This window comes from Arvicanthis niloticus, chromosome 18 (assembly GCF_011762505.2).
Source record: "Arvicanthis niloticus isolate mArvNil1 chromosome 18, mArvNil1.pat.X, whole genome shotgun sequence".
Taxonomy (NCBI): domain Eukaryota; kingdom Metazoa; phylum Chordata; class Mammalia; order Rodentia; family Muridae; genus Arvicanthis; species Arvicanthis niloticus.
Genome location: NC_047675.1, coordinates 33,798,633 through 33,870,721, shown reverse-complemented (window position 1 = coordinate 33,870,721; position 72,089 = coordinate 33,798,633).

Sequence of the window (72,089 nt, the reverse complement as noted above, 5' to 3'; positions counted from 1 at the left end):
TCTCCCTCCCTCACTCCCTCCCTACCCCTCTGGTCTATCCCTTGGCTGCTGGTCCTTGGTTGTACCTCTAGCCAGATGCCAGTGAAACTCAGACAAGTAAATCGAGCAAGAACCAGATAGATGGCAGAATCCTGGAGGAGCTCAGACTCAGAGTCTCAAAGCCGGTTTCCTTAAAGAGCACCGTGGCCTGGTTCTGTTATCCAGCCCATTTGGCACTTCGCTTTTGCTTTTGCTGTACTTTACAGGCTAATGTTCTTAACAGGAAGTTTGTTTTTTCTACAGTAGGAACATTACTTGACTATAAGTGGACAGATGTTTCGTCTCTGATATCATGGGTACACTTTTAAATTTACCTAAAAAAAAAAAAAAAAAAAAAAAAAACCATGAACATGCTTGTACTTTTAAGTTAGTACTTCTTTGGTTTGCTTGAAGAATTGATCTTCCATAGGTAAATCTTTGCATGGTTGCCATAAATAGAAATGTCCTAGCACATGCAAATACATCACTCAGAAGGGCAGAACAGACATTGGTGGGCCTTAAATTCACAGTACATTCATATGATAAAGTAGTTGACACAACAATTAAAATTAAATTCATGAAAACAATTTTTAAAACATTTTGAGACAGGGTTTCTCTACGTGGCCCTGGCTGTCCTGAAACTAGCTCTGTAGACCAGGCTGGCCTCGAACTCAAAAGATGGGCTTGCCTCTGCCTCCTGAGTGCTGGGACTAAAGGTGTACGTCATAATTGCCGGGCTTCGCAGAAACATTTTAATGCTGTAAAGACATCCAATCTGTTTGCTACAAAAAGCAACAACCGGTTGGAGGCCATTTATTGAAGTAATCCAATTGGCCATCATGACCATGGTTCTTCACATGCAGAACCAGCTAACTGCTGCTGACACTATCCAGAGAGGGGTTAGGGACAGAGCTGAGTGCTACAGTGTTTGATTGGGATGTGCAAAGCCCTGGGTTTAACCCACAGTACTAAAAAGATTCTTTCAGGGACTGAACAGATGGCTCAACAGTTAAGAGAGCACCCTGTTCTTGCAGAGAGCTGGAGTTCAGGACCCAGCACCTACACTGTGTGGCTCACAACTGCCTGTAACTCTAACTCTGGGGGATCTGCTGCCTTCTTCTAGCTTCTGAAGGCATCTGCACTCAAATGCACATACTCAAACACACACACACACACACACATACACACACACACACACACACACACACATACACACACACAAATAAAATAATCCTTAAGAACAAATCTACTGAACATGTATGGGATTCTTTTTTTCTTCTCACTATTTCCTAGACAATAGAATATAGCATCTGTTTATCAGCATTTATTTTGTGTTAGGAATCTTAAGTAATCTAAAGACAATGAAGGATTTAGGAAAGTGGACAAAGGTTATGCCCAAACGCTATGCAATTTTATGTGAGGGGCCTAGAACCCACAGATTTGAGTGTCTGGCCATGCCTAGAATGGATCCTCTGCAGGACAAACACTGGAAGGAAATGCAGACATTATGTGGTGATTACTTTCTCTGTAAATGTTTTTTTCTGATTTTCTACAATGACCATCCACTTGTTTATCAGTGTAGAGAACCAGGAGAAGTTACCATATGTGGTCACATATCTACTCCCCGATAAGATTATAAGGTCAACTTTAGTTTGGCCTTTTGTAAACTGAAATGACCAGAAAAGGCAAGAAAAAAAAAAATCCCAGCATCTAAACCAATTCATTGGTGGATGCAGAGGGACTGTGTGAAGTGTAGTAGCATCCCTGAGAAGTTCTCAGCAGCTCTAAGGATGAACCAGCCATGCAAAAATAAAATTTGAGAGGACCAGAGACACAGATACAAATAAGACACAATCTGTCTTTCAAGGGAGACTTAGAGGTCACCAAATGACTGGCATGCCCTGTGACAAGTGTTTTAAGAAAATAGTTTACAAAATCAGTGGTCTTCACATTGCAACTGTGCTGAGGCCATTTCAGGGGCTACAAAAGATGGGTCATTTTTAACTTCACTTAAACAGGGCTTTTACCTAAAATGTTCCTTTTAAACATGCATAGGCATACATGTATAGAAGGCACACCACCAGATGGACTTGTCCATTGGCACTCTCATTCTTTCTTGGTTTTGCTTTTTGGTGAGTACATTAGAGGGCTTCTGTTCCCCCTCCCCTCTCTCACTGAACTCATTGATTTGACTAGGCTGGCCAGTGAGCTCCAGGGATCTACCTATCTCTTCAGGGATTCACCCATGACAACACTCCCAGAGCTGGATTTATAGGCATGTAGCACCATACCCAGCTTATTGCATGGGTTTTAGAGATCCAAACTCGGGTCCTGTGCTAGCTGGTTTTATGTCACCTTGACAAAAGCTAATATCATCTGGGAAGTGGGGAAACTCGATTTTTAAAAAAATGCTTCCAACAGATTGCCCTATAGGCAAGCTTTTTTTTTTTTTTTTTTTTTTTTTTTTGATTGATGATTGAAGTGAGGGACCTAGCTCACTGTGGGTGATGGTTCTTGGTTGTATGAGAAGGCAGAGTGAGCAAGCCATGAAGCAGCATTTCTCCATGGCCTCTGTGTCTGACGGTCCAGCCTCCAGTGTAGAGAGAATTTCTTGTGTACTGTGTGGAAGCATCACCTGCCAATAAAAAGCTGTTGGCCTAGTAACTTAGGCAGGAAGTAGGAGGTGGGAGTTCTAGCCAGGAGAGGGGATTCTGGGAAAGAGTTAGGCACTGGGAGATTCACCCCCAACACTGATGGAGAAGGTCCCATGAACCCGAGGAAAGGTAACTAACCACATGGCAGGACTCAGAATAGAATAAACAGAGTAATTGAGTTGTGGGCTAGCAGGAGCAAGCCCTAGCTTATGGCCTAGGCATTTATTCAGAAATAATTCAGTCTCAGAGTCCTTATTCTGGGAACAAAGAGGCCAGGTAGAAAACCCAGTGGTTACACTCCAGGCTCCTGCTTCAAGCATCTACCCTGGCTTCCTTAGATGATGGACTCCAAGCTGTAAGATGAAATAAACCCTTCCCTCCCCAAGTTGGTTTTGGTTGTGGTGTTTTATCACAGCAATAGAAACTCTTAAGATAGGTCCTATATTTGCACGCTAGGTACTTTACCAATTAAGCCATTTCACCATCACTGAACTCTCTGTGTGTTTGTTTTGAGACAAGGCCTTTCTCTACAGCTCTGGCTGTTCTGAACTTGTTATGCAGACCAGTCTGCCCTCAATTCTCCAAGATCCTCTTGCCTCTGAAAGGCCTGCGCCACCACAGTTGTCTTTCCATTCTGTTGCTGTTGTCATCATCATTCTGTTGTCATTGTTATTTCTTGAGACGGGGTCTCTCTGTATAGCCCAGACTGTCCTGGAACTCTCTGTAGACCAGGCTAGCCTTGAACTCAGAGATCCACCTGCCTCTGCCCTCCAAAGTGCTGAGATTAAAGGAGTGCACCACCATGGCCTGACTTTTATATAGTTTTTGAGATTATAATATCATTATAGCATTTACCTTTCCCTATCCTTCCTCCAAGCCCTCCCATGTATCCCTACCCCACATTGTCCTTCAAATTCATGGCCTCTAATTGTTGTTGTTGTTGTTGTTGTGTGTGTGTGTGTTAGTGTATACACGTACATGCTCTCATATGTGTGTGAGACCTGCTCAATCTATATCATGTCATGTCACTTGTGTATATATGTTTTGGGGGCTGACCATTTGGTACTAGGTAGCCAACTAACATGCTTGTTTCTTAGGAAAACTGTTTCTTCCTCTCTCATTATTCCTTACCTGCTGTTGTTATTTGTCTAAGGTTGAGGCCTTCTGGGCTATCCTCCCATGTTGGTGGGTCTATTGGTACAGTCCTTGTTTTTATTTTTTTGTTGTTGTTGTTTTTAAGATTTCTTTATTTATTCATGTGAGTGCTGTATTTGCATGTATGCCTGAGTGACAGAAGAGGGCATCAGATGATTATGAGCTACCATGTGGTTGCTGGGAATTGAACTCAAGACCTCTAAAAGAGTAGCCAGTGCTCTTAACCACTGAGCCATCTCTCCAGCCCCAGTATAGTCCTTGTTATCTAAATTTAATCTACAGACTGCAAAGCAAGCTGTTTAAGCACACCATAAAATCCTTCATTCCTTATCACAAACTAGAATTCTCACAGCATAGGAATCTACAACAAACCAGAGACATACATCATGCATGGCAGCTCAACTCAAACTGTCACTGGCACCCCTAAACTCTAGCTACAAATATGCTTGTCTAGAATTGACTAAATCTACTATATGACTTTTTGGCAGAAGACATGAACATTGACCATCTGGAGACCACCAAGACATAAAAAAGAAAGAAAGAAAAAAAGAAAGAAAGAAAGAAAGAAAGGAAGGAAGGAAGAAAGAAAGAAAGAAAGGGTAGTCCTGATGCTTAACCACAGTCTGAGATTGAGTGACAAGGTATGGCCAAGTTACGATGACGCACAGAGAGAAGTAGCAAGTAAGAGTGTGTATATTTGCCACCTGTGGAGGTGCACACCTTTAATCTCAGCACTCAGGAGGCAGAGGCAGGCAGATCTCTGAGTTTGAGGCTAGCCTGGTCTACAAAGCAAATTTTGGGACAGCAAGAGAAACTTTGCCTCAAAAAAATAGAAAGATGATAGATAGATAGATAGATAGATAGATAGATAGATAGATAGATAGATGATGGCTGAATGATAGATGATGGATAGACGGACAGATGGACATAAAGACAGACAGACAGACAGACAGACAGACAGACAGACAGACAGACAGACAGACAAAGTGAATACCACCTGTGCAAACTGTAAGGTTTATCTTCTCATTGCATTCGACTGAAAAGGTTTCAATGTACATTCACCCTTAATTTTCATGCCAAAAGAACTGAAGAAAAAATACACAGATCTCTGTTGTGTGATATCTATAGCTGTCCTGGACCACATGCTTTAAAAGTTGGGTAGTCAAAGCACCAAGGACAAATGACTGTTGAGAGGCCAGCCCTGAGCACCACATCAGCATCACCCTTCTAAGGCTCAGGAACCATTGTGGGGAGGGTGAAAAAAGACTAGAAGAGCTGGAGGGGTACGGGGCACTGTGACATGCTATCTTCTGGATATGACAGGGCTCTAGGAGTCTTGAACATACAAAACTGTGGCTATCTGTACAACACCTACACACACACACACACATGAGGGGAGGCTGCTGAGGGGTGGGCAGAGTGCAAAGGAAATAAGTAAGGTAATAGGGTGAATATGGTCACAATACATTTTAGACACATATAAAATTATCAATGTTTTTTAAATTTAAAAATCAGCTAGCACACTGGAGATATGGCTCAGTAATTAGAAGAACTCAATGCTATGGCAGAGAAGCTGAGATGGGCCCCCAGCACCCACATCAGACACTGCTACTCAAACCCACATGCAGGCATACATATACCACCACATGATTAATATGGTTTTTAATACTTATTCTTATTTTATGTGATTAGTGTTTTATCTACATATGTATCTGTGTGAAAGTGTTAGGACTCCTGGAGCCTGAATTACAGACAGCTGTGAGCTGCCATGTGGGTGCTGGGAATTGAACCGAGGTCCTCTAGAAGAACTAGTGCTCTTAATAGCTGAGCCATAGCTCCCGCCCAATTTATATCCTTTTAAAAAGTCAGTTGTAATCCAAGTGAGATGTTTCATGCTTTGCATTCCAGGACTTAGGAGACCAACGCAGGAGGATTACTGCAAATTCAAGACCAGCATTTTCACCTAGCAAATTCCATGCCAGCCAAGGTAATACAGTAAGATCCCACCTCAAAATAAGTAAAACCAGTCTGAAAACCCTCCATATAAACTGGAGGTGAAAGGCTAAACTTTTAAAAGAAAAACTTATTTGGGAATACAAATATCCAGTTAATCCACTAACTGCTCAAAGCTAGCAGCTGGAAACACAGGCTAAGCCACCCGGAATTGAGCCTGCACTCTTCACGAGACCCATGGTAGGCATCAGGGACAATCTGAGAGGTGAGGGTGGAGAAAGGAGCAGGTCCTGATGCAAAAATTTCCTAGAACTGAAGAAAGACAAACCATCAGAAAGAGAGTTCATCAGCTCCATGCTAAGTAAACACAAAGCCACCGGGAAAGCATCGCCACGAGGCTACAGAAGCCTGGGGAAAGGAAAAAGATCTGTGAGTGAGAGCTACAGTGGAGAAAAGACCGTTGTTAGACCAATGGGAGTCTCCTCAGCTAAATCTCCTCAAAGACAGCAGTAATTTCAAAGTGCCAATGAAAAACAGCATGCCCTAGAATCCACACAGAGTTAACCAACAATCCAAACTTTAAAACAACAAGAACAACAAAAAAGTTACATAGTACAGATCCAACACTGAAAGAACCACTAAGGAGTTCAGATGAGGCTTAAGATATAAGAGGGAATCAAGTAATCAGCAAAAATGTTAACATAACAAAAATGTGAACTTTTCAGATTATAACACAATCCTTTGAAATATCATGAAACACTAAGAGTAGGTATTTAGGATCTTGGGTTCTTGTTTCATGTAATTCCTAGACAGAAGTTTTATTGATTTATTATTTTGTTAGGAAGATCTGAAATTAAGTATCTATTTTACAAATTTTAAAGTAAACATGAAAATAACAGATATAGAATATGTACTTCAAATTCAGTAAAAGATAAAATATACAAGAGAAATAAAAGATTCAGCTAATGGTAGGAGAGGTGAGAAAATATATGGTATATAGAAAAAGAAAAGATGCTCTTAAAGGGGAAAAAGAATGCATAGGAACTAAAATTTTTTATTAACTATTACCACAATAAATACAAATGATTTAAATTCTGTTTTTAATGGTCATAGATTATTGAATTGAATAATATTGAAATACTTTTTTTTTTTTTTTTTTTTTGGTTTTTTGAGACAGGGTTTCTCTGTTAGCCTTGGCTGTCCTGGAACTCACTCTGTAGACCAGGCTGGCCTCGAACTCAGAAATCCACCTGCCTCTGCCTCCCAAGTGCTGGGACTAAAGGCGTGCGCCACCACTGCCCGGCTTGAAATACTATTTTACATTGTCCACTACAGAAATATATGTAACAGAACACTGAACCTTTGAAAATAAAATGCTGAGGGACTATGTATACTACACTTGTGTATTACAAGGAATGACTTTACAACTAATCAAACCAAATAGTAGTAGCTCCCCGGGAGCTGAGTAGGTTTTAATATGCTCTTTTACATCTTTCTGACTTCAATTTTTTAAAATATAAATGTACTTTTTTATCACTGAGGACTGCATTACTGTAGTCTAGGTTAAAATTCTCACTGGCACATCCCTTTTTGTACTCCTGTACTAGACACCTATGTTAGAATACTGGATCCTTGCAACATTTAAACAAAAACAAAAGATACTGCTTTTGCATTGGTTTGTATCTAAGGAGAGAGTGTGGTATGGAGATTAAGGTACTATAAATAATGACTGTAAGATTGAAAAGCTAGCGAATTTAGGATGATGATAACATCACCAGCCAGATGCCCTGAAGATATCGAACATGAGGTAAACATCGGAAACACAATTCTGATCTCGCTTAAGACAATTATTCTGCTATTTGTGCAATCATTTTCTAGTAAAACCCATTGCAATGGTCAAGGCTGTATCTCAGTATGTACAGTGCTTTCCCAGCTTACAGAAAGCCCTTGGGTTTGATCCCCAGAATTAAAAAATTGACAGGAGTCAGCGCTCCAACATGGGGTACAGAAGACCTCAAAGGCCCCTCATCCTGAGCTGAAGAGATATTGACAGTTGATGGCTTCTGGGGAGGGAGACTTGTGCTTCTTATGGTTGTTTTAGCCCCTGGTTAGGTCAACCATGTGCCAGTGGATGGCCCATACCCATGAGTTATGAGCAGCACTGTCTTGACTAGATGGGTTATAGAAGAAAAAGGAGGACAAAGTTCAGAGGCATGGGATGAATCTAAGAGGAGATAGAAGGATGGGAGGGGGAGGGGGAGTGAATGTGACAAAAAAAATACACTATATTAATATATGGAATTCTCAAGAAATTGATAAAAATATCATAATTTAAAATCTGGGTGACTTAGAGTTACTATTAGTTTGATAAAACATCATGACCAAAGCATCTTTGAGAGGAAGGGGTTTATTTGGCTTACATTTGCACATTTAGCTCATCATTGAAGGAAGCCAGGACAGGAACTCAAACAGAGCAGGAACCTGGAGCTAGGAGCTGATGCAGAGGTCATAGACAGGTGCTGCTTACTGGCTTGCTTCCCATGTCTTGCTCAGCATTCTTGCTTATAGAACCCATGCCCAGTGATGGCACCACTCACAATGGGCTGGGCCTTCCCACAACAATCACTAGTTAAGAAAAGGCACTATCTTATGGAAACATTTTTTTTCTATTGAGGTTTCCTCCTCTGATGACTCTCGCTTGCCTCAAGTTGACATAAAACTAGTCAGTACACTGGGCATAGCAGTACATTTCTGTAGTTCTAGCATTCTATACACGGAGGCAGGAGGCTCAAATCCAACACCATCCATCTCCTTCCACACAACAAATTCAAGACCAACCTGGGCTACATGAGGTCTTGTCTCATAAAATGTTTTAAAACATTCCAATAAGAAAGCATGCCGGGTGGTGGTGGCACACGCCTTTAATCCCGGCACTTGGGAGGCAGAGGCAGGAGGATTTCTGAGTTCCAGACCAGCATGATCTACAGAGGGAGTTCCAGGACATCCAGGGCTACACAGAGAAACCCTGTCTCAAAAAACCAGAAAAAAAATTTCTTTAAAAAAAAAAAACAAAGCAAATTTAACATTTACCATAATAATAGAATTCACAGACGACAAAGAAACTTCATTTCTATAATTAAGTTTGTGTGCACATATAGTCACTTAGCAACCACAATGAGTTCTGAGAAATGCATTGTTAGATTATCTTGTTATTGTGCAAACAAGTAGATTAACTCACCCTCACATGGCTGTGATAACCCAGTACACACCTAAGCTAGGTGCTGCAGACAAGTGTGCCTGTAGGCCAGATACTTGAATATCAGGCCACTGTTCTGTACATTGTAGGCAACTGTAAAATAGTTAGGTATCTGAAAAATCAACACAGGAAAGGTACATTCAAAGTGCGCTATAAAAGATAACAGACTACACACTCAGAAGGGGCACTTACCATGAACCGTAGGTAAGTATCATGCAGATACATCAGAATAGACCACTGTAGACTTTATGAATACCGTGTACTTTGGCTATATTGAATTTCCTTTCTTTCTTCAGTAATGAGCTAATTTTAGTGCAACACTTTTCTTTATAAACTTCCTAATTCTCAACTCACACTCATGCGTACAGACTTAGCTTGAGACACACACACAGTAGGTGGTGGAAATGTCCCAGCTGTTCCATTACCTTATGGGACCAATGTCATGACCGTAGTCATGGCCCAAGAGGTTATTAGACAGCTTTTGGCCATACTCTAGGACGTTAAAATCAAAAAACCAACATCCGACCAGTGTGAAAACCACAACTTTCTCCTATTAAAAGTACTACTTCTATGATCCTAATTTGAAATGTTTAATCATTTCTGAACAAAATTGGTGAAATGAAGTTTGAAAAAAATTATCCATCTCTAATAAAGTGTAGAGACCAGTTCATACCACGTTCTGAATTCTGCCTGTTAAATACAGCACTAAGCCAGATTCCATTTGGGTCCAACTGTCTATCTCAGATTATATACCCCTTTCTTTTTAAGCAAATACATAGCTACCAATGACTTTTAAGATAACATATAGTATATTTTAAAACAATTTCCACAACCACAAAAATAGAAAAAAAACCCTCCCATTATGGGAAATTACCTTTTACCTGTATTTATAGTAGCCCCCCAAAGTCATCATTTATAAGTAATGGATGTATTTCTAACCAAATGGATATTGAAAGAAAAAAAAAGGTGCATTTTGCAAGCTCTGTCGGAAAGGGCCTTGCAAATAGCATGTAGGTAATTACATCTCTGGAACCATTCAATTGGCCACCTATCTTGGTGAAATTACAGTAATGTGCATTTTGGCAAATCATATCATTTGACTAAGTCATTTTAAACGTACATGGTACATTTCTTCTCTTCCCTCTCCAGAACACTTCAAACTCAAAGGAAGATGCAGACACAGCCGGACCATCCCCTCATGACCAGCCTTGCTCTGCAGCACGTTACGTACCTTGTTTCACCTAAATCTCACTTTCCCAGAAGATGCCACCAGAAGACCCCACTGCCTTCCTCTCCACTGCCACAGTGACAGATCTTAGGGAGAGAAGTGTCAAAGGCCTGGCTTGGTGGAATAAAAACAATGCCAGGTGACTGACACCTTTCTTGTACTGTCACAGACTAGAAATTGTCCCTTCGATGTCTGTAAGCTAGGCCCATCATCCCCCAAGCGAAGGCCCTTCTGTGTAATTTAATCCACTCCATGATACCGTTCATATTCATTTATGCAATCACATTATAATATATGAGAGACTGGTTGTGAGGAATGGGGGGTGGACGCTTTCTTCTGCATTGCCATAATAGATGTGTACAGAGCTCGGGAATATTAAACTAATGATTTCATTTGTCTACTCTTGATGTTATTGAAGAGCTTTATCCTATGCATAATTAACAAGGTTTTGAGAGGTTGGATATAAAACATTATAGCGTTTCTTGTCAACTTACATTGAGAAGTCTACGGTGACCGATACAAATAACCTGTAAGGGTGCTCTCCACCTAATCGGGGAGAATGATGAATACTGGACTCTATCAAAGCATCTTTGTCTGCACAAATTTGTTCTCGTTCATTCTCATTCTCTCGCTCTCTCCCAACCCTACCCCCACAAGTAACTAACTACACAATGCAAAACAGAAGCCTTCTAAAAAAAAAAAAAAACCATTGAGAACTCTGCCTTACATTTCACACGTGTCAATGTCTATAGACCTTAAAATTAAGAAAAACTAAAGTATGGACAGAGACATAGAAATCACGTTACTATCTAACTCGCACGCAGGTCTCTTGCCATGGATTCCTTTGGATTAGCAAAGTTAGAAACACTATAAGGCACACAGCAATTTATTATCTCACCAGTAATAAATCTGGTGACTTACGATAGCCCATTGATAGGCTTCTGTTTGTTCACAAAAGCCACCATAAAAATAAAATATTGCCTTCCATTCATGATTCTCTCCCTTGCTCCAAATAGTCAACAGTTTAAAATCTTACATTAATGTTGCAATAATACTATGAAGGCTGCTTTTTATGGGTTAGGAAGTGATATGCAGGTTGGATGGTCTGTTGAATTGGAGCTAAAGCAACATGTTAAACAAAACAGGAAGACATGGCCACAAGGGTTGGCCTGGATTCATAAGCACAGGATTATGATGCACTCAGCATGCCAAAAATATGAATGCCAGGAACTGTCCAAGCTGTGTTCCACAAATACTGGAATAGGGTCACCTACAAACATGACTTTGAGAGGCTGAGGTGAGTCTCTGAGTTTGAGGCCAGCTTGGTCTACAGAGTGAGTTCCAGAACAGCCTGGGATACACAGAGAGACCACTGGCCTTGTCTCATTACACATGAGCAGAAACAAGGATGACTCTAAGGCTGTCATACTCAAAACAATTATGTTTGAGTTTTCATTTGTGTGTGTGCATATGTGTGTATGTATTGCTGAGGGGGCTTGTGCATGTGTGTGATGGGGAGAAGGCACAGGTGTGTGAATGTGCATGTGTATACATGGAAGACAGAGGCCAACTTCATTTTCCACTTCTTTCTCAGACAGCATCTCTCACTGGTCTAAGGACCAATCTGATAGGCTGGCCAGCTAAAGAATCTCAAGGATACTCCTGTCTCTGCGTCCCTAGGGCTGGAATTACAACTCCAGCATCCTGAGAACCAAAGGACCAGGAAGCCTGCCGTGAGTCTGTGTCTTCTAGATATGACAGTGAACATGCATCCATAAAATCTCCAAAATCCAGCTGCCTAAATAAGACCTGAATAATGACAGTGCTGGTTGACATGGCAACATAGATGAAGGAAATCTCATGGGGTCTCACCCCTGTATGAAGAGCCATAGGCAATTAACTGCTGAGAGAGGGAGAATCAGTCTATTACAGGGATGAGCCCCCAACTGGTTACCCAGTACCAAGCAATCAGTCCCAAAGCCATAATCCTAGAAACACTATGTGGACTCAGCAGGTGTGTGCACATGTGTGTGTGTGCATGAGAGACAGAGGGAGGGAAGAAAGGAGAGGGAGAGAGAGAGAGAGACAGAGACAGAGAGACAGAGAATAATAAAGAAAAAGCGGTCATGAGTTTTAGAGGGAGGAGGTGAGAGAAAGGGTGGGGGGGAAGGGGGAGTAAATGATGTAACTATATTTTAACTACAAATAAAGTTTTTTTTAAAAAGAAGGTGGTAAGTGATTGAAAAGATACCCAGTGTTGGGCTCTGGCCTTCACACACATGCATACGTATACATGCATACCTCCACATGCACATACACACATACACATGAACATATCTGCACACAGTCGGCATACACAAGTGACCCAACACAGTAGAAATCTGTTCGAGGCATGGAGAAACATCAGTCAGACGAGTAGCTCAAGCCTTCTGGAAGCCATTCCCAGAAAACTTGCTGCTTGCGATTGTTTTGATTTTAAGGAAACCACACAAAAGAACTTGATGAGCGTGGGAAGAAAGAGTCAAACACTCCTGCCTTCTAAAAGCTAAGGGGGGTGGGGGGGTGGCGGCGGCGATTCTGACTCTAACAGTTACCTCCAAGGTAAAATTAATTATTAATTGGCAAAGCCTGGACACGGAATGATTGCTATCAATATTTTAATACTTTCTCTGCTAATTTCATTCTCACCAGAACCGCCGAAGAGCTGTTTGCTTTCTGCAACGCTTTGTCATAATGATCGTCTTAAGGTTTCCAACACTCTGGAATGCTCCCAGTCTTCTTTAATTTCTAAGATCAAACAAATTGGGGGAGGGGTGAAGGCTCACACCTCATTCCTACAAATGGGTGGTTTTTCCCATTCTGTGAGGGCTCCTGAACTTCTGAGCGGTAATTATTTTTAAATTCCCACCCATGCCACCACACTATCTATTCAGATGTATGTTTGTGTCATAGTTGCAGGGGGGCATTCTGTGTACAACTGGAACCTGTGGGGTAGACTTACCATCAAACTGAAGTCTTCTCTAGAGCCAGCTTCTAGAAGCACCCAGCTAAAACACAGCTTACTTCAGGTTCCTCCCGAAAGGTTTTAAAGACTGGTTGGGACTGGGCGAGTTACAAATGAGTGTGGGCAAACAGGAAATGAGGCAGAGGCGGGAGAATTGGGAATCCTGGACCAAGCTGGACTACATGGAGACATCCTGCCTTGTCTATCTGAAACTCTAAAACGCAGTAAGAGAGGGTAGAGATGTGACTCAGTTGCCAGAGTGTCAGCCAAGCATTCGTGAAGCCCTGGGTCTGATACATAGCACCATATAAACTAGATGTGGTACAGTGAACTCCTAGTACTTAGGAGATAGAGGCAGAAGGATCAGAAATTTAAGGTCATCCTCTGCTTGATACTTCAAGGCCAGCCTGAGATACATAAGACCTTGTCTCAGATTAAAAAAAAAAAAAAAAAAAAAATGTCCACTTTAGTTTTTCATGGTCCAGTGGCCCAGAGAAAGTACTGATAAACAACCTAGAGATGTCAGCCTAAGAAAAATCTCAGATTCCAAGACGACCTTCAGTTGGCCTCTGGAGCAGACCCATAGGCTGTAAGGTTGGAGGCAAGGCTTTGGGGCAGACTCGGGGAAAGTCAGCAGAGGCTGGAATTGCCCAGGGCATATAAAGCCTAGAAGGGCTGTGCTGGTACAAGTATTCCCTGGCCACATAGTATTTTCTATACAGCCAGAGAAAAGAGTCGCATTGCAATAATTTCTAGAAATTAAAAGATGAGTCCAGTGAGATGCTTGCCACCAAGCCTGATGGCCTGAGTTTGATCCCCAGGACCCACATAGTAGAAAGAAAGAACTAACTCCTGCCCTGCAAGTTGTCCTCTGACCGCTATGGGCATTTGTTAGCATGTGTATACACACACACACACACACACACACACACACACACACACACAAAGAGAGATAAATAAATGTTTTTAAAAAACTAAAATAAATTTTATAAAAATTTCAAAACACTATCAACTGCCTCGTCAAACCATGTAAGAGCTGGAACAGTGGTGTTGTCTTGGGCTCCTATAGACACTGGCCAGAGACTTAGCCCCACATTGTATATGTAATAGCATATACCTGTTCCCTCTAAGTATCTTGTACCCTTCAGCCTGTGGCCAATTTCAACCATCCCATGGAATCTTCAGGAGATTCATTTCTAGACCCCTAGATATCAAAATATACAGACAATTAAGTCCCTTAAATAAGCGGCATAATATTTGTTTAAAAGCTATCACGTCTTCCTGTGTATATGGACCAGTCCCTAATAAGGAGTTAGCCTGCAGTGTTTAGGGAATAATCACAAGAACTCAGATCATACATGTTCGGTGCAGATGCAATTTTTCTCTCCAAATTTTTTTTGACTGTGTAAATTCATTCTCTTGGTAAATCGTCGTCGTGTGCTGTTTGAGATCACTCGGAAGTTGGCTCCAGAAATGGGTTGGCGCTTCTTCTACTTCAGACATAGAACATTTATATCTCAAGTGACCTCCAAGACTCCTTGTCTGGGGATGTCACCAACCCAGCTCTACACTGGGGAGGAGAGTACAGTAAGACAACCCAAGAGTAAAAACAGTGTGCTCTTGAGAACAGCCAGATGTTACCCAGAGGTTACTGCTATTTATTCCATGGTATAAAAGTACTCACAGTGTTGTGCTGGCTACTGATACAAGCTAGACTCATCAGGGAGGGAGCCACAAGTGAGGAAACACCTCCGTGAGATCTGGCTGTAGGCAAGCTGGTTGAGCATTTTCTTGATTCATGACTGAAGTCTGAGGGTCTGGCCTATTGTGGGTGGCACTATCCCCTAGGCAAGTGGTTCTGCAGGATGTAAGGAAGCAGGCTGAGCAAGCCATGAGCATCAAGCCAGCGAGAAGCACTCCTCCACGTCTGTGTCATTTCCTAACTCTAGGTTTCCTCCTGTCCTGTCTTCCTTTGATGATGGAGTATAATACAGAAGTGTAAGGTGAAACAAACCCTTTCCTCCCTGAGTTGCTTTTGGTCGTGGTGTTTCATTAGAGCAATAGAAACCCTAATTAAGGCAAGTGTCATCCAGGGAGTCACTCTGCTTGCCTGGGACTCTCCCTATTGGGAACTTAACTGGCTGTCTTCAAAACACTCAGTCAGTTTCTGTTAGGGGCTTTGAGCGCTGGTTGGATGATGTCTTGCTATCTCTCCAGTCATCTAAGTACCTATCTGTTGCTTGCTATTTATTCTTTTACTTTGTCTCATTATAGACATGATGAACTCACTTATTCAAAGCTGGAAATACATCTATGGAAAGTCATTCTCTCTGGACTGTACAAAACAGAATGTGGATTACTCGGGTCCTCGGGTGAAGAAGTCATTGAGATGAGGGCTGAGTCCTTCAGGCTTGTCTACTCTCCACTCCAGACAACAGCTCCCCAGTACTGGGCCCACAGGGAAACGAGCAGTGTCCTGGTTGGCTGTTGCCAGGTACCTTGATCATCACTGGACACTTATCCTTCTCTCCCTCACCACATCCAAACCATCACCAGCCATCACTGATACGGTGCTTTTCACAGCTGTACAATCTGTCACTTGCCTACCTGCACCGGCATGCAAGCAGGATTCAGTTTGGCTACCATCTTCCTTGATTTTTCACTCACCTTCTCTACTCCCAGCCTCCACCAACACAGCTCCTGAACTCAACCATAGTAGTGTTATTCAGAACACTTCTCAATGGAGCACCGTCCAACTTAGGCTCCTTCCAAACTTTTGATACCCTGGGGCCACAGCCAAGCTCTCCTATCATACATGCTAGATTGATCCTGAGATTTCTAACCAAATCTCATCTCTCCCAACTTCCAAAAACCTCAACTCCTGGAGCCCTTAATACATATGTTCTTGCTCTATTTGAGGTCTTAATCTGACCCCATTTTACAGATAAAGAAACTGAGACATAGGATAACTAAGTAAACACAGCACAGTATATAAGTAGAGGGGCCGGGATCACAGACATGCTTCCAGCATTGACTACCAAACCTCACTATGCTTCTGGACATAATCTGAATAAACCATGTTTGAACTTGTGACATATAAAGACGAATGTGTTTCCGTTGACATAAATAAAACCTGTGTGGATCAAGGTTGATGGCATTCCCAATAGCCAGAGGGTCTGTTCTGCAAATCTCCACAGGAGCATCCTTTAAAGCAAACATCATACCTCCTGACTTACTGAACAACCCACCAGGGAACCTGCTCTATTTATAGTAACATTTTAGACCTACTTTGAGAAACAATAAAGTAGAGATATCACAACATAGCGTTATTCTCTTGCCAAAAAAGACCCCTAAAACTACATAATTAATGTTACAGAAAAATGTGGGTTCCAAGTGCTTCAGAAATCCAAACTGTATGTCATTTTGCCATTTATAGTTTATTAACAAAATTAGATGCAGCTTTTTTCTATTAACTGCTGTACATTTTTCTGATGTTAAATCAATACAGTTTCCATTTTTCATGGAACAGAAATTTAGGAAATTAAATACATCAGACAAGTGGTCATAATGCAACCGTAAAATGACACAGGCAAGATTAAAATAATGGCCACCATTCATCATACACATTTGCATCCTCGAATAGTAAAAGGCCTAATTGCTTGCCTCAGGTTCTTATAAGTATAAAGCAAAATATAGATTAACAGATTGCCCTTTCTGTCTTCCAGGAGAAAAATTCCTGGGCACAATCTGTGGTCAATAAGTCATTCATTGATTGACTCCTGTAATAAGCTTGTTTAGTTGCTAGAACTGACACTTACTGTTTTAAGTACTTCAAGCAGTAGGGAGGTGGCAGCAGGGTAGACAAAGTTGTATTTGTTAGTAAGCAAATAATATTTTAAAATATTTAAAAACATTTTAGAAGTCAACTGAAAACATAGCTGTAGCAGGCACAGCTACACGTTTTTCTTGATTCAGTTTCTTTCTTCCTTTCTTTCTTTCTTTCTTTCTTCCTTCCTTCCTTTTTTAAAGATTTATTTATTTTATTTATATAAGTACACTGTAGCTGTCTTCAGACACACCAGAAGAGGGCATTGGATGCCCATTACAGATGGTTGTGAGCCACCATGTGGTTGCTGGGAATTGAACTCAGGACCTCTGGAAGAGCAGTCAGTGCTCTTAACTGCTGAGCCATCTCTCCAGCCCAAGATACACTTTCTATCCTTAATTATGTGTGTGCTTGTATGTCTGAGTGGATCTGTGCACCTGCATATGATACCTGCAGAGGCCCAAAGAGGAAGTCAGAGCCCCTTGTGCCAGAGTTATATCCAGTTGTGAGCTGCCTAAAGTAGATGAGTGGAACCAAACTCAAGTTCTTTGTAACAGTAATATGGGCTCTTAACCACTGAGCCATCTCTCCACTCCAGAACTACATATTTGTTATAGCAGGATTTGTGTAGTGAATTATTTATTCATTCGTGTGTTTAATGACCACCTACTAGCACAGGGTATGCCATTAGTTGCTTAACAAAAGTTGGTAAAAGACCATACTTATTCATGGTGAGGTTTATGTCCCAGGGTGAAGTTAATTTATCATACAAGAGTCTCAGGGTGAGCCAAGCAGAATGGTACATGCCTGTAACCCAACTTAGGAGGCTGAGACAGAAGGGTGACAAGTTCTAGGCCAGCATAACCTGTATTGTGTGTTTGAGACCAGCCTGACTATCTAAGCAATATGTCAGAATAAAAAAAAAAAAAAAAAAAAAAAAAAAAAAAAAAAAAAAAGGAAGGAAGGAAGAGAGGAGGGGAGGGAGGGAGGGAGGGAGTGAGGACCAAAGAACACAAGAATTTTAACACAGTAGGTCATGAACATAAGTTTAAACTGTGAAATCATTATGTCTTCCTTCCCTTTCTGCATTCCCAATGGTACCCAAGCATAGCTTCCTCTCGCCCCTACTTAGGCCTCACCTCTGGTACAGGGAACTTTTGTTCTAAGACTGGTTCTCTCTGGCTCCTCACAAAGCCCCACACACATCCCAGCAATCTGAGTTCTCAGCTGGGATCCAGGAGATTTTGTGCTATAGCTTGTGAGATTGACGGTTGCTTTCTTTTCTCTCTAATGGTGCTTGCTAAGAGGAGGGACTCACTGAAATTTTTAGGCAATAGCAGCAGATGTTGTGGGGGAGCTATGGTTACTCGGAGTCAGAGCCTGTCCAGGGCTGGCAACAATGTACTAAAATGGTATGCCCAGGTTAATTTGAACAGCAGGACATTTAGGAAGTCGCCACAGTCCTGAGTCTCCAGCACTATGAATTATCCAAAGAAGGGGATACAGTGAAATAGTCAAAGAATAAATGACAGGAAGCCGGGAAAGCGCATCCCATAGTCACTGACCACAAAACAGACTCAAAATACCATTTTCACTCATCTGAATTTTTCTTGGTCCAAACATTCCATCAATCCATTGCCTTTCCCCTCAAAGATCTTCTTATCCTAAACATTTTTTAAAATCCATGAAAGAATTATGCCCTAAGCTGTAAGTGTTCTCTATTTTCTGTTGAAAATCTATGACAGCTCGCCAGAATGACAACAGTAATCCATCTTCAGTGGATCTGGTGTCACAGATTCATGGGGTGGGTAGTAAATGTGACAAGTTTCAGATGTGCTAACCAGAGAAAGTCCCCCAGCCACTCTCTCCACTGATTCCCACGACAGTCCCCATCCATGCCTGCTCTACAACAGACTTACTAATAGGTCCAGAATGTTCCGTTTCTACAACACTGGCACCCGTGACAAAACCATGTTGAGCATCAACCACCACCTGACGCCCCATCGACAGAACCTCCGCCCTTCTCTTCCCGTAAGTCATTTCTAGAAAAATGTTCCACAGAGGTAGCGCTGACCTACTTGCAAGTATTTGTTGGTCTGAACAAACTAAATAAATGAAGGGGAGGACAAGCTTTTAAAATTCCACTACAGTGAGGCAAACCTCCTGACTTGTCATGTCGGGGCGGATGCAGGTTTTCTGAGAATTTGCCAGTGTGTCAAAGTGACAGGAGAGAGAAAAAAAAATCTGTTCCCAAGTTCCTTTAATCAAATAAATACTTGGAAATCCACTGTGTAACTAAGAAGCACAGCATCCTGGCCTTTTCAAAGATGCCGTGTAAACAACCTGCATGGAGTAGATAGGATTTTGGAGGTCAATACAGAAGGAAGAGAAGAGAGAAAAGACAAATAATACTAAGGATGTTTGAAAAAGCCTTGAGGAGTCATATTTTCTATTTACACCAATAACACACACACACACACACACACACAAACATATATTAAGTGAACTTATATACACATTCATATATACACACATATATATGTATATATATATGTGTGTATATACATGTATATATACATGTACATATATATGTGTGTATGTAAATATATACATATATATATGTGTGTACGTAAATATATAAGACTACATACATATATATGTAGTCTTAAGTGAAGTCAAGCCACTAGGCTGACAATGCTCCCCAGGAGAACCATAGAATATATAACAAAACCCCAGTGCCAGGCATAAGAAACCTTTCATGTTGTCTGTCAAGTTACTTGAAGATACTCTTAAAACAAGGATATTGCTATTGTCCTTGGCTACCTTCCAGAGGTTGAAGATCAGTCCCTGTTGCTGAAGGCACCATAGTTTGGACCAGAACTCAAAAGACATATCTGGATCTGACCTGACAACCTCCTCCCTGGGGTCTAAGTTCCAGACTCTTAGAAGGTGCTATGCATGCCGCAGGTGGAGGGAAGCAGTCAAATGTCCTGGCTGGCAGTGACACATAGGAACCACAGCCATGACCAGCATGGTAAGACACCCCTAAATGTGAAACAGAGGCATTTGTATTTTTATAGTAACCAACAGCTCTCTAATTAGACCCCAGGCCTGCTCAACAAGAAGGAAACCACGCCTATTAATGGAAACTTAGCCACTTACCTAGAGCTAGCGAGGTCATGGATCATAGGGGAGCCTACTACCAACACTTTACTAGAACATAACTTCTAACTGCATTCTAAATATCCTTATACCCACAGGTAAGTTTAGCTTTTATTCCCCATTAAAGAGGCTTCTTTTGCAGCAGATAAAGACCATTACAGAAAACCACAAACAGTCAAAATGAAGAGATCAACTGATCATGTGGTGCCTGACCCCAGCTGATTCATCTACAACACAACTCTTGCACCTGAGGCTCAGGGACATTGAAGAAGAGGAAGTGAAAAGACTTCGAGACCTACAGGACCAGAAATAATTTTGTGAGATTGTTTCTCCTAGAAATGGGAGAGACGCAACACCTCAACAGTATGGCTGCCTAGAAGTTGATCAGAACAATGATGACATCAGTGGACATGCTAACCTGGAAGGGGAAAATCTGGCAGGGCCCACCTCTAGACAAAGAACTGCAGGCAACCAATGACTACTGAGAGATGGGACACTAGTCCTTCCCAGAGATGAGGCTCCTAACTGGTTATCCAATATCAAATGGTCAGCCCTAAAATTGTACACATCTAAGCATCACTAAATGGACTCAGCAGGTAGTGTGTGTGTGTGTGTGTGTGTGTGTGTGTGTGTGTGTGTGTGTGTGTAAAACAATAACAATAATAATCAAAGAAAAAGAAGTCATGCCTTTGACAGGGAGAGGCATGGGAAGGGACTTGAGAGTGATTAGAGGGTGGGAAAGCAAGGGGAAGATAATGTAATTACATTTTAATTAGTTTTTAATTAAAGACTCAAGTCTTAGTTGTAGTTCTAGCCAATATAGGACCACTGAAAAAGCAACAGCCAGTTTTTTTTGCCCTGAACTATCTCAGTGGAAAGACCCATTGTTCTATATTTTAATTACCCCCTAATTAATGAGGTGCCCTATTAGACTGGGTAGCAATGGGCATCCAGCATACAGACAGCACTCAACAGTAACACTTAGTCTATAAATGAACAGTTCTACAGTTCAGCAGGAGTGCTGGAGAAAGTGAAAAAAGGTAAGACTTAAGGGAATTGCAGGAACTGTTCCTTCAAGATCTTGGGGTCCTTTGCTCAAGGGTTTACATCCTTCCTTGGCAAAATGGCAAGGCAGGTACTTGAGGGGTTGAACCTTAACAGTGGCTCACATCATGCTCAGCCCCACCAACAGTCATGATCTTTTTAGCAAGAAAAGAGCCTGTGGGCTACCTGCAGGCTTAGGAAGAGATCCATGACAAAAGGTTTGGATTCCCAAACCACTGAGAGACTGTGTGTCACTTGATGAATTTTGTCATTCTGAAAAGTCACCTAGCTTGCTGGGCTACCACAAAATGAGGGACATCTGCACCTAGCATTATAGGTACTGAGCTATAAACCCTTGTGCTGAGATAAAGAACATTTCAGAACAATTTAAAACAGGAGGAAGAAAAAGTTATAATGGAAGGCAGGAAGAAGAGAAGATGAGGAAGATGAAGGTGAAGGAGGGAGAGGAGGAAGTATGTAGTACAGGAAGTCACAAAATTTTGTGTGTGAGTTTTCACAGAGTATGACTGTGCACAAAGTATGACATCATCTACATACAGACATGAGGCCACGTATCCATGGACACATAGTGTGATATCATCTATACACAGATATGAGTCTGTGCATCCATGGACACACATCGTGACATCATCTATACACAGAAATGGGTCTGTGTATCCATGGACACACAACGAGACTTAAGAGAATAATGCCATTCTGGTTAGTTTTGACTATCAACTTGACACAACCCAGAATTACCTAGGAAGAGAATCTCAACTGAGAAATTACCTAGATCAGATTAGCCTTTGGCGATGTTCATGAAGCACTGTTTAGATTGTTAAATGATGTAAGAGGGCCCAGGCTACTGCAGGTGGCATCATTCCCTAGGCAGGTGGTCCTGAACTGTAGACAAAAATCAACTGAACAAACCTTGCCTCTCTTGGCTACTTTTCAGTCACCATGATGAAGCACCAAGACCAAGATCTTTAGGAAAAAAAGAAAAATGTTTAATTGTGGGCTTGCTTATAGTTTAGAGCAGTGATTCTCAATCTTCCTGTTGCTATAACCCTTTATTACAATTCTTCATGTTGTGGTGATCGCCAACCATAAAATTATTTTCAGTGCTACCTCATAACTATAATTTTACTACTATTATGAATGGTAATATAAATATTTCATATGTAGGATATCTGTTATGCAACTTCCAAAGGGGTAGTGACTCACAGGTTGAGAGCCGCTGATAAGCACTAACTGGTCATGACATGGTCTTTCGAAACCTTAAATCTCACCTCTGATGACACACATCCTTCAACAAGGCCAAACCTCCTACTAATCTTTCCCAAACAGTTCCATCAACTGAGGACCAAGCATTAAAAGAAGAGCCTGGGGGTCATCCCATTCAAACCACCACACTGCCTTCCAGCCAGCAAGCAGCAACCCACAGGTTTTCAGCTTTCCATCTTTGGCTGTGAGATACTTGGTTGGAGGCAATGGTATGTACAATAGGAAGTGGGCCTGCCTTTAAACTCATGTCTTGAGTTCCTGTCTCAGCATCTCTCAAAGATTGTCTGAAACCTATAAGAGTAAGATAAAATAAATCTTTTCTTCCCCTAAGTTGCTTTAGGTCAAAGAAGGACAAGTATCTTACCCAGAGATGAAATCCCAATTTATATGATCTTATCTAGAAAGTCAAGACTAGGTAGTTTATGATTCTATCAGAGCCACGAGAAGAGGAGAGGCCCATCTCCTCAATTTGTTACCTACGCAAATATATGCAAGTTACTATAGAAATGAAATTAAAATATATGCCTTTTGTTAAAATTCAATCAATAAGCATTCCTGAGGCCAGGCCATGTTAGTCCTTGAGTTGAAGATTCTCGTTATGGAAAAGCTTGTTCATTCCTCCCTCCCTGCTCCAAAAGAAATTCTAAAGTTGTACTTTGTTTCCTGCAGAGTCACAGTTCTGAGTACTCTGACTGAGCCAGACATCATGTGTCATCAAGCATTCCAAAGCCTTGCAGCAGCCATGGCTCTACAACAGAGTCGTTCTGTAACAGACCATTTCTAGACTGATCTCCCAAGGCCATCTCTATCATGGGACTCTGCTGAATTCTTACTAGTAAAAGCAAGATCACTTCCTGTTTCCCTGTGATTTTTCTGCATACTGATATGAAGAGACAAGCAAATCAACAGCTTTCTGGGGGAACATGGACCACAATGATGAAAAGTCACAAGAGCCCAAAATACTGGATGGTTGATGCAGGCATTTGGGGTTTTAAAACAAGACCAATGTTGGCTTCAGAACATACAAGTATGTTCCTCAAAACAGCTGCTGCAAACACACAAGAAGACAAACAAAGATTTTTCCAATTACATCTTTTTATGGTATATATTAAGGCAGTTTTTACAGAAGGTCATACTGTGGTTGTATTTGTTCAAGGACAATTATGTTTTAGTCTTGGTAAGCATGCAAGAGAAGGAATTAATAAAGGCAGAGAATGGGGGACTACACCAGTAGAGACTCTACTGTGAAAGCGTCTCTGCTGACAGAAATGTCTCACCAGACCAATAGAGCAAGGATGAATGGTGCTAGTATGTACTAACTACCCATGTGGAGAGGCAAAGTTAGCCCCTATCTCACACCTCCACACACAGACTAATCCCAGGAAGATCGGGGATTTCATCATGAAGGCACAAGTTTCTTTTTTTTTTTTTTTTTTTTTTTTTTTTTTTAGTGCTAAAGAATATGAGCCATGTTTGATTGCTTCAGTGTAGAGAAGGATTTTTTTTTTTTTTTTTAAAGAGCAACTGGCTTAAAACCTAAACCAGAAAGAAGACAGAAACCAGGCTGGAGAGATGACTCAGTGGTTAAGAGCACTGACTGCTCTTCTAGAGGTCCTGAGTTCAATTCCTAGCCAACACATGGTGGCTCACAACCATCTGTAATAGAATCAGATGCCCTCTTCTGGTGTGTCTGAAGACAGCTACAGTGTACTAATATACATAAAAGATAAATAAATACAACTAAAAGAAGACAGAAAGGGTTCATAGTTCCTGCCCCTGAAACAGGGCCAACAGGGTGTGGGCCTCTACAAGTGTCGATGGCTGCTGTAGGCATAAAGCTTGTTTGTATAATGTATATATTTTCATGTTCTTCCTTTGAGGAATGTCCTCCCTGTTAAGATTGTTAAGATAATCAATGATAATCAGAGGCAGCATGAGTCTGAGAGGAGAAAGTCTGACCAATGTCTCAACAAAATGGTCTCAGCAAAAAAAAAATGCTGGGCCCTTCCTGAAAGCCCTTAAAGCTGTGGGAAAGAACTCTGAAAACATGAGTTCAAAAATATATAATTTCCCAAGTATGCAAAAAATAAGGTTGCAATATGAAGTATATGAGGAGCTGCATGAATCTAAAGGAAGAAAAGCAGCTTGCTGGGAGCCAACATGTCAGAAAGACACTGAGGAAGGAGATAAAGAGACTTAGGAAGTGGTGATCACAGGAGATCCCACCCAGCTAAGGTTTTTGCTTATACTTACAAAGGCAGACTGATTCCTGAGTTCAAGGTTACCTGGAACAGAGGGAATTTAGATCCAGGCCTAAGTGTGGTAGAAACGGTAATTTCAGGGTGGGGTTCAACCCAGCTAGTTTATAGTCTATGCTTAACAAAGGCAGAGAGATCTATGAATTCTTTTTCAGTGTTCAACAACAACAACAAATAAAATTGTGCTTGCTGTCTCCTAAAAATTAAGGGGCTGGATCACGGGTCCTATGCTGACTCATAGGATAATCAAAAGGAAACCTGGAGTGAATGACTGGATTAATATGTAAAATAAAAGACTGGGCTTAAGATCTGCAAGAGACAAGCTATCCAGAGAACTTTCTAGAATAGCAAGAAAGAACTGCTGGAAGAAGTGTCTCGAACAGAGAATGACAAGAGAAAGCTGTCTATAAAGAATGCTGTCTGGAGATCTCCAGAGAAAGCAGAACAGAGAGAAAGCAATCTGGAAAGCTGTCTCAAGCAGAGCATAGGTTGTCAGCTTGGCCCCACAGTTTGACTTCGAGTCATTTGTTTCACTTCTCTCAAACACATCTTCTCTCAGAACCCCTCTCTAAGTCAAGGCTGGTTCTTAGCAGAAACCTAGAAAATAGTTAAAATGAAGAATTATTCTCTTTTTCACAGATTTATCTTATTTTTTTTATTTGTGTGTGCATGTATATGTCCACAGAGACCAGAAGAGTGTGTCGGACCCCCTGGAACTAAAGTTATAGGTTGTTGTGAGCTACCCAGTGTGGGTCTTGGGAAACAAACACAGGTCCTCTGGAAGAACAGCAAGAGCTCACAATTTCTAGGGCATCTCTACAACCAGGAAGAATTGCTCTTATCAAAAGGGACCATAAGTGAATTGAACAGGGAAACCAATCACCAAATGAAGAAAGACAATCATGCTCATGGCTAACAAAGCATGACCAACCATCTTAGACAGTTTTACAAAGCAGTAAGACAAAGATAAGTGAGGCTCCCCATAGACCATGTACAAGGCCCCAGGTTCTGTTCTTAGCACTTCAATTATAGTGATCTTTATTATTTTTAAAAGACAGATGTATTTGTAGAAAAATGAGCAAAATGGTAAGCGCTTGCATCAGATTCTCATCCTCACTAGTAATCACGGAAATATAAATTTATGACAAAATACAGCTTTAGATTACTAGATGGGCAAAGGCTAACGGTCTAGAAGCTGTCAAGGGTGAGGAACACTGAGAACGGAGTACAGTCGGGGTATAGACCACTGTCTAGCACACAGTGACATTGTCAAGCAGTGTTGATAATGTGCATAGCATACAAGCCAGAAAGATATTCACTAATATATATTCTATAGAAGAGGGAGAGAGAGGAGAAGGGAGAGAGGGAGGGCAAAATGGGGAGGAAGAAGAGGAGGACAGTCGTGGAGGGATAAAAATCGAGGATCAACGATATCCCTTAGAGTTATACAGAGAACAAGAAGTAGAAGCAACCTTATTGTCCCCAAGTGGGCCACGTTCTTGAACAAAATGTTCAGCAAAAGGAATGAAGCACAGAGCTGCAAGCAACATTGTGGATGAATCTTAGAAGTGTGGATTCAGATTTGCCATAGGGAAAGAATAAGCTGATAGGTCGTATCTAAACCAGGATGAAGTTTTATGAATCTTCATGATGAACAAAGCTAAAGGACACTTGTAGAGACACATAAACATGACCTCATTGTTACACAACAACAAACTTCGTTTTTTAACAAGAGTAAAGATGAAAAAAAAAAAAAGAATAAGGATGATAATTACTTCTAGCTAGAATTAGAAGTAATGAATTCTAATGAATCCCCACAGTTTTTTTTTTCATAGACTATTTTATTTAGATAAAAGGTTAAAAAAAAAAACATGTTGGGGTGAGACAGAGTTCAGTGATAATCTGCTTGTCTAACAGGAACATGAACCGAGTCCTGGATTCTGTTTCCAGCACCACAAAAATAATAAACATATGTGCACACATACATACAGTTTTCTACAAGTGTCATATGAAAACTGTGAAGCCAAAATTGAGGAGCCACCCCTAAGACCTGAGATGACACAGAATGAACCTTTTTTGGCTGAGAAGACGGTAGCATCAAGGTCTGACCCTTCCTCATACTCAGTGCACACTTGCTCCTCACACTATCTCAGTACACACTTGCTCCTTACACTGTGTCAGTGCACACTTGTGGCTCACACTCAGTGCATACTTGTTGCTCACACTATCTCAGTACACACTTGTTGTTCACACTCTCTCAGTGCACACTTGTTCACACTCTCTCAGTGCACACTTGTTGCTCACACTATTTCAGTACACACTTAATCCAGGAATCGTTAATTTGCAGGCCAGAGCTAAACTAAGTCAGTGATCCTGAGGGGAAGGGTTATCCGAGCAAAAAAGGAGCCACAACCCCTCTTCCCACCCAAGAGTGTTGAAATTCTTGTCACTGCCGAAATCAAGCTCTTACTCATAATGCTCATTACTCAAAATGTCAAGTCACTGGGGCAGAAGGGAAATACTAAAATACACACATAGAGACACCTTCGTGGTTACAGTGGGGACATGGAGGGACAAGGGTCACCCACTATGACTAGCCTCATGCTTCCACGCCACTTTCCAATCCTCACGTTAGTTAGCACCTTACCTCATTGCTGCCCTTTGCTTCTATCTGGGTTATCCCAAAACTAGTCTGTACTTCAATTGTGTGGGGAATGCCATATTCATGCTCTAATGATGACTATTTAATAGAAATGACATAACTTAGATGACACCAGAGACACAAAAGTTTGTCAGACAAGGACTCTATCCCCAAGTCACAGGTTTAATAAAAAATATCCAACAAGTACCAATAACAACAATAATCCATATAGTGTCCTAGATATATATGTAAGGTGAGAATATTTGGAAAGGAAAGTCAGGTTGGTATCCAAAGTATGAAGCCATAAAATATGAAAGGTTCTGGGGCTGGAGAGATGAGTCAGTAGTTAAGAGCACCTGCTGCTCTTGCAGAGGACCCAGGTTCAGTTCCCAGCACAGCACCCACATGGCGATTAACGACCATCTATAACTCCAGTTGTAGAGGACCCAATACCCTCTTCTGGCCAAAATATTAGCTACGTTATTCACTCCTCTGGGTCCCAAATCCAACAACAACAACAAAAAAAAACTTAATTCAGAGATAAACTCAGAGTGATCATCTCCATTTGTGGACTGAGTAACTGTAACAAGATCAATTACTAATGTCTTCATGCATGTGTCAGGTCTGGGCTAAAAGCAGGGGAACTCTCAGGTGACTGTCCTTGGGGAACTCACAGTCGTGTGCCCTTAGCTCAACAGTACAGTGGACACTTGAGTGGAAACTCGTTTTAGGAACCACATTGCCCATCACAGATGGAAAAAGTGACTGGTGTGACTCACAGATCTTTGTGACAACAGCTTCAGATTGTAGTTCACTTCCACTGGGAAGGGATAAAGTGGCCATGCACAGCTACACATGTGTTCTCGCACGCAGTCCTAAATTAAAAATCCTCACTCAACACAGAAGAACATACATCAACCACTGCCTAGATTTTAGCCTGTTCCTGCCATTCCACCCCAATGTTTTATGGACTATATATACACTGTTAAACGATAGGTCCCCCAAACATTCCGTGTTTTATTTTTAATGTGACAGCAGCAGCAGAGCGGGGTGGGCAATCTAACATAGGAAACCTACCACAGTAAGAGCAAAACTAGACTACAACTTAGAGCTGTTTAAAAAAAAAATCCCCAGTGCCGAGTACAAAGTATGGTGTAAAGAGAAAACACACACCATGGAGAGCAAATCTGGGGCCGGAAAAATAACAGAAGGTAAAGGGCTTACCCTGGGATCAAATGAGATGAAACAAAATGAAATAAATATAAAATAATTTTTAAGAAACCCTCACACCAGCTACAAGAAATCTATGAAGGCGTGGAGGCAGGCTTGGGTTTTGTTTTAACTTTGCCTGCAGGCGCATCTCATCCCAAATAACTGCAGATCTGGGAATAACAGGTGTTTATTGATTTCTTTGTGAGTCTTCTCCTTTTTTTTTTTATTTATTTCTTCCTTCTTTTTCCCCCTCTGGTACTAGAACAGAAAGACATATGTATTCCATATGTAACTCTTTACGGAATGAAAGGCAAGGTTTGCATGAAACAGATGTGCATGCAGATGTGCGTGCGGGGACCCAGTTTCCCTGACACAGCCTCAGGTCAACATGCTGTCTGCTCTTCCTACATTAGCCTAGAAGGCAAAGGAACCAAAAAGCTCCCTCAAAGAATGTCACCTGATAAGGCTGCGTGTGAGCATGAACCTCCACACTGACCAGAAAGAACCAACTTCAGGATCCTTCCTTGGTTTAAATTTCCTTCTTAAAGCCTTCAGGAGCTGTCACACAATCATTAAAAAGCAATCAATAGCTTGGCTTTTTATTTTTAAGCTTAAAAGAGAATGGAAAACTAACCAGTCTCTGAAAACATATATTTTTTAAGCCTTTGATTATTCAGTTGAACTACAAAATCACATATCAAGGTTGATTCCTGTCTGAGATATTTTTTATATATATATAAAAAAGTTTAAGAGATGAGTGTTTCTCTGTAGATGCTGAATTATCCACTGTTAGCCAGAGGTCTTTTCTTTCTCAGTAGAATACAGCCTTCCATCTATCAAATGGGGATGGTCCTTCTTGTCTTCAGTATCTAGTAAGATTTAGAGGACTGGACCACAGCCTGAAATAAAATACATATCTTACATTCCTACCCTCTCTAGACATTGAGTTTAATTTTAAGAGCAAGGGAATTTCATATCATGAAAATTACAAAACATACTGCAACCATGACAGAAGAAATGAGGGAGGGGGAAGGAGGGAGGGAGGGAGGGAGGGAGGGAGGGAGGGAGGGAGGGAGGGAGGGAGGGAAGAAGGAAAGAAAGAGACAGAGAGAGAGAGTCAAAGAGTAAAAAACAGAAAAAGCAGTTGCAGATTTGACTCTGCTGGTATTTTGCAAAAGATGAGGGAGGTTGAAATAAAGCAGGAAGCTGGGCAGTCGTGACACACGCCTTTAATCCCACACTTGGGAGGCACAGGCAGGGAGATCTCTGTGAGTTCAAGGCCAGCCTAGTCCAAAGAGTGAGTTCCAGGACAGCCAGGGCTTCACAGAGAAAGGGGAAAGAAGGAGAGAGAGAAGGAGGGAGGGAGGGAGGGAGGGAGGGAGGGAGGGAGGGAGGGAGGGAGGGAGGGAGAAAGAGAGAGAGAGAGAGAATGAGAATGAGCAGGAACTGGGGTGAGCAAGGGAGGGGACTTTTTGAACCTAGTTGAGCAGGCAAATGGAAACCAGTGTGGAAGATGGGTCATAAAGAAAACATCACCCCCTCAGAGTGAGACAGAGATAAGCAGCTGCAAAAAAAAAAAAAAGGAAAGGAGAACATCTGTGAGGACCACAGGAAGCCTCGGGTTTTTAAAAAAAATGAAACAAATTCCCCCAGGGTGGGTAGGGGGCAGGAAAGGTTTAACATTCCTTCCCATGTCAGATGGTGAACTCTCAGGGCAGTAAGTGAGTGGTAAGGAGGACTGAGTATGTTGGGTAAACCACATTGAAAAAGCAGCACCCTGATTCTAAAGGGTGTGTGTGTATGTGTGTGTGTGTGTGAGCGCGCGCACGCACGCATGTGTGTCTATGTATGTGAATGTGTATTTCTCTGTGAGTGTTTGTGTGTATCTGTGTATGTGAGTCTGTGTATTTAAGTGTATGTACATGTGTGTGTATGTGTGTGTATGCATGTCTGTGTGTGTGAATGAGTGTGTATATGAATGAATGAATGAATGAATGAGTGTGTGAGTCTGTGTATGTAAGTATATGTACCTGTGTGTGTATGGATGCATGTCTATGTATGTGGATGAGTACGTATGTGAATGAATGTGTCTGTGTGAATGTATGTCTGTGTTAGTGTATGTATGTGAGTGTGTATGTGTGTATATGTATTCATGTCTGTGTGTGTGTATGAATGAGTGTATATATGAATGAATGTGTGTCTGTGTGAGTCTGTGTATGTAAGTGTATGCACTTGTGTGTATATGTGTGTGTATGGATGCATGCCTCTGTGTGTGAATGTGTCTGTGTGTGTGTCTGTGTGTGAGTGTGTGTGTGTGTGTGTCTTTTGAGTAGAAAGCACAGTCTAGACAGGAGGTCCACTAGCTTCCAGAATAGCCATATTTCCTGTGGCCATAATCGCCCATCCATCACAGCAACAAGAGAAGAGACAATGACAGGAGATGGACACAGCCTCCTTCTGTGTGGAAAGGCTCAAGCAAGCAGATTATAGGTGGATGTATGCATTTAAGGGCTCCGGCTTACTGTCAGTTTAAATCGATAGGGGGTCTTTTTATACTTGACAATTTGCATTTGGAAAGTTATAGAAAACACACACAGGTGTGTGCATACACACAGATACACAAATACACACACACACACACAAACACATAAACACTCACCAGTTCTCAGTGTTCCTACGCCTTTTTGAAAACTATTAAAAAAAAAAAAAAGCCACACTCCAATTCCCTCCATAGCCCTGCACATGTGTGTTTGACCTTGTCTCCCAAGCTATCTAATACGCGCCCAGTAGGAAGCATTTTTAAATGAGTTAGTCTTTATTGAATTATGATTTCCAGCAGACACTGGTAACAAAATTCAAATTGCTCTGGCAGATAAGACTTTTTAGGAGTGCTGGGATGTAACTGAGTTTTTAAGACAATCTCCGAGAGCCACCCACTAAGCATCTGCAGTAACTGCTCCCCCACCCCACCCCCATTGATGAAATACTTCAAATACTTAATTAGATTTGCCTAGGGGGAGGGGAATCAATCGTTAGGGGTCTGCACGCTGGGAGGTGGGGAAGATAAAAAGCTGCTATTGGCACACCCAGGGTGCAGTAGAAAGTAAAACTTAGCAAAACAAAATTTTGAGATTTCCGTGGTACAGCTCTCATAGCAGGCACGAGACAATTAACAACGCATCGAGAAGCTCGGAGGGCAACTTCTGCCCCCTGCTTCCTTCTTCCACAAAGTCTTCTGCCTGCTTAAAAGGCATTTCACCAGCAGAGGCAAAAGAAACACTGGGATTCTATCAGGGACTGCATCGCCTCTGAACACCTGCAAACTGAATTTGCAGTGTTTTGTTAACCATTTATTTTGTCTTTACCGGGTTTTTCAAAGGGAAACGTGATAATCCCAGCGGCCTTTAACCAGGCACAGGATGTTTAACCTAATAAAGTCGCTGTGGTGCGATGGATTAAGGCGACATGGCACATTCGTAATTTGCAATCTGGGAAAGAATTTTAGCATTCAAGCACAGCAGGCTGGTCTTAAAAAGGTTATGTGGAGGAAAAAACACAGGAGCGACTCACAACATCTGCTTTCCTCTTTAAGTCTTCCCACATTGCTCCTGCAAGCACAGACACTATAGGAGCCCAGCATTCAGTGGGCTGCTATACACCCTCATTGAGAAAAACACACCTTTAGTCACTCAATTAGCATCTGGCAGAAAGATCTATGAAGAGAGAGAAAAGAGAAATAAAGGAAAGGGGATCTGGGGTAAATACTATAAAGATATTCTCCTCATTCTAAGTCATCACCCAATAAATAAAACTTCCTTAAATTAAAACCTAAGCTAGGCTGGAGACAGAGCTGTGGGTAGAGTTCTTTTCTAGCATGCATGAAATAGGTTCGATCCCCTGCACCACAGAAACACCAGGTGTGGTAGCCCAGACTGTGACCCTAGCACACGGGATGGAGGAAAGATGACCAGAGAAGTTTAAGGTTTAATTGTCTCAAAAGAAAAAGGGGAGGGGGAAGGGGAGGGGGAGGGGGAGGAAGAAGGACAGACAAGAAAAGAAAAGAAAAGAAAAGAAAAGAAAAGAAAAGAAAAGAAAAGGAGCAAGGAAAATAAATGCTATGAGAGAGAATATACAAACCTGTAAGGCAAGCTATGCCTTTAGGGCAATAGAGACACAACTGCTGGGAAACCGATAACTACCCATTTCCTGGACAGATCTGAAGCCCGATCCATAAGCTAGAATGGCTGCTCTAAACTGAGCAAAAGCCTCTGGCCAGGGAACTCGGAGGCCCTAAGAAGTCTACTGATGTTTTCTTAAGTGGACACAGTGTCTAACATCCTTGAATTATTTGCACCTGTAGACTAGTGCTGCTACCAGCCTTTTCCAGAGAGGCTTCTTTCTGCAGTGGACAAGACATCCTTATGACCCTCATCAAGGTCCAGGGCACACTGCAGAGGTGGGTGGAGTAGGGAGATTGCAAGAGCTGAGGGATAGGGACGTGGGGCTTGAATTCTGGATAGGACGTGGCCATTGCAGTCACAAACACACAGCAGCTGTGGCTACCTGCACACACACACACACACACACACACGAGTATGCACAAATGCATACAAGCTGGGAAAAGGGGAGTCATCAGAAGTGGAAGGAGGATAAGAGATTAAGAGATGGCAATGGGAGGGAGGAATATGATCACAGTGTACTGTATACACACAGAGAGAATTGTTGAAAATAGGCAGGAGAAAAATAACATTCACTCCTACACACAAAACAAAATTAAGAAGGAGGGCAAATATAAGCAAAGTATAATGATATATTCATGAATGTGCCTAGTGAGACCCTGAAGAGAGAGCTCATTGGTTAGGATCTCTGGTTGCTATCATAGAGGTCTAGGTCTGGTTCCCGGCAGCCACATAGGGCAGCTCACACCACTTAACTCCAGTCCCAGGGACTCCATCGCCCTCTTCTGGCCTACAAGGGCACTGTATACATACTGTGCACATAGAAACAAGCAGATACACACACACATACATTTTAAAAATAGACCCTGGAGAGATCACTTAATGGCTGAGTTCTTACTGCTCTTGCAGAGGACCCAGGTCCAGTTTCCAACACCTACACGGAAACTTACATTGTCTATAACTTCATTTCCAGGGATCTGACACCTTTTTCTGGTTTCTGTGAGCACAGCAGATACTTGGTGCACATACATACCTTCAGGCAAAATGTTCATCTCCGTATGATAAATATATATAATCCTTAAAATAAATAAATAAATAAATAAATAAATAAATAAATAAAAACTTTAAAAACAAAAAAAAAGTCACAATGAAACCCATTATATTATATAAAAACAAAAAAACATATAATCAAAAAATTTTTTGAAAGGAAATAAAACTAAAATTATAGTTTCCAAGTGTGTTTTAGACTGGAGATGTTTCCTGATTCTAAAAGGCATATCTCCCACATCTGGCATTGTGTTCTGAAGGAAATAAAATGATAGGTTTTCCTTCTTAACTGGTGGTAGCATGCTCATTCACACAGATCATGGTAGAGTCCAGTAATGACGAGCCACAGAAAGGCAGTGTGAGTCAAGTTTCGTTTATAATTCCTTGGCAGCCACAACTCAACGTGTGAAATTAATTTCAGCACTCTGTTTATGTGATCCAATATATCTAAAATATCTGTTTAACCCATCAGCATTAATAAGCATTAGAAGGCCTTTATGGAGCTAGAAAGATGACTTGGTAGACATGAACAAGCATGAGAATCAGAGTTCAAATCCCCAGCACCCAGATTAATGAGTCAGGTGTCTCCACCAGCACCTGAAATTCTGTCCAGAAAGGGTTGGAGATAAGAAGGTCACTAGGGCTTGTCTGAGAAATGGCCAGCTCCAGGTTCAGTGAGACCCTGTCCCACGAGAATATCGTGGAAAGCAATGGGGGAGGACCCCAATGTCCCCAGTGTTTCCAAGGCCATATCCTTTCTCACTATCCTTGGTCAGCTGGGTCATACATTGCCCAGGGTCAGCACTCAGTGACAGAGCACTTGCCTAACATTCACAAGGACAAAGAACAACAAACGTTTACTGGGTGGCTGCCATGTGGCAAGAATATTGCTAGATGCTAGAGTTAGAAGGATGAATGAGATGTACCTAAGTCAATGCATCTCATGGTATACACTTCTCTACAGTGAAGGATTCTGATGAGTATGCATTCATATATGGGAGGTCATGCATGGTGGATGGGATGGGATGGGATGGGATGGGGAAGAAGTGCCTGACCTCCTGAGTGTTACCTCCTACAAAGACACTTTCTCAACACTCAAGATGCAGCAGAACATCCCCCCCTTCCCCAGCTATGAGTTACCAATGCCTATCAGAACTGTCCCCTTCCCCAGTACCTATCGCATAATGCTATTTCTTCTGTTATATTTTGCTCTTTTGCCACTTGTCTTCCTTCCTGTAAGGTAAGCCCCAACCCTATGACAACGGGGACCTGATGACATTTACTCATTCTGTGTCTCTGATGGAGGAGAAAATAAGGCCACAGCCTTCCTTTTTTTCCACCCCTTTCCTCCTTCCTTTCTTCCAGCCAGCTGGTCATCCATCTCTCCACCCCTTCCTTCCTAATCATCCTACCTACAGCATCCAGGCAGGCACGGTGCAAGAGGAGCTGAGAGTTCTACATCTTCATCTGAAAGCTGCTGAGAAAAAAAAAAAAATGGCTTCCAGGCAGCTAGGAGGAAGGTCTCTCAAAGCCCATCCCCACAGTGACACACTTCCTCCAACAAGGCCACACCTCCAAAAGTGCTACTCCCTGGGCCAAGCATATTCAAACCACCACAGCAACCAAGCTTTCTTTAGTCTAATAATCAGAGGGTTAGTTAGTTCTTTACATGTTAGGTTTTGTTTTGATTTTTTAAATGTTTTTCTTTATTTTATGGGTGTTTTGCCTGCATGTATGTCTGTGTATCATGCGAGCACCTGCTGCCAGCAGTGTTGAGTCTCCTGGAACTGGGGTTAAAAGACAGCTATATACCAGCAGCATATGAGTACTGGGTATAGAACCCAGGTCCTCTTCCAGAGCAGTGAGGGCTCTTAACAGTCTCTCCAGCCCCAAGGTTAGGGTTTTTAAAGTAATTCTTAAGATCAGCATATAAACATACAGGAACTCAAGTAATGAGTTTATGGTGGCATTTTCATACATACTATATTCTCATTCTCTGGCCCCTCTTTCCCCCTCTTTTTGGCCCCCTTATGCTTCTCATTGTCCTCCTTCTGCTTTTGGGTCACATGCATGCTATTAACTGCCACCTGCCACCGGCCACCTCTCAGACCATTACATGTAAAAGCCATGGTGGAACCTCTTGTAGTCTTAACTTTTCTCCTTCTGATACCAATTCATTGCCAAGACAATAAAAGAAAAGGCTAAAGCACAGTGGCCCCACTCTAGGAGGAGAGCCAGCCTGAAAGACCTGCTATCCAGCCATGCTTAATACCAGATGAGAGCCGCTTCCCCCTCACAAAGCTCTCAGGTTCTACATGGTGAGTGGCAGCACACTGCAATAGCCCAGCTCAGGATGTGTAAAAATTCAGGACTCACACTCATTGTCTCGGGATCCCTAGACAGGCTTGGATATCAGGAGAGCCAAGCTTCCCAAATGCTCCCATTAGCACAGACAATCTGAGAACTCTCCCCTACTGATGTCAACGGCAAAAGCCTGGACTCTACACATGAACTAAACTGGACAAAACTGGCCTGGAGTCTCACACCAGTGGCAGCCAGTGAGAGGGTGACTAGATCTGAGGTGGACTTGAAGCAAGCTATCTTTTCCAAGTGGCCTCAAAGCAAGGCAGCAACAGCCTAAAGTACAGAGCCCCCACCCCACCCTAATTCCTTTCTCTCTTTTCCTTGAACATGACTGATTATTTCAAGACAAGCAGGCTTGCCACGATAGTGCAGTGAGGGTTTAGGAAGTAAGGCTTCTTACTACCTTAGTGTCAGTGAGTTGTTACACATAGAATATTTTCTGTCTTCCATAAAGCCAACACTTGAGCTAGCACAGCTATTTAAGAAGGTTCTGGCAAATTTAGAAGGTAGATCCTTGCTGGAGAATGTTGATCACCACATCCTGAGGCTGTTTTGCCCACCTCCCACCAGAACAGAGAGAAAAGAGAGGCTATTTAAGAGAGAGCAGCACAGAGAGAGAAAAGGAGAGAGGGAGTTTTACAGAGACAGGTGGCAGAGAGAGAACAAGTTAGACACAGGTGAAGACAGAACAAGCCAGAAGATTAGAACATATTGCCAAAGGTACTATGAGGCCAAGCAGAGCATTTCAGTCAGAAGTTGAGAGAAGCCAGTTAGAATCAGTCAGCAGTGGAGAGGAGTTCTGAGCAGAACAGCTGAGTTGACCAGCCAGCCAGAGTTCAGAAAGTGCTAGAAAGGGTGAGCTTATTCAGCAGTAAGTCTCAGAGGCTGAAATAATTCTAGGCCTAGATAAGATTACACAGGGAGGCTTGACATTTCCATGACTAGGCCTAGGCTAGCAGGTGGATGCAGTAAGCCTTCCAGACAATAATTACATCAGGTGACTAAAAGCTACTTTTACAAATAAGTCAGTCAGCAGGAAGACAAGATGTTAAGATACTAACAGCTGTTACCTATCAGAGGACCCCCAACTCAAAAGCAAGAGTGCAAAATAGCTTCTAAAACAAAACAAAAAAACACACTGGAAACAGAAAGCTAGTTCTGGTAACCAGGAGAGGATAAACCCCACCCTTTAACTGACTACTTCTCTAACAGCATGAAATACCATCTTTTAAAAGGCTGGAGAGATGACTCAGAGGTTAAGAGCCTTGGGTGCTCTTCCAAAAGACCTGGGTTCAATTCCCAGCAATAAATTCGTAGCTCACAACCATTTATAATTCCAGTCCCAGGGATCCAACACCCTCTTGTAGCCTCCACAGACACCAGACACACACCTGGAGCACAGACATACATGTAGACAAAACTCACATATTCATAAAAATAATTTTGTTTAAAAAGTACACTGATGCATGTGTCTGTTCAGCTAAGCAGGGGCTTCGTATGCAATGTTCTGGGCTTTAGCATCTGTCCAACCAGGAAGGACTGAATCTTCTTTAACCAGTCCTGCAATTTTTCTCTTGTCTCTCCAGGCTCCAGGCCCTAGAGGAATAACACCAAGCGTTTATTACTGATTCTGTTAATTATTATCCTTAATTAAATAACACCTTTAAGAATTACTTAGCCAAGAAGCATATGTCTTGCCTTCTTAATTAGAGTGTAAGATCCTCCAGCATAATACATCCAAAATAGATTAAGTACCTACTGGGCTTGAGTATACTGTAAGGACAGAGCCATCTCCCCAGGCGGCTGGCGGATTGCTCCGTGCTTAATAGCAGTTGGTTCCAGGAGAATGTCTCTCTGCTTCGTCGTTGCTTTTTGCTTGTTTGAGGTTTTGTAGGATTGTCTCTAGTTTGGGTTCTGTTCCCTTCCAGATCTGCTTGGTTCGGGTTTGATTTTTTTTTTTTTTTTCATATGGCCAGATGCCCAGCAAATCAGATAAACAGGGTTTTAAAAGATTCCAGAGAAACAAAGAATATGTCTGTCCACCCAGGATTGTTCCAGACATTTCTGGATCTCATGACCACACTGTGCCAGTTGCTATGTGTTTCTATTGTGAACGTCACTGATTCTCAGCACGCTCTGCTCGGGAGGGGGAAAAATGACATTGGAAAAGACATTTGGAAGGAAACTAGGTAGGCATTGTTCTAGCTTGGGTTCCCCAGAAAGCCAGACCTGAGCCACCAAAGGCTCGGGGTGTGATCTCAAGCAGTATAATTGGTGGACAAGAGGGATGGGACAGGGAAAAAGAAGGACTCAAAACAGGGAGCTAACAAGGAGCTAGTGCCAAAGACAGTGTTGTGACCTCGTACTCTGCCTCAATGCTTTGGGGCTAAGTGCTCTGGTCAAGAGAGAGAGTGGGGCTGCAGGGGCAGGAGACACAAAGAATGGAGACAAGACAGGGTGTGATCAAGTCTCTTACCAAGTCTCAAGTCTTCTTTATTGAAGGGAATTCTGAGGTATTTATACCTTTTTGCCACGTGCCTTGTAGGTGCGTGGATACCCCGTGCCTTGCAGGTGTTGATATGACGTAAGCCTTACAGGCGTCTATAGCGTGGATAGCACATGCACCGTGCGCCTTATAAGCATGTATGGCGTAGATAGCACGTGGACAGCACGTGAACTGCAATGCCTTGCAGGCGTGGCTACCACGTGCGCCTTGCAGCTGGGGGCAGTAAACAGCAACACAAAATATGTGGGATATCAGAGTGTGCTTCAGCTGTTGTAGGCTATTGAAAACCAAATCTCTTATCAGGGTATATGGTTCCAGATGGCTGCAAAGATAATCTAGCTGCTTTCTGCTAAAAGTCGGCTCCCAACAAGACAGTGGGCTCAGTCCCTCTGGGACCCAGTGAGTCACCACACAGAGCAGAGGTGTTTCTTCAAGAAATTGAAAGTCAGGAAACATACATGCTGAACCTCATCTCTCAGCAGTTGAGGGCCACTCCTGAGAATGAAAGCTTAGCTCTCATCTGAGAGGAACCCCAGGCAGAAAAATAGACACAGTACTAAAAGTTATCACCACACAGAGGAACCATGGCAGATACTCATGGCCCCAGCCTCAAGCCCAGGGGACACGGGAAAGGCACTGGCTGCACTCGCCCCCTGTTTTCGTTCATCTTCCTTGCTGCCACAGCCTGACTCAGCTGTAGACCTACATTCTATTCGTGGTGTCACCAACATTTCTCAACTAGCCTGAGATGTGTGTGACTTTCTGTCTCTGTTGCTGTTTATCCAAATAGACAATGGTGACTTATACGATGAGACACAAGGGGCATGAAGATATGGCTGAGCCTTCATGCTTGATGGCATTCAGGGTACGGGTCATGAACCCAAATGCATCCACAGCCTCAACTTTTTCCAACCATCATAAACAGGGTTCTCAGCATGATGGCATCTGGAGGTAACAAATGGCATGTCCAGGGGAAGGGGAAGGGGAAGGCTCACCGAAAGCATGTGGAGTCCAGCTACTTCCATGTAGCTCCTAATAGCTCCATTATTCAACCAGTACTGTTGACTGGCTCACCAGCAGAAACCATACCAGAGAGTAGCAGTAGATCTATGCATGGCCCCCACCGTGATAGTGCCAGAACCATTAGATTCCCTTGAGACAGTGAGTTCAGGTAATCCTGATGTGTTTATTAAAAGATAAAGAGAGGGGGAATGTAGTCAGGTGGGGGGGGGGGAGTTGCGGCAGGAGGCCCATCCCTTCCCCCTGAGGAACCAGCCACACAAATGTACAGTATAGAATAGTTTATTTAGGGAGTGGGAGGGGAGTTAAGAGGGTAGTAGAGGCAGAGAGAGAGAGAAAGACAGAGAGACAGAGAGGCAGAGAGACAGAGAGAGACAAAGACAGAGAGGGGGAGACAGAGACAGAGAGGGGGAGACAGAGAGAGACAGAGAGGGAGAGACATACAGAGAGACAGAGAGGGAGAAACAGAGAGAGACAAAGACAGAGAGGGAGAGACAGAGAGACAGAGAGGGAGAGACAGAGAGAGACAGAGAGGGAGAGACAGAGAGACAGAGAGGGAGAGACAGAGACAGAGAGGGAGAGACAGAGAGACAGAGAGGGAGAGACAGAGAGACAGAGAGGGAGAGACAGAGAGAGACAGAGACAGAGAGGGAGAGACAGAGAGACAGAGAGGGAGAGACAGAGAGAGACAGAGACAGAGAGGGAGAGACAGAGAGACAGAGAGGGAGAGACAGAGAGACAGAGAGGGAGAGACAGAGAGACAGAGAGGGAGAGACAGAGAGAGACAGAGACAGAGAGGGAGAGACAGAGAGAGACAGAGAGGGAGAGACAGAGAGACAGAGAGGGAGAGACAGAGAGAGACAGAGAGGGAGAGACAGAGAGGGAGAGACAGAGAGAGACAGAGAGGGAGAGACAGAGAGACAGAGAGGGAGAGACAGAGAGAGACAGAGACAGAGAGGGAGAGACAGAGAGGGAGAGACAGAGAGAGACAGAGAGAAGACAAATAGAGGGGTAGAGGAGAAGGGGGAAAGGGAATGGGGATAAAGGGGGTGAGGGAAAGCAAGAACAAGAGAAAGCAAGAGAGCGAGGAGAGGGCAAGCAGCCCCTTTTATACTCGGTCAGACTTACCTGGCTGTTGCCTGATAAATGTGGAGTGGAGCTTAGACAGAACGTTAACAAACCCGGTGAGTATCACTTCATGCCTGCTAGGACTGCTGATGGAGAAGAGCTGGGCAACAACAAGAGTTGAGGGAGGAGGTTTGGAGAAGTCAGAATTATTTTGTGCTGCCGGTAGAGACATAGATTGGTAACAGTCTGGCAATTTCTTGAAGAAGTTAATCACAGAATTACCATATGACCTCCCCCAAATATACCTATGTATTTGCTCAATAAAATAAAAATACATGCCCACAAAACTTGTACAAACATCTTCACGGAAACATTATTTGGAGCACCTGAAATATAGAAAGAGTTCAAATGCCCATCCCCGAATGAACAAATAAGCAAAATTCAGTCTGGGCAAAGGAACACGACTCGTCAAGTAAAAAGAACCACAACTTGAAATAGGTACAGCATGGATGAGCTTTGAAAACACACACAATGAGAAAGAAGCCAACCACAAAAGACCTTGTGATTTATAATTGCATTTATAGGCAATGCACAGTGATCATTAGAGAAAGAATGCAGTTTCTTGTGGCTAGGGGTAGGAAAGAGCCAGGCCTGGCAGAAACAGGGTTTCTTTCAGGGTTAAAAACAATGTTTCATGCTGACTGATGTGAGTCAACTATCTATATGTAAACAAAAGAAATTATCCGGTAACGTATTTAAAGGAGTAGATTATTTGGTTTGTAAACTATGTCTCAATAAAGAGAAAGAAAGGAAGAAAAAGAATGTAGGAAGAGGAAGAATGTAGGAAGAGGAAGGGATGAGAGAGGAAGTAAGGGAAGAAAATGAGAGGGAAAGAGATGAGGGGAAGAAGGAAGGAAGCGAAAGAGGAGAGTGGGCAGGGAAGAGGGCGGGCCCACAATGAGTAACACTAGGGCTGGGAGAAACTTCTTCTCTCATGCTGGCTTCTTCTAATGCTGTGACATTTACATAGACTGTCCCTGGAGATGTACTCGTGCGTGTGTGTGTGTGTGTGTGTGTGTGTGTGTGTGTGTGTAGCATGTGTCAGTCTGAGATAGATACCAGATGTCTTCTCTATCATCTTCCACCTTATTTTTTGAGACAAGATCTCTCACTGAAACTGGAGCTCATTCATTGTCTACTCTGGCTGTCCAGTGAGCCCTGAATCTTTTCTTCTTCTTCTTCTTCTTCTTCTTCTTCTTCTTCTTCGGCTTCTTCTTCTTCTTCTTCTTCTTCTTCTTCTTCTTCTTCTTTTCTTCCTCTTCCTCTTCCTCTTCCTCCTCTCTCTCTCTCTCTCTCTCTCTCTCTCTCTCTCTCTCTCTCTCTCTTTCTCTTTCTCCACTTCCTAGCCTTTTAATTGTGTGCTGGGGATCAAGCTTGGTCACTTTACCCACAGAACCATCTCCCCAAGCCCCAAGATATAAACTCTCTCTATATTGCCAGGCCTTAAGATGAAAGCAGTCCTTACAACTATGTGCAAGGCCATCCTTGAGCTTCCAGACTGAGCTAAGCTGCTGGCTTACCTGACACACTGGGCCATAATACTTCAGAAAGAATCCCATAGAAAGGATTTTAGTGGCAAATACTCTCAGAAAACTAAACAACAAAAATGTAATTATTATCTAGAAGGAAGCAAAATGAAATTATGGCCAACAGGACACAAATATCAACCATTTCATTTTCCTATGATGATGTCATGCTATAGGAGACAGAATGTTGTCTATAGAGCAGAAGCCAACTAATGGAATACACAGAGAAGAGCTGCAAGGAAACATTCCTATGGCTCAAAAGATAGAAGCAGCTGCCTTGGAGAGGCAGAGAGCAGGGAAGGAAGTCTACATCAGGATTTCTGATCCCAAATCCAGATTGTTGTCTGCCCAGCTGCAAACTGTGTCCATTACACTTGGGAGTCCTCCTAGAAGCTCAATGTGTGGTTTTGTTAACATGTAATTCTAAACACAATGCCAAGGCCTCCAGTAATGTTTGCATGTGAGGTCAGTAGACAAAAGAAATCACCCCCATCTTTCACCATATTCATCTCCTGACAATTTACCTTTCCATGCTTGCTGCTTGTAACAGCTGCCCAGGAATGTCCGATATGCAAAGCCCAGGATGATCAAATTTAACCCATTGGGTAGAAGCTATCAGCACTACAAGCTAACGCCTGACTATCTTGGAGCACAAGCATGAATCTTGTATATGGTGTGGTGACATGGATCAGAACATGAACCCCAAGAGGCCACCCAATTAAGAATTAATTAAATGCCCAGACAACTGCCTAAATGTCAAATTCAATTTCCTAGTATTACTACTCAATACTCACCACAAGGTTCAAAGAGACCAAATCTCTGCTACCACAACTCACATGAGAAACTTCTTAGCACAAGCAATGGTTTTCTATCATGGTGCACAGCTGTGAATTCCTATAATATTATCCATTCTTCTAAGCAGTTCAGCATTTAAAAGTCTCTGTCCTGTAAGTGTGAGGAGAGGCCCGTGGGCCTGAGGGTGTTTGTTGCCCCAGTGTAGAGGAATGTCAGGGCGGGAAGCAGGGAGTGGGTGGTGAGGGAAGAGCACCCTCACAGAGTCAGGGAGGGGGGTGGGATAGAGGGTTTCAGAAGGGGAGTCCTAGAAAGGGGAAAACATTTGAAATGTAAATAAAGAAAATATCCAATAAAAAGAAGGGATAAATAAAAAAAAGCATTTATGGGGGTGGGGGTGGGGGAAGAGTCTCTATCTCCAAAGGTGGAAGAAATACTCAGACTTACCTTTCAAAAGTCTCCCTAACCCTTGGCAGACTGGAAGTTGACACTATTTTGGAATATTTATTTCTTGGCTTAGAAAAAAAAGTCTATGGCTTCTTCTGCTTACATTCCCCTATACATAAAAAGTTTCCCTGTAGCTTGAAAAAAAAATACTAAAAGATGTTGAGAGTGGAGAGATGGCTCAGTCTGTAAATGGCCCTGCCTGACAATCATGAGAACCTGAGTTTGGACTCAGGAACCACATACAAAAAATCAGCAGATTTGGGGTTGGGGGGAGCTGAGATAGGTGGGCAGTTCACCCAGCTAAACCAGTGCACTTTGTGTACAGCCAGAGACCATGTCTCTAAAAGTAAAGGTAGAGGGGCTGGAGAGGTGGCTCAGCCTTTAAGAGCACTTACTCTTGCAGAAGACTAGAATCTGGTTCCCAACACCCCTGTCTGGCAGTTCACAACCACTTCTAACTCCAGCTCCAAGGAATTCATCACCCCTTTCTGGCCTCTGTGAGCACCCACATGTATCTGCATCTATCTACACAGAGACATGTGTGGGGCAAGAGGACCATGCCACTAGACAGAAGAACTGGTAAGATTGAGTGAGTCCAAACCCTGTGAATTTCAGAATGGAGAATGGTAGGAGTGGGGGCCAACTCCCTGCATGACTCTACCTACTCTGGAACACCTAACTATGACACCCCACTGAGAGGACCATGACACAGTCAGGTAGGAAAAACACCTGAAGACCTTCCCCATGCAAATAGAGCAGCACTAGCATCTCAAACTGAGCCAATGGGAAGCATCTACCCCTGGATCCTACCCTACCCCTCAGTGTTTATAAAGTCCCTATCTGCATGAGTTATTTCACTGAGAATTGCTGAGAGTGGCTGTCTTACTGAGCTTTTTTTTTTTTTTTTTTTTTTTTCCAATTTGGGGGAAGTGTTTTCTCCCCCAAAGCATTCACTGATAGACATTGGACCTACCTGCTACCTGACAGGCTGGGCCATGCCCCTGCCACTGGCATTGGTGCTTCCATGATAGCAGGGAAGACCTGGGACCCTGGCTACCCTCCGTGTGTGGGCTTCCCTTCTGAGAGCCATAACACTTTGGTTGTTTCCAGCCAGACCAGAGACCCACAGAACCTATTCCTCCACACTTGCACACACTGATACACACACACACAACATGTACTCACACACATGCACAAACACACACTGGTGCACACACACGAACACACATGCACTTGCACACACACACATGCACAAACACACACTGGTGTGCACACACACACACACACACATGCGCATGCATGCACACATCTACCTGTAGACACACATGAGGTGGAAGCAGATAGCCATGAGGAATACTGTAACCATCAATGGCTTCTCCCCTAAGCAGCCATCCTCTTTGTTGGTTGAGAAAGAGAAATGAAATAGTCCATCAGCATTCAGGTTAGTTCTGGTGCGTTTCATCTATCAGCATTTGATAGAACTGAATAAATTGATGATCCAATTAAGGGAAACTCTCCTGGTTAACTTGAGTTAGTTGCAGTCAGGAAAGGCAAAGACAAATTTGCTACTTTCATTTGAAGCACAGAAATGATCATTTGGACGTTAAACTTGGCAGGGCTGGGAAGGCTGTCCTTATTCATTCTAAATAGATTCAAATCCTAATTAGCCTCAACTAGCAGTACAAACCCAGACTCATGACAGCATCATCCACCAAGACACAAAATAGCACAGCTTTCTCTGCTTTGATCTACAAGGAGATTCCTTCCTTCAGACCAGTGATGTTCCAGGGTCAATGTGTCAGAACCACCAGGGACTGTAAGGCAGGACTGACCCACCCCGTCAGAATTTCTGATTAGGTATGAAATGGAACTAGAGAATCTGCATGCACCCTACACACCTAGGAAACTTGGGGCTTTGCAAATGCTAGGAAACCTCTTACTAGAGTTCAATCCTCAGACCTCGCTAGACTTCCCCGACCCCCACTTTTGGAGATGGGAGCCAGACATAAGTCTGCATTGCTAAGAGGTATCCCTTGGGTGATACTGATATTGTTGTTTTGGGGGCAGGGGAAAGGACAGACACTAAGAAACACTGTTTTAGATAAATCCCTGTGTGTATATTGGGTATTGGGGTATAGGCATATGTAATTAGTGTATACGTGGGTGTGGTATATGCACATGAGCCTGTAGGTGTATATGCCTCTGTCTGAGCATGCTGGTCTGTATACATATGAAAGTGAGTGCTCTCTGCCTTATGGCCTTGAGACAGGATCTCTCAATAAAACAGAAGCTCCCACCACTCAGCTAGGCTGTCTGGCCAGCCTGCTGTCAGGAGACACCTGTCTCTCCTCTCTAATGCTGGGATTACTCGCACACACAGTCACATAGCCGGGTCCAGCTCTCCATGCAGATACTGGGGACTGGAACTCAGTTCCTCGTTCTTGTAGAAGAAGCATGCTTACCCACTGAGCCATCCTTCCAGCCCCTCAAATGCCCTACTTTTTAGGGAAATAATTTAAGCCTAATTTTAATGAACTTTTATGATTTCACTTCTTTCAGAAAGCAATTCAGGCACACTCTTATTAGCATAGTAATCCTTGGCAAAATAACGTTTGTCTTCACCCGGGTACAGTTTTAAAATGGTTATTCTCAAATGCTGCATATCACGGGTTATGTTTTAAAAAGTGATCCATCATTTTATTTGCATATATTTCTACGGATTCGTGGGAGATCCGTGTTATTTCATAACTAATGTCTAATTATAAAATGGCATATTTATAACAACAAACACAATGGGTTGAGATTATGTCTGAAACTAACGGTATTGCTGTTAGCACAGGGGGCTCACTGAAGGGATCATCTTTACTCTTCCACAATGAAAAAAAAATCTACTATGATTATTCAAACATTGTACTTGTGGAGTAATCACTGTGACTCCTGAAGCTTGCAAACTGTGACATTTACATCCTGAATTAGCATTCAAGTCAAGACATTAATGACATAAATTCACTCTCTCCAACCACTCCATTTGTATTTAAGAAACTGCCTCCAGACAAATTTTCATTACATATATTCCGCGGTTACTTGTATTTCATTCCAATTTGGAGGAAAAAAAATAATAAACCCAAAGCAGAAATACATGAAACACCCCATCAACTCACCAGGTGTGTTTCAATAAAAACAAGCTTACCAGTGCACTTATAAACAACACAGTTCCCAACTAACCAAGATGAAGAGTTGCAATCCGTTTAGCAGTAGACACCGGGCATTCTTATTTAAGAGTTCAGTCATCGGAACGAATGCACAGTTCTCATAATTGTTCTTCCCTGCCTTCTACCTGTCCCAGGTATCATCCAAAACATTCACCTGGCTTTTCCCAGCCCACTCCATGGCCTCTATTCAGAGCGGAACATTGTCTCATGATGATGTTGGGGTGTGGTCTGTGAATGTCTCAGAACTCATGCTTTCTGGTACTGTAAACCAGGCCAAGTAACAGTGCTTATCAGAAAGATCTACCTACTTTGCTCGTTAGACATAATATCAAACTGCTTTCTAAATATTTACCTTTAGTGCAGCTCCCCACGCTCATCAGAGAAGTGTCTTTCTGCAGTAGATGCTCTTTCTTGATACAGCCACTCAGAACGAATCACAGTGCAGAGGATAAGTCATCACAATAAGCTCTCAGCCCTACATGGGACGTCTGTATCACACGTGCAGGAAAGCAAAAGAGTAAAGGAGATGGAAAGATTGCCAAGAGCGGAAGATTGTGGAAGTCTGCTCAAAACAGCGTCTTTCTGAACCCAGGGTGGTTGTGGGCATGCGCTCACCGCAGCTGCTGCTGCTGCCTGCATAAGACCTGCACAAGATCGATTTAGTCAACCCTCCAGCATGGGTCGGGGAGGGGCTCACAAAGCTCCACCTCTGTCTGAGAAACTGTTAGCAATTGATGGATGCTGGGGAAAGAAGAGTCAGTTTTCCTCTGGGATGTAGCCCCTGGTAGGTTTCCCATGTTCCGGTAGATGGCCGTACACCCATCCACATACTGGAAGCAATAATCAGAATCAATGGGATGTGGGGAGGACCTGTAGTTGGGAGGGACGGGCTGTAGGAGGAGTTGGGGGAGGGGAGATGATCAAAATACACTGAATACATGTATTAAATTCTCAAAGAATAAATAAAAATGTATTTTAAGGAATACTACTATCTGTATAAGGTAGATAAACTGACAGGCATGGAAAACAATAGAAAAATCGGACCATGTTGAAGATACAACCAACAATGGAATCCAACACAGAGCTGAAATTAGTAAGGAACACTGTGTGACCGCAGAAACCACCCAGTGACTCAACCCCAACTATTGAGCCTACAATCAATTTATGTGACGAGGGTCTCAGCATTAGTCTGGTAGTCAGCATTAGTAGGTAGGTAATGGAGCTCACGATGTCATCCACGTTCCCAAGTGTAGCTGATCTCATGCTGCTCAACTGAGGACCAAACTTTGAGGATTACAACCCTAGAGCACACACTGAATCTCCTCTATTGAAACTCTCCTTGCAGGAAAAGCCCAAGCATCGAAATGTCCAGTAAAGCTAGATCCAAATATTATCTTCAGTCATGAAAAGCCAGGAACTCACTAGAAAGACACACACCCCTTCCTGGGTTGATGACTTTTATGGCAATTTGATCACTGTACATGACAGAAACGACTTATAGGAGAAAGGTTTTATTTGGGCAGGTGGTTTCCAAGAACTTCAGTCCACCTTAGTGGGAAAGGCATCAGGAAGAGATCAACTGGATCATGTTCCCTCCTCAACCCTACCTGTTGGGAGCCGACTTTAGTAGAAAGCGGCTAGATCAACTTTGCAGCCATCTGGAACCATATACCCTGATGAAAGACTTGGTTTTCGAAAGCCTATAACAGCTGAAGCACACTCTGATAAATATATTGTTTATCCCACATAGCTTGTTTTGCTGTTTAGTGACCTCAGCTGTATGGTGCACGTGGCATGAGTTCATGGGCTCCTGGCAGGGTTTATAAGCTGCGCCCGGGAAGGGATCGAGGGCTCGACATCTTGACTACCAACTGCTAAGCATCCTGAGTAAACTGCTGTGAGAAGGAACCGGTTGGTTGTTCCGTATCTTAATTCCTGCTGGTCAGGGTTGGCGCGGCACACCTACCCTCTCTCCCCATCACATTAGGTACTAGTTTAGTTAATGACAGAACTAAGTTTTATTTAGCTTCCTGCAGAGTTTTTTTTTAAAAGTTAAACAGATAGTGGATAGATAGAAACAAGCAACATTAGCCTATTCAGATAAACTATAGATAGATGGTCGTCAAAAAGCTCCAAGTTCTACAGAATATGACACTAAAGATGTTTTATTAACATAAGGCTTCTCATGACAATGAGATATGTCAGAACCTCCATTCTACTTTTAAAAGGATGGTGAACATTGAAGAAACTCCTTATGGAGTTTGCTTCAAATGTGGCAAAGCTACCACCCGGCAAAAATCTGCCCTTGCCTTAACTGTTGACAGCATGCTGTCCACACTATGGACAAACGGGACACAAAAGAAGTCGACTACCAAGCTTTGCAAGAACAAGGTAGGCAAGCCCTTAATTCTTGCTTCACAGAAAAGTCTGTCATATACTTGGCCAAAAGGCCAAAGATGGAATCTCTAACATTGCAGAGAAAACTTGACTGACTGTCCAGGTAGCCAGATATCTCTGTCATTTTTATAGTTTTAGCTGTTGCTTGCTCTGAACTTCCTGTTTACTCAGGTGATATTTATCCTTCTTAGGCCTCTGATGGGGTTAAAGACTAGATAATTATAGTCTCACATTCAAGATTAAGTTGTTTAGGATTTAAGAATATAATTTAAGGTCTAAGAAGATAGTTTCAGGTTGACAAATGTGAGTGGAATTGATTTAGGTAAAGAACTTTGGACTCGCCAAGATAGGATAGGTAGTAGAATACTTTCTCCAAGGCCGCCAAAAACAAATGGACTAGACCTCGTGACTGTAATTCTTACCTGAGAGTTTTCATAATTGTTCTTATTGTATACAGTTTGTTGATATTAGAGAAGGAGCCTTTTATTGGATTAAAGGGGGGAGATGTGGGAATAATTTCTTATGCACTGTGTAAAAGCATCACCTGTCAATAAAAATCTGAGGGTCAATAAGCTGAGGCAGGATTAGGAGATGAGGCATCCAGCAAAAAAAGAGATGGAAATTCTAGAAAGGAGTCAGGCATGGGAAGATTCGCCACCTGATTCAGAGGAAATCAGACGTATGAAACTGAGGAGAAGTAACCAGCCACGTGCCAGACATAAAACAGTGTAAACAGGTTAGCTGAGGTATGAGCTAGTTGGGGAACAAGCCTATCTTATGGCTTAGGCATTAATTCATAAATAAATAAGCCTCTGTGTAATGATTTGGGAACTGGGGCAGACACAAAGAAGATCAAACAGTTACATCCCCTGCTGCTCCTGGAAAAAGGAATCTTATGAACAATATAAAATCAGCCAGCACACAGTCCTCTTTTAAATCGATCCAGCACCTACAGGACCAGTAGCTACCGGATCTTATCAAATCTGAGACTCACCACATGTTTATGTAGCATCAAAAAAAAATGTTAAAATCAAACTATGGTACATATCACCAATTTTAAGATTCATCTTGATTTCCCAGACGATAAAATATGATCTTAGAATCAATGTGGTACAATATAAAAACGCATGCCCTGAGTTGAGTAACATTTGGTGGCACTTCCTGCCTTTCTATAGCAGCTAACACTTTGGCGAGTTTAACGGGAACATAAAATCACATAGGGGATTTCCAGAAAAAAAAAATCTATAGATTTTTATGCATAATATCTTTGAACTTCTTGTTTTGAAATAATATCAAACTCCAGGCTGCAAGGGCAATCTAGCGTACTCTGTTATCTCCTTATTTGTTTATTCCTGTGTGCATATGTACATGCGTATGATATGGGTACATGAGTGTAGACACATGCATGCCACGGTACATGTGACAATGTCAGAGAACTACTTTTGTAAGTCAGTTCTCTCCTTTCAGATATGTCAGGCAAAGACCTTTACCTGCTACTCCATCCCGCCAACCTTCCTTCATTTCTTTCTGAACTGTGTGAGAGTAAATTACAGACATCTTGACCCTTTTCCCCTTTAATGGCTTAGAGTACATTTCCTAAGAAGTCAGTGCTCTCTGATAGAACTATGCCACATCATAAAGAGTGGAGTTCATTACCAGTATAGTATTGCCATCTAATAAGCAATGTCCACATTTTTCCAACTGCGTGCACTTTTCTATGTAGCATTTGGTATTGGATGCATCTGGCCTCACGTATCACAGCTGGGTGCTATTCCTGCTGGCCCCTTCCACCTGTGACTCAGCCTCTGTTTCTCCTGATGTTTTGAAGAGAACAGAATGATCATTTTTTAAAACCATCTCTCAGTTTGGGTTTGATACTTTACGCCAATGAGATTTGGGTTGTGCACTTCAGGCAGAACTGCTAGCACCATGCTGTACACTTACACAACCTATCAGGAGAGCAAGCCTATCATTGTGTGCCACTGTTAGCAAGAGTTGCCTAGGTCACTCAGCCAAAGTGGTTTCTGCTAGGTTTTGTTTTGTTGTTTCTTGTTTTGTTTTGTGTTTTGTTTTTCTCACTCTAAAGTGACTATTTCTACCTTCATAATTGAGTGGAAGTAAGTTTGAAATTAAACAAATGTTCTGTTCCTCACTGTGGTGAATGCCCCCCAAAACTCATGTATTTGAACATCAGTCATCAGATAGTGGCACTACTAGAGAAGGATTAGGAGGTGTGGCCTTGTTGGAGTAGGTGTGGTCTTATTGGAGTGGGTGTGGTCTTGTTGGAGTGGGTGTGGTCTTGTTGGAGGAAGTATGTCACTGAGGATGGGCTTTGAGGCTTTAAAAGTCTAAGCCAGGGAAAATGTCTCTCTCTTCCTGCTGCCTGTGTATCTGGCTGTAGAACTCTCAGCTACTTCTCTAATGCCATGTCTGCCTGCATGCTGCCATGCTTCCCACCATGATGAGAATGGACTAAAACCTCTGAAGCTATAAGCAAGCCCTTTTTTTATGAGTCTCCATGGTCATGGTATCTCTTCATAGCAGAAAAGCACTGACTAATAGCCATGGTATCGGGGGCTGGAAAGGTTAAAAAGCAGGTTAACAACTCTTATTGCTCATTCAGAAGATCTGAGTTCAGTATCTAACACCCGTATCAGGCAGCTCACAACCATCTGCGACTCCAGCTCAAGGGGAGATGACACTGTTGGTCTACACAGGCACCGGCACTAATGTGCACATGCCAATAAGCCCCCCCACACATGTGTAATTAAAAATAATAAGAGATAATTTTTAAAAAGGTGTACTATCCACGGACAATTCTGGAATACTGAATTGGCTGGTTATTCCTCAGGTAGTATGAAGGTTCCAACAAATCCTAATTCATCCTAGTACCTGGGCATGCTGTACTGTATCTCTTTACTCTAGGGTGAATTCTTATAGATTTGCAGATATTGTTTAGGAAAATCATAGTGCAGGGCTGGAAAGACGGCTCAGTGGTTAAGCAGTGTCTACTCTCAAACAGGACCTGGTCTCATTTCCAAACATCCACATAATGTTTGGAATCACAACCTCACAATCCTCTGCAAACAGAGTTTCAGAGGGTCTGACACTCTCTTCTGGCCTCTGTGGCCACTGCATGCAGGTACTGTGTGTGTGTGTGCGTGTGTGCATGCACGTGCACGCACACATGTATAAATATATGAAAAATTCTTACACACAGAAAATAAAAAAAATTAAGTAAATATTTTAGAAAGAAGGAGGAGGAAGAGGAGAAAAACATGATGAAACAGTTGAGGAGGGGCCATGACCTTTTACTTAGGAGAAGACTGATAAAGTTTAATCATGGAAGCATGTGCCTCTTCTTCATTTCTTCCCAGAACAGCATAATGGTGCCTACAGATGGACCAGTGCAGAACAGAGCTTAAGCAGACGGATAGGGTATCTGTCAGTGTTATTCAGACTTTTCAGATCATTTTTAGAAATATTAATTTTGAAAATAACATAGGAAATTAATATGGGAAGTAGAACATTTCTACTCTTATCTCCAATGCTTATGGGGGTGGCGTGCGGAGAAACTCTGAGCTCCCACAACATATTAGAGACAGCACGGAAGTCTCTTCTGTACACGGGCTGGAAAATTGCTGTGCAGCAGTGGGCCAACTGGATCTCAGCCTTTGGTGAGGAAGAATTTTTCTGGATGCACGTCGCGAAAGTGTCACCTCACAAGAACAAAGGTAGTTGTGGAGCAGAAAATGTATAGTCCGCTGGCTCCTCCAATCAAGGAGCTGCTAACAGCAAGGCAATGCACTCAGCACCATGAAAGCTATGCCTGATCTCTCCGTTACAGGTGTGCCCGCTGCCACGAGCGGTTTCTGCACCTTTCTCTTTTAGGAGGTGTCAGAAGAGGGACTTCCATCTGTTTCCTGAATGTGATGTATTTGTTTTTTGTGCTATTGGCTCATTTATCCGGTGACTTGAATACTAGAGGGTGAATCATGTGAGTCTAAAGCAGTAGGGTGACCCGCACGGGCTAGAGGGTGTGCAGACGTGTGTAAGTTACAAAGCAGAAAAATTCAAACCATTATTCCATCCGTAGGGAACTAGCTACGATTGGGAATGGTCATAGAACGTGACTGGTCATCTGAGAAGAAGGAACTTGAATAGACAAAATGCCTCCATAAGACGGGCCTTGTAGGCAGGTCTGTGGGCCAGTTCCTCTATTAATGATTGACGTGGGAGGGCCCAGCTCCTGGGGGCGGGGTTAGTACCACCCTGGGCTGGTGCCATAAGAAAGCAGGCTGAGCAAGTTAGTAAACAGCTCCTCTGTGGCTTCTGCATCAGTTCCTGCCTCCAGATTCCTGCCCTGAGTTTCTGCCCTGACTTCCCTCAGTGATAAAAAATGTGACCTGAGAGTCGTAAGCTGAAATAAACCCTTTTCTCCCCAAGTTGCTTCTGGGTGTGGTATTTTATTACAGCAATGGGAACCTAACTAAGACACCATGTTAACCAAATGAAGCCAATCTCAGAAAGATAAATACCGTGTTTTCTCTCATATTCGGCTCCTGGTGTTTACTCTAGATACAAAAATAATGTATGTATATGTGACATAAAAATAGTAGTGACGATATCCAGGGGAAGAGGAGGGAAAGGGTGCAAGGGAACAGACTAGATTTATATTATTTGTATGAAAATATCATTATGGAACAGAGTCCCATGTACAATGAATATGTACTATGAAAAAAAAAAATGAAAGAACATGTAAAACTGATTTTTTTGTAAAACTCAGGAGAGACAGGATATTGGCCCAGGAGCAAAATACTTGCCTATCAAGAAGAGGCCTGGGGGCTGGGCAGTGGTGGCACACGCCTTTAATCCCAGCACTTGGGAGGCAGAGGCAGGCTGATTTCTGAGTTCAAGGCCAGCCCGGTCTACAGAGTGAGTTCCAGGACAGCCAGGGCTACACAGAGAAACCCTGTCTCGAAAAACAAACAAACAAACAAACAGAATAGGCCTGGGGTTCAATCACCAGTCTCTCTCTGTCTCTGTCTCTGTCTCTGTCTCTGTCTCTGTCTCTCTCTCTCTCTCTCTCTCTCTCTGTGTGTGTGTGTGTGTGTGTGTGTGTGTGCAAGAAAAATAACCTACTGTTTTGTGTCAGTATTGACTGAGACCAAATACCTTAATATTTCCTCTGGATGTCTTCAGTGTAAGATATGAGCAAGTACCTATATCCATAAATATACCCTGACCCTTATGTTTCTAACAAGAATCTTACAGATTAACTAATTGATCAGTGTGAAATTATTACGTTCCAAGAAGGAGGAAGAGGATGAGAAGGGAAGGAGGAGGAGGAAGAAGAAAGAAAAGACTATCTAGGCAAGGTACACCTTGCCTGTAATCCCAGCACTTGGGAGATGGATGCAGAAGAATCATCATCTTTTTGTGATTTTTTTTCCATCTTTTTTATGTGTATGGGTGTTTTAACCGCATTTGCATCTGTGCACCACATGTGTGCTTGGTACCTGCATAGACCAAAAGAAAGCATCTGATGTTCTAGCACTGGCGTGGCAGCTGGTTGTAAGCTGTCACGTGGGTGCTGAGAATGGAACCAGGATCCTTTACACCAGCAGCCGGTGCGCTTAAGTTGATGAGCCAATCAATGTCATTCCCAAGAGATCATAATTATTTGAAGTCAGCTTGGGCTACCAATTGAGCCCCTATCTCAAAAATAAATAAATAAAAATCAAGAGCTAGGCATGTAGCTTAGTGGTTGGAGTTTGTACCTAGAACACACAAGCTCAGAGTTTGATCCCAGGGGAGAGAAGGAAGAGCAGAGGGAGGGAGGGAGAAGGGAAGAAGAGAGGGAGGGAAAGGGGCAGAGAGAGGGAGGGAGGGAAGAAAGGAGAGACGGAGGGAGAGAGAGAATTGAACAAATGTGTTGTCTCCTGTTGAGACTGCTAACTTCCCACTTACAAAACTGGATCTCTAAATACACATCACAAGCCTTAGATAGCAAATTCAAACACTGTAAAACAAATGATTGGTTTTTTTTTTTAATTTAAATCGTGCTGTTGGGACTCATCTTGCCAATTTGCAGGTTATTCCTAAATAACCAAGTCCTCATTTACGTGGCTAACTAGCTCTTTAGCGCATCTGCAAACAGCACACATTACATTTCCTGCCGTCTAACGACTTTCTCATTAGCTACAGTAAACACTCTGCAGTCCGGTCACCCACCAGTTCCCCATAGAGTTAAGGGTTAGAAGTTTAATTGTTTCATTTGCATATCCAGCTGAGGTAAATTAGAAAAAGGGGGCCCACACTCATTACACTTTATTGCATTACAAACACAGATGTCTGTTATTCTAGACCCGTTTAACCTAGAGAAAGAGATTAGAGTAATACGGAGAGAAAATACACAGTGTTCACTTGGTTTCTCGGGTCTAAACCATGCTGGATTTCCTGGACAGAGAGAATTTGTTCTCATTTTTGAACTGATGGTACCTCAGAGGAGAAGAATCACACTCCTCTGGCTATTGTTTCTCTCCACAGTTACGAATCACCTATTAAAAGGTCTTTAAGCATCAATTCCCTTGACAAAGAGACACAAGGAAATTATGTGAAGAGGAAACTCACCACATCCGGGGAAGGTGGGCACTCACCCGCCACCCACCTAAAAGCCAAAGCTAGGAAATTCCCAGAACAAAGTTTTGCACAAGAGGCTAAGGAGTTGGTGACCAAGAGCTTTTAGGGCCTTGTGGCTGTCACAAACTGGCAACTTACCTCTTCATCAATGACGACACTCTTTTTAATTTTAAATGATTTGTTAAAAGAGTGGCTCGTTTTTATTTTCTACACATGTGTGCTTTGCCTATATGTTGATCTATGAACCACATGTGTTCTTGGTGCCCACGGAGCCATAAGAGAACTCAGAAATCCCCTGAAATTGGAATTATGTATGGGTGGTTGTGAGCCACTCTGTGGGTGCTGGGAACTGAACCCTGGCCCTCTGCAAGAGCACAATGTACTCTTTAGCACTGAGCCATTTCTCCAGCCCTGTTTCCTCACACACACCTGTGCAAGCATATGGAAAGACCATTTGCTTGTGACTATATGGCAACTCTAATAAGAAACATTGCCCCAGTTGCTACATCCACACACACAATGAAGAAAGGTCAGTTGTCTGTGTAACCTCATAGTTATTGTGTAAACTAAAACTTTCATGCAGAGTTAAACTCAAGAAGTGTCTTTAAGCCAAATGTGAAGGGCTGGGAAGATGGTTATGAGCACTGTCTGTTCTTCTAAAGGATCTGAGTTCAGTCCCCAGCACCCACGTGGTGGCTCACAACTACCTGTAACTCCAGTTCCAGGGGATCTGATGCCCTCTCGGGATGTCAGACATACATGCAGGCAAACACTCACAAAATAAAAAATATAAACTTAAAAACAATAAACCAAGCATAAAAATCAGCTAAAACAGTGTCATGTGAGGGTATATAAGGATTTAAATTCTTACAGCAGAGTGCTGAAAAATCAAACCCAACAAACCAACCATTTTCAAGACCAAGAATAAAGGGTATGGGAAAACACTTGGCTTTACTCTCGAGATGGTTCAACCGTTAAGAATACTGTCCTACGTTCCATTCCCAGAGTCCACATAATGCCAGACAACCATCAGTAATTCCAGTTTCAGGGGATCTGACCTCTGTGGGCACCAGGCATCCCATTGGTACACAGGCACACATACAGACAAAACACCCAGACATATAATAATAAATATATATTTATATACTAAATGTATTTTAATTGCACTAAAAGACTACAGTGTAGCCTGGATCTGGACTATCCCCCATGGGCTAAAAGCTTGGTTAGACTTGACTTGCACGCAGGAGGACCTATATTCAGTCAGGAGCCTCCGATTTAGAGCTGGGCGTGGGGGCATGAAACTGTAATCCTAGTCTGAGGAGCTAGAGACAAGGAGATGCCTTGCCAGACAGTCCAGCCAGCTCGAGAGCCCGCCGTTCCAGTGAGACACCATTCCATCTCGAAACACAGGGTGATGGTTCCTAAGGAACAGCATTAGATGATGACCTCTGAGATACACACACACACACACACACACACACAGAGAGAGAGAGAGAGAGAGAGAGAGAGAGAGAGAGAGAGAGAGAGAGACAGAGAGAGACAGAGAGACAGACAGAGAGAGATGCATGCAAGCATACGTGTACACACACAAAAATATTCCAGTTAAAATTGTCACTTAGAAAACAAATTCTAAGTTCACACCCCAGAAAGAAAACCACATGGCTGAACAGGAGCTCATGATTGTGGTGTACCTTTATGACTGAGGTGTATTTACTATGCATGTAATAAAGTTTATACTTTACAGTCCCTCACTTGCACCTCCCTCTTGCAGAGCTGTGAGGTGGGGAGGAGGAGTGTCCTCATGGTGTTTCCATACATAATTTCAAAGCCAGTGAATTTTTAACCAAAATCTCTTAAGAACGGCGTTAGTTACTATTGAGTCACTTTAACTAAATGCCTGGCAGGAGTATCTAAAGGGAGGAGTTATGGTGTCAGCCCTGCAGAGCAGGGAGGACTGACAGAGCAGCCCTGTCCATGGCGGCAGAAGCGGGTGGTAACAGGATTAGGAAGCAGAGTATGTCCTGGACCCTAAAGCCAGGCTACAACCTTTAAAGGCTTGAGCCTATTCCCACCAGCTTGGCCCCACCACAGTCCCAGGACCTCCCAAAATGGCACCACCAGCTGGGAACAAGCACTCAGAACACAAGGACCTCTTACACTGTCTCTTTCCACATTGTTTCCTGTCGTGTCCAGTGGCTGGGGGCCTTTCTGATGTTTGATAGAAGGGACGTTGAATTCGGGATGCCTTGATTTGGGTGTGTGAGGTGTAGAGACGTGTTTTTCAGTCTCTTCCATGGACAGTCAGAATGCTGCTCACCTTCCTGGGGGTTGGGTGGAGACAGTCCCTGCTTCCCACTGTACTGATTCATCCAGAGACATAAAGGTCGGGAGAGTCAGGACTCACATTAGGACCTGAGGAGGTTTGAAAGGTGTCAAGCCTGAAGCTCATCTGCAAAACCAGCTTCCAATCATTGATGTATAAAATTGCAAGAGGAGTCGGGGTTACTCAGCCCACAGTCAAAGCAGGGCTCTCTCTCGTCAGAGAGGGAACCGTGTGTATAATTTGAAACCCACTTTATGTGACACCTCCTCCTCCTCTTTCTTCTTCTTCCTTCTCCTCTTCCTCTGGTTTCTCTTCTTGCTCCTCTTCCTCCTCCTCTTCCCCCTCTTCCTCTTCTTTTTCTTCTTCTTTTTATAACCAGGAAAGTTTAGACGCACCATTTTAACTCTAATTTATAAAAATGCCTTTTCAAAAAGTAAGTGGAAAAAGTGTAGGATTCTGATTTGGATATATAAAAAGACTACTCCCTACTCCCCCTCCCCCTTTTTTTTTTGACTCCTTCAGTCGATCAAATAATGGGAAGCTCAGGTCAAAAATGACAAAACCTGTTGAAGGAGATAAAAAAAAAAAAAGAGATAACTAACATGCAAATTGTTCTGACATCATACAAAGAAATGTACTCCCAATTTTAAATCACACACAAAGTGATAATCATTAAAAGAGATGACAAATGTTGATTAATAATGTGCACACTCTTGGCTTGTGTGATCATTAATGAACAGAGAGGACTTAACTACACACATCCGGGAAAGGATGAGTCTTCTTCAAGATACTTTTTAAGTCCCAGCACCTGTATAAAAGGGAAACTGGCTGCCCACTTTTCCTAATTTGAATCCTAACCAATGTTAAAATGTAAAGGAATTCCCATCAAAGGATTAGGACACCAAAAGAAGCTTTCTTGGCCTGGGGATGTGGCTCAGCCAATGCTGGTATGCAGGCAGGTCTGGGTTCCATTCCAGTACCGCATAAACCTGCAACTCCAGGTGCTTGGGAGGTGGAGGCAGAAGAAGCAAGAAGTTCAAGGCCATCCTCAACTACACAATGAGTATGAAGCCAGCCCAGGCCAAAGGCCCTGGTTCAAAAACAGAACAAGCTGAAAGAGGAGAGGCGTAAATTAAACTTTCCTATAAAAATAAAAAATGCCAATCATTCTAGCAAAGAAAAAAAAAAACCAAACTTTTGAATTATCTTTCTATCTTCTAAACAGAAAGTAAAACTAAAACAGTAAATCCTTGTCAAGACTACATCGGGCTGGAGAGGTGGCTCAGGGGTTAAGAGCACTGACTGTTCTTCCAGAAGTCCTGAGTTCAATTCCCAGCAACCACATGGTGGCTCACAACCATCTGTAATGGGATCTGATGCCCTCTTCTGGTGTGTCTGAAGACAGCTATAATTGTACTCATATACATAAAATAAAGAAATCTTAAAAAAAAAAAAAAAAGACTACATCATCAGGCTGGTGGGATGGCTCAGTGGGCAAGGGCATTTGCCACCAAGCCTGACTACCTGAGTTCAGTCATCAGAACCTATATGTCGAGAGAACTAACTTTCTCAAACGGTCCTCTGACTGCCACATGAATGTTGCAGCAAGCACATGTATGTCCAGACACACCTATGTATACCTCTGCATGCCAAATAAGTAAAGGTAAAATATTAAGAGAAATGAAGACTGCAGAACTAGGAAGGAAAAGGAAAAATTCTCAATAGAAAACAGTTTTTAAGGTATCAAGGGCTGTGGGGATCCCATGAGTAAAAGGACAAGCATGAGGGTCAGATTCCCAGAATCTACTACATCAAGTCAGGTTTGTAGATGCTCGGCCCAGGGAGTGGAACTATTAGAAGGTGTGGCCCTGTTGGAGTAGGTGTGGCTTTGTTGGAGTGGGCGTGGCACTGTGGGTGTGGCCTATAAGACCCTCATCCTAGCTGTCTGGAAGTCGGTCTTCTGTTAGCAGCCTTCAGATGAAGATGTAGACCTCTCAGCTCCTCCTGCGCTATGCCTGCCTAGACGCTGCCATGATCTTGCCTTGAGCATAATGGACTGAACCTCTGAACTTGTGAGGCAGCCCCAATTAAATGTTGTCCTTTATAAGGCTTGCCTTGGTCATGATGCCTGTTAACAGCAGTAAAACCTTGACTAAGACACCAGGCATGATAGTGCCAGCTGGTAACCTCGATGCAGACGGAAAACTCCCTGCCTCTGGGCCAGCTGGCCCGGTACATGCAGCAGACAAGAGATCCTGTCTAAACGAATGTGGACCAACACCTGAGGTTGCCCTCTGGCTTCCACAGGTGTGCCATGGCACACACATACACAACAGCTTTGATTGGAAGATAGCCGAAACTCTTGCCTTTGCCTGCAAACAGAGCATCTGTGGCCTCTTAACCACCCTGCGAGGCGGATGCTCAGCTGTGTATCCCGAGATGCTGCATCTGCAGACATAAAGCAAAAGTCGTCTCCTTTGAGTTATCTCTTCTCCTCTAAGTCTATCTATCGTTTTTCGTTATTAAACAATTACTAAACAAAAAGAGAAAGAAGAGTTGAGCTATCAAACTTCACTCCATTCTTCTAAGGTCTGTCTTTTGTCAGTAAAAAAATATGCAGTTTTTCCAATCTAGCCTTTTGGTACTGCCAAAAGCAGCAAGTCCACCATTCTTTTTTGAGCCTGGCAAATGTATGCAACTGTTATTTCTCTTGCTTTCTGTCTCTGGGACACTAACATAGGAATGGCCATGCTCATTCTGATTATGTTGCCTGTGACTGACTAAAGTTTGGGGGGGACACCGATGAAAGAAGCCGACCTCTACACCAACTGGTTATCATTCCATCAGCTTAGAAACCATTTAATCCCCAGTCCTTATCCTCAGAGCAGCAAAGGCCTCCAGTGTAAAACAGCGAACACTTAGGGGTCCCCTGTTGATCTGCTTCCTTTCTCCGGCAAAGGAAGAGTCTTTAAAACTCAGCTGCCGCAAAGGACTCTGGGAGCTCATCCGCACTGACTGCCAGTGAGGACCAGGCTTCAAATAATGAAAACGGATGGTCATGACTGCAGCTCTTGAAATTTTTATGGGACAGATGTTTCTCCCTGAGAGAGCTGCATGTCGCCTTCAAGAGCACCTTTGCTGAATGAAGATCTATAAAGCCAGAAAACTGATCAATACTCCCTTAACTTCAAGAACACTGGAAAGATGTCTGGACCGGGGCAAAGAGTTAAAATAATGAGTGTGACTCCCAACAGCAAGGCTCCACCCACGAGACAGCTGACCACGTGTCTGAGACCATAGTAGTGTAAGTGGAAAAGGAATTCTTCATCCAATCCCTTCCATTAATATCTTCATTAATTATGCACCCAGTAGGACACCGAGCCACTCACCTAGTGCTGCTGGGCTGCACCAAAGTCTCCTAAAGGTGTCTTTTATTTGTCAGATGTATAGTGAAGTTTCATATTTTATTGTTATTATTATTATTTTCTAGCTTTTGCTTTTAAAGTCCAGAATAATAGATACTGTGAAGAGTATAGACTGAATGAATGATTGGCCAAGGACTCACAGGGATAGTGGCCAGGGAAGGGAGAGGGATAGAGAAGTAGGGTCTCGTCCCTCTAGGACATTGGAGTTCTCTCAGGGCTGATCTTGGCAAGTGGTTCCATCCTCAGGTTCTTGGGTTCTATGACTGTGTCCTCTTTTTCATCATCCAAAATTTCCCTATTCTATGATCTTGGATAGCTGTAAAATGGATACGAGAACTCCTTGTCTTTCTCTTATTTCCTTTTTGTATTGCATTTTATATATGTGGCGTGTGTATGTGTCCCCACAATTACCATGGCACCTCACGTGGAGGTCAGAGGGTATCTTGCCAGAGGTAGCACCCTTCTTTCATCATGGGGCCCTGCGAATTGAACTCAGATCCTCAGGCTTGACATGAAATGCCTTCGTCCACTAAATCATCTCGCCAACCCCTCTTAATTTCTTTACTATACAATCCCATCTAGAAAACTAGAATTGCAAGGGAACAAATACCAAAATTATTCATGCTTGCATTATTAAAATTATAGTAAAATTATTGGGTTATACTCCACAAAGATCCAGCCATACTTCTCTGAAGTTAATTCAATACTTTACTTATAACAGCTTTTGACAGGAAAGACTGGGGTCACCCAAACTGCTGATGGTTACAGTGATGGTTTGTATATGCTAGGCCCAGGGAGTGGCACTATTATAAGGAGTGGCCCCGTTGGAGTAGGTGGACTTTGTTAAAGTCCTCATTGTGGGTGTGGACTTTAAGACCCTCATTCTACCTGCCTGGAAGTCAGTATTCTGCTAGCAGCCTTCAAATGAAGATGTAAAACACTCAGCTCCTCCTGCACCATGCCTGCCTGGATGCTGTCATGCTCCCACCTAGATGATAATGGACTGAACCTCTGAACCTGTAAGCCGGCCCCAATTAAATGTTGTCATTTATAAGACTTGTCTTGGTCACGGTGTCTCTTCACAACAGTAAAACCCTGACTAAGACAGTCACTAATATCTCTCAAGAAACCGCAACAAACCCAATGCAGGAATTCCCAGACTCTAAGGGCATCTCAGCTTTGTTCTTGTTTTTAGATACAATCCCAGCTTGTAGCCCAAGCTATTTTCAAACTCACAACCCTCCTACCTCAGCTTTCCCAGTGCTGGGATTACACACATGGAACATCACATGATGTCCAGCCTCCAGCAGAAGTCTTTGGGACAAGGATATCTAATTTCTTCTTCTTGTTTCCTCTTTGCATACAACTACTTAACGAACCAACAGCCACCAGCAGCAACCAACTAACAACCCACCCCTAGCAAGAACAATGTTGCCTCTCAGGTTCCTAGCACTTATATACCCTCTGAAGAGTCCCCAGAATTCCAAACATCACACAATCTCGGAAACTATCTGCAGCTGGAAGAGTCACGCCCCTGCTAGAGCATGAGGTGAATCATAGTCACCTGTGGTGGACAGTCTGAAGCAGCCTGATATCTACACCTGGGATTAAATGAAAACAATATAATAATCCTGTGGGGTTTTTTTTATTTTTAAGAAACCAAAATTCTCGATACAGACCACCTCCCATTCCTCAACACGAGAAGCCTTGATAATCCCTCGACAATGACCCTGGGGCATCTTTTATTGGGACTCTTATCTTGCTGTATTGGAGTTGTGCTTGGTTCCTTTCTCCTTAATATATCACAGGAGCTGAGAAAGTTTCCATGGCATTCAAGAACCCTGAGAATGTACACCATTGATATGGCTGAAATATGTTTGGTCTAACCTCAGCCCCCAATGCCCAGCTCATGCAATTTAATCCCAAAGTCTTATGACAGTGGAACTGAGAAAGTAGAAATGACCCAACCATGGTATATAGAGGTGTCTAGGCAACAGGAAAGTCAGTGTCTAAGCCCCAGAGTTGAATGTGAGTGGCTTTCTAAGTAGAAGGAAGGGTCAGGAAAACAGAGACACACCTCTGATGACAGCATAACCATGACATGGCTGTGGGAGAGCCTTCTCTAGACCCTGTGCTGTGCAGTTTGGTTTTCTATCCTCCAAACCTATGAGACTGACAAACTTCTTTTCTTTATAAAGCAGTCTGCCTCAGCTATTTCATCACAGTAATGAAAAGCTGACAAGCTCCAGACTTGGCTCATTTAAAAGTGCGCCAGCATCCAGCATCCCTTTATCCATTGTATGAATGTTCCAAGTGTGCTCACATAAGCAGTTTATAGGGAAGAGATCGGAGAGTTGGGTCAGCAGTGAAAAAAAAAAAACACTTGCTGCTCTTGCCGAGGACTTGAGTTTGGCTCCCAGCGCCCACATTGGGTGAATTTCAGCCACATGTAACTCAGCTATTGGGAATCTGGTGCCCCCTTCTGGCCTTCACAGACACCTGAATTCCCTCACACACAGACACACATATACATAAACTTCTAAAAGATGTTAAAAGAGGAAAACTGAGCAAGGCAGCAGGGGCCATCTGGGAATCCTCTGAGTTTTCTAAAACTGCTCCAAAATCTACAGCCTGTTAGCGGGAGGCCAGGATACAGCTGCATCGTTTTAAACTGAAATTTAAGAGGCTATTTCCTCAACTTCAGATGGACTGAGACACAGTCTTGTCTGGGTTTTTATGACTAACTGCAACTTTCTCGCCCATCACAACTGAAATGTACTCCCATTCAGGAGGAAGAACTATGATCCAGGGTCTCCGGGACCGGGCTTGGAGTAGGATAGGGTGAGAAGGTAAAAAACATTGAATACCAACAAGAACACAGGCAACTCCAAGAGGAATCAAAAGTCAGTCCCTCCTGGGACCCTGGGGCCATAGTCTATCTGGATAGAAAAATGACCTGTTTGAAATTCCCACTGTCTGGATCTGTGGAGGTTTTCAATGTAAGAAACAGAAAACCTAAAATGTGCTTTTGCTGGACTGTGGAGACATTGGGAGCAAAGGCTGGCCAGAGCTCTCCTCAGTGGGCAGTGTTGCCTTCATCACAGCAGTCAGGCTATGGCAGGGAGCCCTGAGGTACTTGCTGGAAATAAAGACCAATCAGGTGACCCAGTAAAGGTTGTAAAGGGGGTTTTATTTTCCTCCTTCACTTTTTAAAAAAAGATTTTCTTTATGTATATGGGTACACTGTAGCTGTCTTCAGACACACCAGAAGAGGGCATCGGATCCCATTACAGATGGTTGTGAGCCACCATGTGGTTGCTGAAAATTAAACACAGGACCTCTAGAAGAGCAGTCAATGCTCTTAACCACTGAGCCATCTCTCAGCCACTCCCCATTTTTACCTTTTCTTTTGGTCCATTTGGATTGAACACACACACACACACGCATATATATATGTATATGTATGTATATGCATGTATATATGTATATATACATGTGTGTATACATATGTTTGTATATATATACATAGATAGATAGATAGATATTGATAGAGGCTGAATGTGTGAAGGTCAGAGGACAACTTTCAGGACTTGGTTCTCTCCTGGCACTGTGGGATCAGCAGGCCAAGCCCAGGTCGTCTGAGTTGGCAGCAAGCACTCTTACCAGCTGAGCCATCTTCACTTTAACACCAACCCCTCATCACCAGTGAATGGGGGACAATTATTCACCAAGCAGAGGCAGCAGCGCCAGTGCACTGTGGCTTTTATGCCATTCCTGTCTGCAAAATCATCAGTAATGTGTTTACTCCTCTCAAAATTCAACAATAACGTGCACATAAGTTAACTTATTTAATGTGTGCCTTTCCCTCTCATATCCAATGCAGAATGAAAATCAGGCAAGTGCTCTGTTTTGAAAATATATAAAACGTGAGCTTGCTGGGGGCGGGGGACCCCTCCAAATGCACCATTCTACCAACCGTATTTTTTTTAACTTAATAACTTAAGTGAACTGTTAGTGAAATTACAACCTGCTTGTGACACGATAAATTCTCAACAAAATTCATGCCATAAATTATTCAATTCTGTGACTACCGTCAAGTAGAAAAAAATGTCACCAGGAGCAAGTGATTAGCATGTGAAAGGAAAAAATCCACCTTTCTTTCGAAGCAATCTCTGTCAAGGCTTCCTATTGGAACTGTGCAAGGATTACCATCAGGAACGCACACTCAGGGCCTTAGGAGCACTTGATTTACATTATGTTCATTTGTTCTTTCTTCTTCTGTCTCTTTCTTGTACAAATCCTAACTACCTCCATAAATGCTTGCTCAATCGTGTAAGCATTGAAACAAAAGAATTTTAACTTCTCTAAAAGTGATGATTCGGGGCAAAGAGAAGTCCACTGTTCCTTTCTCTGGAAATGGTGCAAACCAGGTAAAGGAGGCAGAGATTTCCCTCGAACGTTCTACTGGGGACATGATGGGCTTGGATGGTGTGGTTGGTCCTACTGGTAGACTCTGGCAGAAAAGTCTGAAGCAGAGCTGAGGAGAAGCTCAGTTTCTGAAGTGCTTCTCACACAGGCATGAGAACCTAACGTGACAGGCAAGCCCCCACGGGAAAGCACAGCATTGCAGCCTACTTCTTGCAATACCAGTGCTAAAGAGACAGAAATGGATGGATCCCTGGGGCTCACTGTCAGTGAGCTATAGGTTCAGAGTCAGAGACCCTATCTCAAAAAAAATTGTGGAGAGATAAAGACATCCAATGTTGACCCCTGGCCTCCACATGAACACACACACACACACACACCACACACACACACACACACACACACACACACACACCACACACACACACACACACACACACACACACACACGTGTATGGGCATATTTTCCCTTCAAGTTGGAAGGAACTAAGGTGGGAGGAGTAAGGAGAGGAAGAAGAGGAGAAGGAAGAGGAAGAGGAGGAAGAGGAGGAAGAGGAGAAGGAAGAGGAGGAACTGGGAGAGAACAGAGATGTAGGAGGATGGAGAGTCACACATGTATGGAGAGCAGTCCTGGGTAACAACTTATGTCTAGGTTAGTTAATTGGGACCCACCTCCAATTGTGTGGGCATCTTGTTATTGAGCATTACCAAACATATAAAGCCTTTGATTAATCTTTAAGCATTAGAGTCTCATCCATACCAAGTACCGCGTGGATGGCAGGATGGTCTGGGCTAAGCCCACCCTTGTGGAAACAGCATGGAAGATTGGCAGAGCCATCTCCCACACAGGCGTCTTATGAGTGAAAGGGCCGGTGTTTCTGGCTGTCCGTTTCTAGCTGTGACGCACATGGCCTCTGGCCACTTCCAGCTACAGAGTGCTTGACTTCAGGCCACAGCACATGGTGGCCTGAGCTAAGCAGAGCCACTGCCGCCACATAGATAGTCGGCCCATCCAGCGGCCTTCATTAAAATATCTCCCTCAACACACATGAGCAAGTATACACAAACATCCTCACAAACACACACATACACACCAAGTAAAACATTCAGTGGCAATCACATGGCACAGGAGTTCACATAAACCACCACTGGCCACATTTTCTAGGGAACTACATAATGGGAAGACCAATATCCCGTCAACGCAAGAGGATGCTAACGGATGAAGAAAACGATTCCCACTCAAACCTGTTTCCTGTGATCTGAAGCACATGTCCTTAACTGCTGGTATTCCTAGCCTGGTCCTGGAGACAGAGCTGCCTTACACAGAGCTGCCTTCACTTGTGTCATCGACCAAAGCAAGAGTGTGCCCAAAGAATATTCACTCACACCCTCACACCCTCCCCTTTTGGCACTTACCTTAGCACCCGTGCTTTCTAAGTAAGGTTGTACACACCCCTCCACACACAGAGGTATCCGTGACCCACTCCCCAGAATCTGCAAGTAAGCCATATGAGAAAGCACAGGAAGACTGACAAAACAAATGGCATTAGGGCTGCCAATCCCCCAACTTCAACCACCCGGCCCCAACTTCTAACAGGAATAACAGTCAAAATTACCCAGGTAGGCTCATTACAATCCCAGCATTCTTCGGTGTGAAAAAGAAAAAAAGATGCAGCAGAGCAGGTAGATCTTTGTGAGTGTGAGGGCTAGCCTGATCCACACAGGGAGTTCTATGCCAGGTCAGCCAGGCTACCTAGTGAGACACTGTCAAAAACAAAAGGATAGATTTGGGTTGTTTTTAGTGCTCAACTCTGAGGTAATGTATTGAGGCAACAGCCTTAAAGTAATGCAGAACATTGAGACCCTCTCTTCTGAAAGGGAAATGGTATGGGCAGACAGATGTAGCAAACTGTGTCTGCTAATGAAGTACTTCCCAGGAGCAACCGTCCTGTACTTGCCTCCACCGCACATGCATTAAAAGAACCACCCAGAGCAGACTCCCGTGGCTCTTGTACAGGACAGCCAGCAAATTCATGAGGTATTTTCTAAAGTTTTTCAAAGAAAGGAAAAGAAGAGACGAAGACAAATATAAAACATAAAGTGGAAAGAGGAGGGGAAGGTCTAAAAGGTAACTTTATGCTAATCTTTTGAAATTATATAGGAGGGAATAATGTGGAGATTTTTTTTTTATAATCATGCTTTAATTATTCTTATCCTTTCCCCACTGGTCAGAGAGGTGCCGTAGTGTTTGTGCGCCAATAGTCCATCAGCAATGGGGTATCTCGCCCTGTATAAATAAAGTCATTCTTGAGAAATAATGCTTTGTTCTCATTTATTATCTGACTGTCCAGATCCATCAGCAACAGCTTGCCCTGGTTGGGGCTTTGATGCACACGAGCTATCTATAAGATTGCTTTTACTTATAAGGGTAAATTCTTCTCAGATTGCCCAGCTTCGAAGCAAATGGACAATCTCAAAATGAGCCGCCGCTAGGAATCTCATGGATCTAGTTTAACCTGATTTTGTCAGAAAAGCAATAAAGATCTAAAAGGTAGGGTTCTCTCCAAGGTCACACAGTTGAGAACTCTTGAGCACGTGTCTTTGCTCGTGCATAAGCTGCTTCTGTGCTGCTCGCTCCTGTATCCACCAACAAATGTTTACCAGGCACCCATCGGTGCAATAAACTCCACTCTAGGTAGCGAATGCAAAGTGGGAAATAGGAGAAATAAGAATCCCATGAAGCATGCAGTGTATCTTACAGTCTGATGGGAAGAACCAGACAGCAAGCAGCAAGCAAGTCACTCACAATAGCGTGAGACTAAATACATGCCTGTGTCAGAGGAAAACCAGAGCCCTGGCAGGTTAGTGGGTCAGAAAAGCCTTTCTGAGAAGATCTGCTGAGCCATAGCAGGGTGGGGAAAGAAGGAATGAGCCTAGCATTGGGGTCAGTTCAGTTCTGGCAAAGGCCAAAATCAGGAACCAACTTGACAGCACAGAAAGTGCTACACAGAGTGTGTCAGGAACCTGGTGACAGGGATGGAGGAAGAGGCTGAGAGGTAGGAGGGGCAGATGGGGCCGTGTCCTCACTTTATGCTACCCTAGATGTCTACATCTCTGTTTATTTTTGTCTTGGCTTCCATTTAATAATGTGAAATCTGCCTTTTAACAGATTCGTTTTGATGGGGCTTAGAGCACAGCGCTCTAAAACAAGGCTATTTGGTCAGCTTTCCAACCTGATATAATCCAGTTATAAAGATGAAGGGGAAGCCAGGAAGATAGTTCAGTCAGCAAAGGGTCTAGAACTCAGGCATGAGGAACTGAGTTCTATCCTTAGAACCCCAGAGGGAAAACAAAAAGGCAGTTGTGGGGTTCACTTGTCATCCCAATGCTGGGTATAAAGAGACCAGCCGAGCTTACTCAGTGAGCTCCAGGCTAAAAGCAGACCCCGACTTGGAAAACAAGGTCAATAGCTCCTGAGGGATAACACTCATGCGTGGTCCCAGCCTTTCCATTCACATGCATGTACATACCTCCCCCCACATATACATACAAACACGCACACACTATCTATGCACACACAAATATACGCACACACCACATACACACACTCCAGATACACACACATACACACACCCAATACATATACACACTATCTACACATACACACATACCACATATATGCATACACTGCATACACACATCACCTATGCACACATACATGCATGCGTGCTTACACACACATCATATACACACATACACCAGATACACACACACCACACATATGCATACACTGCATATACACACCATCCATGCACACACACACATACACACACACACACACACACACACACACACACACACGATTTGTTGGTTTATTTTGGCTCCTGGTTTTGGAAGTTTTAGTCCATGAACAATTGGTGCCATTGCTTTTGGACCTAAAATGAGGCAGTATGTAGCATGTCCAGGAAACAAGAGACACCAAGAAGCAGGCCAGGGGTCCCACAACACAATTCAAGGGCATGGTTCCAATGACCAAGAGACCTCCCCTAGGTTCCTCCTATTAAAGGTTCTCCCACCTCCAAGAGCATCATCTCTGAGATAAAAGTTTTACTACATGAGCCTTTGAGAGACATCCAGGGTCCAAATGAAAGGGCTCAGGACATAGCACAGGGGTACAGTGTTTACCTAGCATGCTCAGTGGTGTGGGTCAGATTCCAAGCAGTACACACACACACACACACACACACACCACATACACACACATATAAACCACTTACACACATACCACATGCACACACACACACACACACACCACACACCATACCACATACACACACAAACCACATACACACATATACACATACCACATACACAAAACACATGCAAACATGCCACGTACATACATACACTCAAACTATATGACACTCAAGCTGTATGGCTTTTTTGTTTTGAGAAACTACAGACACAAGAAGAATTCCACTCTGAAATTCAGCCCTTTGGTGAACAAAATTTATACATGTACTAGAAATTTCCCTCTGTGGGGCTGTCTCCCTCTCTGAACCAGGGAATGAAAAATGACTAGGGATTAAGTCACAGGAACTCTTGTTAACCCATTTCATCCATGTACAAAACTATGTGTTGCTCGAAGGGCTTGCCCTGGCTCTCCCCTCCGAGCCAAGTCTTTGTCCCATACTCTCCCTTTTAGATTCAGTAATGGTGGCCTGCGGTATAAAGTGACTCTTGAGATCTTTTCTAGAGATCTGTGGGTTTCTCTGGGTCAGCCCAATGTGCCCAGGAGGTCTGCAGGGTCTTCAACCTGTTTCTCTTGCTACTCTGTCACCAAGGAAACTCCAAGTTATGGAGTTACTCTATGAAGAGTAGAGGGGGAAAGTATTTTTCATCCCCTATAGTTTAATACACAAGACGATAGCTAATATTGCTGAATAAATATTGACTCAGACCTGTTCCTGTCCTCGTGAAGAAAATCGGTTTCAAAAAAAAAAAAAAATCAAATAAACGAAATACAAATGGACTGTTGACACTAATTGATGACACTGAGCCAGGTTTTTATAAAGTGAAGGACCACAAAGTCATTTCAAGATGGAAATGAAGCAACCGCCACTAAAGAAGCAGCAGATACGCCCTCCCGCAGAGGAGCCTGGTGATAGTTACCAAGTGCGCACCTGTTGGGCACACAAACTGGTGTTTCACTCACTGGGTTAGTTTTCTCATTTCTCTGATGAAATACCTAGCAAAGGAATTCAACAACGGAAAGGGCTCACGGAGAGGAAGGCGTGGCTACAGAAGTCGTGAAGTCACACTGCATGCATGGTCAGTAAGCAGAGAGATTGAATATTGGTTGTTCAGATCATTTTCTGCTCCCCACCCCCACCCCCTTTTAACACAGCCTACAAAATGGTGCCGCTCACATTTACGGTAAGCCTCTCTAACCTCAGGTAAATATGTCTGGAACCGCCCTCGCAGGCACACCCAGTGGTGTCCCCTAGGGAGTTCCAAATCCGATCAAACTGGCAGTGCAGATTAACTATGCCCGCCCCCACTATCCGTTTTAACAGAAGTAGCTGAATGTTACATAATAGGACGAAGTCTATCCAAATGCCCTGCTCCCTCTAGCATGTTAGGAGCCTAGGCATCTACTCTAATTGGCAAGACTTTCCGGACACATTCTTTCAGCCCTCTCCTCCAGGAAATACAGCAGTTGCTACCCCACCACCAGATGGCTTCCTTCATCTTGTAGAATAGCCGCCCTCACTGGCTGAACCACAGCCAGCACAAGCCACTGCCCCCTGCTGTTGAAGGGGAGGTAATACGCTTGAGTACAGGATGGTCCTTCCTCTCTTACTTAGATCTCCCAAAATGAAAATCAAGCCCCCAATCGTGAGAGTGCCTCAAGAACACTTTGTGGTAAGACTACAAGGACGCTGTGTGCACAGACCAACCT